The 72,089-nt window shown below is 42.8% G+C and overlaps 2 protein-coding genes, 1 long non-coding RNA gene and 1 pseudogene across 5 annotated transcripts; all 4 read left to right on the top strand.

Moving 5' to 3' along the window:
* Positions 1-25,250: 25,250 nt before the first annotated feature.
* On the top strand, positions 25,251-25,976 carry LOC112237071 (annotated as a pseudogene).
* A 2,798-nt stretch (positions 25,977-28,774) lies between these two features.
* Positions 28,775-38,859, top strand: LOC112237074 (XK-related protein 5). 2 transcript variants are annotated; one of them, XM_042300583.1, is made up of 7 exons: positions 28,775-29,049; positions 30,297-30,465; positions 31,038-31,222; positions 32,065-32,277; positions 33,703-33,872; positions 35,977-36,088; positions 36,518-38,859. In XM_042300583.1, exons 1-7 carry the CDS (start codon positions 28,923-28,925, stop codon positions 37,555-37,557), a joined length of 2,016 nt encoding a protein of 671 aa, XP_042156517.1. In that variant the 5' UTR covers positions 28,775-28,922; the 3' UTR covers positions 37,558-38,859. The 2 variants fall into 2 exon arrangements, with proteins under 2 accessions (XP_042156517.1, XP_024261463.1); XM_024405695.2 differs by having other exon boundaries at positions 28,776-29,049; positions 30,282-30,465.
* A 2,174-nt stretch (positions 38,860-41,033) lies between these two features.
* tram2 (translocation associated membrane protein 2) lies at positions 41,034-53,446 on the top strand. The gene is made up of 11 exons (XM_024405696.2): positions 41,034-41,250; positions 43,407-43,470; positions 43,754-43,863; positions 45,346-45,462; positions 45,545-45,603; positions 46,056-46,140; positions 47,794-47,864; positions 50,204-50,308; positions 51,773-51,916; positions 52,081-52,238; positions 52,423-53,446. Exons 1-11 carry the CDS (start codon positions 41,131-41,133, stop codon positions 52,497-52,499), a joined length of 1,110 nt encoding a protein of 369 aa, XP_024261464.1. The 5' UTR covers positions 41,034-41,130; the 3' UTR covers positions 52,500-53,446.
* An 8,597-nt stretch (positions 53,447-62,043) lies between these two features.
* LOC112237073 lies at positions 62,044-66,714 on the top strand. 2 transcript variants are annotated; one of them, XR_002951334.1, is made up of 3 exons: positions 62,044-62,172; positions 65,064-65,114; positions 65,544-66,714. It is a non-coding gene; the product is annotated as an uncharacterized LOC112237073 (long non-coding RNA). The 2 variants fall into 2 exon arrangements; XR_002951335.1 differs by having other exon boundaries at positions 65,056-65,114.
* Positions 66,715-72,089: the final 5,375 nt, after the last annotated feature.

Genomic DNA, 72,089 nt, shown 5'->3' with positions numbered 1-72,089 from the left:
GTGATCTATGTATTTCAGAATTACACTACTTTTCATGTGTGGAACCTAACTTCTTGGTTTAAACTGAGCTTTTTTGTTTAATTTATTTTTGTATGTTTGTTTAAAATGTATGTATTGAGAGACGCAATGGTGGGGATGGGGTGTGGGAAGCGCCGAGAGGGGAGAGGAAGATGGTGCATGTATGTGTATGTTTGTATGTGTGTATGTATATATATATATACAGTGGGGTAAAAAAGTATTTAGTCAGCCACCAATTGTGCAAGTTCTCCCACTTAAAAAGATGAGAGAGGCCTGTAATTTTCATCATAGGTACACTTGATGATGAAAAGGCCTCTCTCATCTTTTTAAGTGGGAGAACTTGCACAATTGGTGGCTGATTAAATACTTTTTTGCCCCATTGTATATATGTACATATATATGCAGGTATGTGTAAGTGAGTGCTGTTTTTTTGTGCTTTTTCTTTGTTGTTGTATCTCTTAATATGGGTGAATTGAGAAATTTCAATAAAAAAAATACTATTACAAGATATGTGAGTCCTCTCCAACCTTTGACCCTTAGGTCAAGACTACAGTGCCTTGCAAAAGTATTCACCCCCCTTGGCATTTTTCTGCATTACAACCTGTAATTGAAATGGATTTTTATTTGGATTTCATGTAATGGACATACACAAAATAGTGAAGTGAAGTGAAAAAAAAGAACTTGTTTAAAAAAACAACTGAAAAGTGGTGCGTGCATATGTATTCAACCCTTTGCTATGAAGCCCCTAAATAAGATCTGTTTCAGTCTTCCAGAGATTTGAGACAATAACCCTAATGACCCTAAGCATGCTGCTAAAGCAACACTCGAGTGGGGAAACATTTTAATGTCTTGGAAAGGCCTAGTCAAAGCCCAGACCTCAATCCAATTGAGAATCTGTGGTATGACTTAAAGATTGCTGCACACCAGCGGAACCCATCCAACTTGAAGGAACTGGAGCAGTTTTGCCTTGAAGAATGGGCAAACATCCCAGTGGCTAGATGTGCCAAGCTTATAGTGACATACTCCAAGAGACTTCAGCTGTAATTGCTGCAAAAGGTGGTTCTACAAAGTATTGACTTTGGGGGGGTGAATAGTTATGCATCTCAAGTTCTGTTTTCAGGCCATGATAACAATCAACCTCTACAAGACTGGGACTGTCATGGTGCAAGGTAATCTTAGGCTGTTTAAAACAGACTTTCAGACCATTAAGGAGAGAGCAGAGAGAGAGAGAATGACACCACCAGTGACATGCCCTCCCACAAGTTAAACTCCAACAGCATCACCCTCACCCCTACTATCCCCACCCAAAAGGCTCATCCAGCACCTCTCTTCCCACCATAGTGGAGGACATGCCCCAGGAGGAGAGCGACCCCCTCAGTGCAGAGCAGGCTCAGGCCCTCCTCACCACCATGGCTGCCATGAGGGATGAGTTCACCAGACTGGAGGTGGTCCTGCTCAGGGAGAGTGTGAGCAAACAGCAACCAGACAACCACACCTTAGAGGAGCTCCTAACCAAGGTGCGGACAGAGCAGGACAACAGCCTTGCAACACAGCTGAAAGACGTTCAGCAAGAGAGAGACGGACTCAAGAGAGAGCTGGCTGATCTAACAAAGGAGGTGAGAGAGCTCCAAAAAGACAGGCAGAACAGTAATAACAATCTGACCACACTAAGAGAGGAGCTGCAGGAGAGAAAGAGAACAGGCTGCAGGAGCAGCTAGATCATCACTCTATGACCTGCCCTCACACAGCAGAGGAGCCCAGATCAACCAGCCAGGCCTCCCCAGCCCTGCCTGCTGCACCCCTCCTCCCCAGCCCACAGAACAGCCTCCCACTGACAGAGGCACAGACCAGCCACACCCCAGCTCCAACACCCACCAGCCCCCCCTCTGCCCAGAAGAAACACTGGCTGACATCGTCCTGTTGATGGACTCAAATGGGAAGTTTGTTCAGGAGAATAAACTTTTCCCTAGACACAAAAGGAGAAAGGTGTGGTGCCCAACAACACAGTGGCATGGAGCTGCTTGATAAGGCCCATCTTGGATCGCCAAGCCACATAATCATACACACCGGAAGCAACGAGCTGCGTGCTCCGCAGGAGAGGGTGGCGACTTCACTACGGGAAGTGATTGAGAAGGCCTCCACAATCTTCCCCAACTCAAGAATCGTGGTGTCAACCCTTCTACAGAGGAAGGACTTCCACCCTGCCACAATCCAAAGAATAAACACCAGCCTCACCCGGGATTGGGCCCTGCGACCTATTGTACACCTGGCCCACCATTCCACCCTCGATCTGGACTGTGCCCTGCGACCTATTGTACACCTGGCCCACCATTCCACCCTCGATCTGGAATGTCTCTATGACCATGTTCACCTGTACATGGAGACAGTCCCCATCCTTGCCAAGACTCTCAAGGACGTTGCTTTAAACCGCAGCCCGACCTTTCCACCCAGGAACAGCGGAGCAATCTCCATCCCTCCTGCAGGCGCTACACAAAACGCAGAAATAAAATATAAAACATGCCTTACCTTTGACGAGCTTCTTTTGTTGGCACTCCAATATGTCCCATAAACATCACAATTGGTCCTTTTGTTCGATTAATTCCGTCCATATATATCCAAAATGTCAATTTATTTGGCGCGTTTGATCCAGAAAAAAAACGTTTCCAATTTGCACAACGTCACTACAAAAAATTTCAAAAGTTGGCTGTAAACTTTGCCAAAACATTTCAAACTACTTTTGTAATACAACTTTAGGCATTTTTAAACGTTAATAATTGATCAAATTGAAGACTGGTCTATCTGTGTTCAATACAGGAAGACAACAAACCAAGCTACTTTTCAAATCTTGCGCAACTCTCAACAGTGTTACGCAGTTCCTAGATGGCCATACTTCTTCATTGCACAAATGAATAACCTCAACCAAATTCCAAGGACTGGTGACATCCAGTGGAAGTGGTAGGAACTGAAAACAAGTTCCTAAGAAATACCGTTTCCCAATGAGACCTCACTGAACAGAGACCTAAAAAAAAACAATCCTCTGGGTTTTGCCTGCTACATAAGTTCTGTTAAATCAAATCAAATCAAATCAAATTTTATTTGTCACATACACATGGTTAGCAGATGTTAATGCGAGTGTAGCGAAATGCTTGTGCTTCTAGTTCCGACAATGCAGTAATAACGAACAAGTAATCTAACTAACAATTCAAAAAAAAACTACTGTCTTATACACAGTGTAAGGGGATAAAGAATATGTACATAAGGATATATGAATGAGTGATGGTACAGAGCAGCATAGGCAAGATACAGTAGATGATATCGAGTACAGTATATACATATGAGATGAGTATGTAAACCAAGTGGCATAGTTAAAGTGGCTAGTGATACATGTATTACATAAGGATGCAGTCGATGATATAGAGTACAGTATCTACATATGCATATGAGATGAATAATGTAGGGTAAGTAACATTATATAAGGTAGCATTGTTTAAAGTGGCTAGTGATATATTTACATCATTTCCCATCAATTCCCATTATTAAAGTGGCTGGAGTAGAGTCAGTGTCATTGACAGTGTGTTGGCAGTAGCCACTCAATGTTAGTGGTGGCTGTTTAACAGTCTGATGGCCTTGAGATAGAAGCTGTTTTTCAGTCTCTCGGTCCCAGCTTTGATGCACCTGTACTGACCTCGCCTTCTGGATGACAGCGGGGTGAACAGGCAGTGGCTCGGGTGGTTGATGTCCTTGATGATCTTTATGGCCTTCCTGTAGCATCGGGTGGTGTAGGTGTCCTGGAGGGCAGGTAGTTTGCCCCGGTGATGCGTTGTGCAGACCTCACTACCCTCTGGAGAGCCTTACGGTTGAGGGCGGTGCAGTTGCCATACCAGGCGGTGATACAGCCCGCCAGGATGCTCTCGATTGTGCATCTGTAGAAGTTTGTGAGTGCTTTTGGTGACAAGCCGAATTTCTTCAGCCTCCTGAGGTTGAAGAGGCGCTGCTGCGCCTTCCTCACGATGCTGTCTGTGTGAGTGGACCAATTCAGTTTGTCTGTGATGTGTATGCCGAGGAACTTAAAACTTGCTACCCTCTCCACTACTGTTCCATCGATGTGGATGGGGGGTGTTCCCTCTGCTGTTTCCTGAAGTCCACAATCATCTCCTTAGTTTTGTTGACGTTGAGTGTGAGGTTATTTTCCTGACACCACACTCCGAGGGCCCTCACCTCCTCCCTGTAGGCCGTCTCGTCGTTGTTGGTAATCAAGCCTACCACTGTTGTGTCGTCCGCAAACTTGATGATTGAGTTGGAGGCGTGCATGGCCACGCAGTCGTGGGTGAACAGGGAGTACAGGAGAGGGCTCAGAACGCACCCTTGTGGGGCCCCAGTGTTGAGGATCAGCGGGGAGGAGATGTTGTTGCCTACCCTCACCACCTGGGGGCGGCCCGTCAGGAAGTCCAGAACCCAGTTGCACAGGGCGGGGTCGAGACCCAGGGTCTCGAGCTTGATGACGAGCTTGGAGGGTACTATGGTGTTGAATGCCGAGCTGTAGTCGATGAACAGCATTCTCACATAGGTATTCCTCTTGTCCAGATGGGTTAGGGCAGTGTGCAGTGTGGTTGAGATTGCATCATCTGTGGACCTATTTGGGCGGTAAGCAAATTGGAGTGGGTCTAGGGTGTCAGGTAGGGTGGAGGTGATATGGTCCTTGACTAGTCTCTCAAAGCACTTCATGATGACGGATGTGAGTGCTACGGGGCGGTAGTCGTTTAGCTCAGTTACCTTAGCTTTCTTGGGAACAGGAACAATGGTGGCCCTCTTGAAGCATGTGGGAACAGCAGACTGGTATAGGGATTGATTGAATATGTCCGTAAACACACCGGCCAGCTGGTCTGCGCATGCTCTGAGGGCGCGGCTGGGGATGCCGTCTGGGCCTGCAGCCTTGCGAGGGTTAACACGTTTAAATGTCTTACTCACTTCGGCTGCAGTGAAGGAGAGACCGCATGTTTTCGTTGCAGGCCGTGTCAGTGGCACTGTATTGTCCTCAAAGCGGGCAAAAAGTTATTTAGTCTGCCTGGGAGCAAGACATCCTGGTCCGTGACCGGGCTGGGTTTCTTCCTGTAGTCCGTGATTGACTGTAGACCCTGCCACATGCCTCTTGTGTCTGAGCCGTTGAATTGAGATTCTACTTTGTCTCTGTACTGGCGCTTAGCTTGTTTGATAGCCTTGCGGAGGGAATAGCTGCACTGTTTGTATTCAGTCATGTTACCAGACACCTTGCCCTGATTAAAAGCAGTGGTTCGTGCCTTCAGTTTCACACGAATGCTGCCATCAATCCAAGGTTTCTGGTTAGGGAATGTTTTAATCGTTGCTATGGGAACGACATCTTCAACGCACGTTCTAATGAACTCGCACACCGAATCAGCGTATTCGTCAATGTTGTTGTCTGACGCAATACGAAACATCTCCCAGTCCACGTGATGGAAGCAGTCTTGGAGTGTGGAGTCAGCTTGGTCGGACCAGCGTTGGACAGACCTCAGCGTGGGAGCCTCTTGTTTTAGTTTCTGTCTGTAGGCAGGGATCAACAAAATGGAGTCGTGGTCAGCTTTTCCGAAAGGGGGCGGGGCAGGGCCTTATATGCGTCGCGGAAGTTAGAGTAACAATGATCCAGGGTCTTTCCACCCCTGGTTGCGCAATCGATATGCTGATAAAATTTAGGGAGTCTTGTTTTCAGATTAGCCTTGTTAAAATCCCCAGCTACAATGAATGCAGCCTCCGGATAAATCGTTTCCAGTTTGCAGAGAGTTAAATAAAGTTTGTTCAGAGCCATCGATGTGTCTGCTTGGGGGATATATACGGCTGTGATTATAATCGAAGAGGATTCTCTTGGTAGATAATGCGGTCTACATTTGATTGTGAGGAATTCTAAATCAGGTGAACAGAAGGATTTGAGTTCCTGTATGTTTCTGTCATCACACCATGTCACGTTAGTCATAAGGCATACGCCCCCGCCCCTCTTCTTACCAGAAAGATGTTCGTTTCTGTCTGCGCGATGCGTGGAGAAACCCGCTGGCTGCACCGCTTCGGATAGCGTCTCTCCGGTTAGCCATGTTTCCGTGAAGCAGAGAACGTTGCAGTCTCTGATGTCCCTCTGGAATGCTACCCTTGCTCGGATTTCATCAACATTGTTGTCAAGAGACTGGACATTGGCGAGAAGAATGCTAGGGAGTGGTGCACGGTGTGCCCGTCTCCGGAGTCTGACCAGAAGACCGCTTCGTTTCCCTCTTTTTCTGAGTCGTTTTGGGTCGCTGCATGTAATCCACTCCGTTACACTGGTTGTAAGGCAGAACACAGGATCCGCATCGCGAAAAACATATTCTTGGTCGTACTGATGGTGAGTTGACGCTGATCTTATATTCAGTAGTTCTTCTCGGCTGTATGTAATGAAACCTAAGATGACCTGGGGTACTAGTGTAAGAAATAACACGTAAAATAACAAAAAACTGCATAGTTTCCTAGGAACGCGAAGCGAGGCGGCCATCTCTGTCGGCGCCGGAAGTACATACTGTTATACTCACAGACATGATTCAAACAGTTTTAGAAACTTCAGTGTTTTCTATGCAAATGTACTAATGATATGCATATCTTATATTCTTGGCATGAGTAGCAGGAAGTTGAAATTGGGCACGCTATTTATCCAAAAGTGAAACTGCTGCCCCCTATACCTTAAGAAGTTAAACAAATGCTGAGTCTGCTATGCTCACATGTGATAGGCCGAGGGTCACGGTAAAATGAGCACAAGAACTCCACTATCCTCAATCTGGCGTTCTACCCCTGAACAAGGCAGTTATAACCCACTCACTGTTCCTAGGCCGTCATTGAAAATAAGAATTTGTTCTCAACTGACTTGCCTAGTAAAATAAAGGTCAAAATAAAATAAAAAGTGGCATGACACAAATGCTATCTTAAATGATCATAACATTTGCATAATAAGATTTTACGTTGAAAAATTGAAAATTGAAAAATCTAATAGTTCTTGTTGGATTGTGCTTGTTTGTCTCATTAAGAAAGTAAGTAAAGAGAAATATTTTTATGTTGCTTGTTGGAATTTACAAGCCTTCTGCTTTTGGGCTAAAGAGCAGAAACCCAGACTTCCTGAAAGAAATTGATGATGTTGATATTGTAGTACTACAGGAAACATGGTGCAGAGGTGATGTTTCCACTGGCTGTCCAGTAGGTTATAGGGAGATAATCATACCATACACTAAATTAAAAGGAATCAGACAGGGCAGAGACTCAGGACAGAGCAGAGAATCAGGACAGGGCAGAGACTCAGGACAGGGCAGAGACTCAGGACAGGGCAGAGACTCAGGACAGGGCAGAGACTCAGGGGGAATGCTAATATGGTACAAATCTGAACTAATTAATTCAATCGAATTGATCAAAACATGAGAATTGTTTCTCTGGTTAAAATCAACAGGGAGGCTATCTTGACAGATAAAAACGTCTTCCTCTGTGCCACATACATTCCCCCCTCAGAGTCACCCTACTTCAAAGAAGAGACTTTCTCCATCCCTGTTGATGGACTCAAATGGGAAGTTTGTCTGGTCTGTGGAGACCTGAATGCTAGAACAGCAGAATATCAAGACACTATTAACAGTCATGGAGATAAACACCTACCAGGAAGCAACAACCTTTCCCTCCCCACATACCCCCACAGAAACAACTATGACAAAGTGAAAAACAAAAATGGAGTACAGCTCGTGAAGCTCTGTGGAACACTGGGTCTGTACATAGTCAATGGTAGGCTGAGAGGGGACTCTTTTGGTAGGTACACCTACAGCTCTGTGGAACACTGGGTCTGTACATAGTCAATGGTAGGCTGAGAGGGGACTCTTTTGGTAGGTACACCTACAGCTCTGTGGAACACTGGGTCTGTACATAGTCAATGGTAGGCTGAGAGGGGACTCTTTTGGTAGGTACACCTACAGCTCTGTGGAACACTGGGTCTGTACATAGTCAATGGTAGGCTGAGAGGGGACTCTTTTGGTAGGTACACCTACAGCTCTGTGGAACACTGGGTCTGTACATATAGTCAATGGTAGGCTGAGAGGGGACTCTTTTGGTCGGTACACCTACAGCTCTGTGGAACACTGGGTCTGTACATAGTCAATGGTAGGCTGAGAGGAGACTATTTTGGTAGGTACACCTACAGCTCTGTGGAACACTGGGTCTGTACATAGTCAATGGTAGGCTGAGAGGGGACTCTTTTGGTAGGTACACCTACAGCTCTGTGGAACACTGGGTCTGTACATAGTCAATGGTAGGCTGAGAGGAGACTCTTTTGGTAGGTACACCTACAGCTCTGTGGAACACTGGGTCTGTACATAGTCAATGGTAGGCTGAGAGGAGACTCTTTTGGTAGGTACACCTACAGCTCTGTGGAACACTGGGTCTGTACATAGTCAATGGTAGGCTGAGAGGGGACTCTTTTGGTAGGTACACCTACAGCTCTGTGGAACACTGGGTCTGTACATAGTCAATGGTAGGCTGAGAGGAGACTCTTTTGGTAGGTACACCTACAGCTCATCCCTTGGCAGCAGCACTGTAGACTACTTCCTCACCGACCTAAACCCAGAGTCTCTCAGAGCCTTCACAGTCAGCCCACTATCACCTCTCTCAGACCACAGTCAAATCACAGTGTATCTGAGAAGAGCAGAACCCAACCATGAAGCGTCACTGCCCAATAAATTACAGGGTACAAAACAGGCCTATAGATGGAGTGCAAACAGTACAGACATCTACCAAAAAGCAATTAGTAGCCAAAAAATACAATCTCTCTTGGACAACTTTTTAGCCTTAACATTCTCCTACAGCAATTAATGTTTAAATTTGGCTGTTTGGAACATAAACTTTATATTTGACAAATTGTCCCCCTTGGCTAATTTAAAGAAACACAAGAGCCAACCAGAAATAACAGATCATGAAAAATGTTTTGATAATGATTGCAAAAATCTAAGAAAGTCATTGAGAAATATATCTAATGAAAACCACAGAGGACCAGAAAACAGAAATATAAGCCTTCAATATGGGGAACCACTGAAGCAATACAAACACACCCTAGAACAGAAAAGGAAACGGCACATTAGAAATCAGCTGGATGGAATTGAGGAATCCATAGAATCAAACCACTTCTGGGAGAATTGGAATAAATGAAACAAACCTCATCAGGAGGTACTGGCTCTCCAAAATGGGGATATGTGGAGAAATCACTTTGCAAACCTCTACAGCAATATAACAAAGAGCCCAGAACAAAAAGATATTCAAGAAAAATTACAAATCCTTGAATCAGCAGTCAAAGACTATCAGAATCCTGTGGATACCCCAATTACAGAAGACGAATTATTGGAAAAACTATACACTCTCCAACCCAAAAAGGCCTGTGTTGCTGATGGTATTTTAAATGAAATGATCAAATATACAGACAACAAATTCAAATAGGCTATACTCAAACTATTTGGCTCTAAACAGACAGTACATGGTGGCAGACTATCTGACCACTGTGACTGATAGAAAACTGAGGAAAACATTGACTAGGTACAGACTCAGTGAGCACAGTCTGGCTATAGAGACCGGTCGTCACAGACAAACCTGGCTGCCCAGAGAGGCTGTGCTCACTCTGCTCTAGGGGAGAGGTAGAGACAGAGCTTCATTTCCTATTACACTGTGACAAATACTCAGACCTAAGAGATTATTTCTTTCCCCAAATTTGAAACTATAAAAGATGTTGAAAAAATCAAATATTTTTTGGGTGAAAAGCCAAAATGTGCAGTTTTGTGTCCTCCTGCCACAACCTGAGGGACAGCCAGTGAAAAGTGCAAAGTAATGTCGATAATATTTCCCATCTTGTTTTGTTTTGTCTTTCATACCCTGTCATGTGTCTTCTCAGTCATGTTGACACTGGTCTACTACCCGGTCATGTGTCTTCTCAGTCATGTTGACACTGGTCTACTACCAGGTCATGTGTCTTCTCAGTCATGTTGACACTGGTCTACTACCAGGTCATGTGTCTTCTCAGTCATGTTGACACTGGTCTACTACCAGGTCATGTGTCTTCTCAGTCATGTTGACACTGGTCTACTACCAGATCATGTGTCTTCTCAGTCATGTTGACACTGGTCCACTACCAGGTCATGTGTCTTCTCAGTCATGTTGACACTGGTCTACTACCAGGTCATGTGTCTTCTCAGTCATGTTGACACTGGTCTACTACCAGGTCATGTGTCTTCTCAGTCATGTTGACTGGTCTACTACCATTGCTTTAATGTATTGTTGTTCTCATGAATATTGTTGTTGTAGTTGTTGTTAATGGTAATCCCATGTCCACTACTACTATTATTATTGCTGTTGGTCCCACCATGTATTTATATATATATATATTTTTCGATATGTATACTTTGACAATGTAAGTAATAATGAACTTGAGGGAGAGAGAGATGCCTTTATGCATGTTTTTCCATTGACTGCAATGTACTGAGAAAAAATATCAATCCTGTGACAATCATTTCTTCCCATTAACTGCAATGTACTGAGAAAAACGGCAGTTACTGTGACATATTTCTTTTTTGCAAAAATGTGCCACAATGCCGTTTTCAGTCTGATAATGGGTATGTAATGGGTATGTAATGGGTATGTAATGGGTATGTAATGGGTATGTAATGGGTATGTATTGGGTATGTAATGGGTATGTATTGGGTATTGGTAGAGCATGGTGTTTACAATGCCGTGATAGTGGTGTTGATTCCTGGGACCACCACTCCTTATAATTTAAACACGCATGACTGTAAGTTGTTTTGGAAAAAAGCATCTGCTAAATGGCATATATATGTTTATATTGGTAAAGACAAAAGGTTGTATATCTTTGTACAGAATTCCCTGCTCAGTGACGTGGAGGCGGATTAGGGCACTCGTGACAGATGTGCCCTCTATATAACTCGAAGGTGCCTCCTTTAAATCTTGATCCTTCACCCAGACAGAGCTGAGTAGTTGAGCATGACAAACAACCCCCACAAACAACAACCATTATGTGTCATTGAAATAGGAGTACAAGCCTTTTATCTTATAAAAAGAGGATGAGAGGAATCCCTCACCATTCATTTTGTATCGTTGATATCGGCTGCTAATGGCTGCGAAATGCTAGCGCTCAGTCAAACAGTCTTTTTGAGTATTGATCTGTTCTCTTTGGTACTTGTGTTAATGGACACATGTTAATTTGTTGCACTTTTTGTGCATTGCCTTTGTTATGCTAACTAGGCCTGCTTAATGGCTATACTTTCTACTTTTGTTAGCGTTGTATTGTTTATTTTCTTGCTATGCTATGTAGCCATTGATAAATTAGACTGCTATAGCATCGGCCTACCAATGCTGCATGCTATTGCACCCCCTATCTTGCCATTCTTTAACTGCTGCTATATTTATGCATAGCTTTACCCATTCATATGCTTATTGCATTTCCATATTGTCATTGATGATTGCCATTGCATTTCCATATTGTCATTGATTATTGCCATTGCATTTCCATATTGTCACTGATTATTGCCATTGCATTTCCATATTGTCATTGATGATTGCCATTGCATTTCCATATTGTCATTGATTATTGCCATTGCATTTCCATATTGTCATTGATTATTGCCATTGCATTTCCATAATGTCATTGATTATTGCCATTGCATTTCCATATTGTCATTGATGATTGCCATTGCATTTCCATATTGTCATTGATTATTGCCATTGCATTTCCATATTGTCATTGATTATTGCCATTGCATTTCCATAATGTCATTGATTATTGCCATTGCATTTCCATATTGTCATTGATTATTGCCATTGCATTTCCATATTGTCATTGATTATTGCCATTGCATTTCCATAATGTCATTGATTATTGCCATTGCATTTCCATATTGTCATTGATTATTGCCATTGCATTTCCATATTGTCATTGATTATTGCCATTGCATTTCCATAATGTCATTGATTATTGCCATTGCATTTCCATATTGTCATTGATTATTGCCATTGCATTTCCATATTGTCATTGATTATTGCCATTAACAGACGATTATGTTTGTTCATTGCTGTTATTGCCCGATATTATTTGCACATGTGGACTTCAGAAAACAGCAGAGGGAACACCCCCCTATCCACATCGATGGAACAGTAGTGGAGAGGGTAGCAAGTTTTAAGTTCCTCGGCATACACATCACAGACAAACTGAATTGGTCCACTCACACAGACAGCATCGTGAAGAAGGCGCAGCAGCGCCTCTTCATCAGGAGGCTGAAGAAATTTGTCACCAAAAGCACTCACAAACTTCTACAGATGCACAATCGAGAGCATCCTGGCGGTCTGTATCACCGCCTGGTACGGCAACTGCTCCGCCCTCAACCGTAAGGCTCTCCAGAGGGTAGTGAGGTCTGCACAACGCATCACCGGGGGCAAACTACCTGCCCTCCAGGACACCTACACCACCCGATGTTACAGGAAGGCCATAAAGATCATCAAGGACAACAACCACCCGAGCCACTGCCTGTTCACCCCGCTATCATCCAGAAGGCGAGGTCAGTACAGGTGCATCAAAGCTGGGACCGAGAGACTGAAAAACAGCTTCTATCTCAAGGCCATCAGACTGTTAAATAGCCACCACTAATATTGAGTGGCTGCTGCCAACACACTGACTCAACTCCAGCCACTTTAATAATGGGAATTGATGGGAAATTATGTCAAATATATCACTAGCCACTTTAAACAATGCTACCTAATATAATGTTTACATACCCTACATTATTCATCTCATATGTATATGTATATACTGTACTCTATCATCTACTGCATCTTTATGTAATACATGTATCACTAGCCACTTTAACTATGCCACTTGGTTTACATACTCATCTCATATGTATATACTGTACTCGATACCATCTACTGTATCTTGCCTATGCCGCTCTGTACCATCACTCATTCATATATCTTTATGTACATATTCTTTATCCCCTTACACTTGTGTCTATAAGGTAGTAGTTTTGGAATTGTTAGTTAGATTACTTGTTGGTTATTACTGCATTGTCGGAACTAGAAGCACAAGCATTTCGCTACACTCGCATTAACATCTGCTAACCATGTGTATGTGACAAATAAAATTTGATTTGATTTGACATTTGTCTCCTTTTAGATAAACCATGCTTCATACAAAGCCAACCAAGCCTCAATTCAAGACAATGTCATGTCAACTGTCAATCATTCCCTGCCATGTATCATCTCCATTAAATTCTTCTTTAGACTTTTAAACTGAACTGCATCTGCTCTTTAACTGGAATCCTACAGAAGATGGGCATCACCATAACTCATCAGTTATAATCGTGTCAAAGGCTAGACACTAATGAATCATTCCTACAGTAAATGACTAGGTTCACAACCCTATGAAACTACACACTATTGCATCATTCCCATGGTGAAATACTAGCTACACTATGAAACCACACACTATTGAATCATTCCCATGGTGAATGACTAGCTACACTATGAAACCACACACTATTTAATCAATTCCATAGTGAATGACTAGGTCCACTACACAATGAAACCACACACTATTGAATCATTCCCATGGTGAATGACTAGGTCCTCTACACTATGAAACCACACACTATTCCATATTCCCATGGTGAATGACTAGCTACACTATGAAACCACACACTATTGAATCATTCCCATGGTGAATGACTAGGTCCACTACACTATGAAACCACACACTATTGAATCATTCCCATGGTGAATGACTAGCTACACTATGAAACCACACACTATTGAATCATTCCCATGGTGAATGACTAGGTCCATACACTATGAAACCACACACTATTGAATCATTCCCATGTTGAAATACTAGCTACACTATGAAACCACACACTATTGAATTAATTCCCATGGTGAATGACTAGGCCCACTATGAAACCACACACTATTGAATCATTCCCATGGTGAATGACTAGGTCCACTACACAATGAAACCACACACTATTGAATCATTCCCATGGTGAATGACTAGCTACACAATGAAACCACACACTATTGAATCATTCCCATGGTGAAATACTAGCTACACTATGAAACCACACACTATTGAATCATTCCCATGGTGAAATACTAGCTACACAATGAAACCACACACTTGAATCATTCCCATGGTGAATGACTTGCTACACTATGAAACCACACACTATTGAATCATTCCCATGGTGAATGACTAGCTATAAACTACACACTATTGAATCATTCCCATGGTGAACAACTAGGTCCACTACACAATGAAACCACACACTATTGAATCATTCCCATGGTGAATGACTAGGCCCACTATGAAACCACACACTATTGAATCATTCCCATGGTGAATGACTAGGTCCACTACACAATGAAACCACACACTATTGAATCATTCCCATGGTGAATGACTAGCTACACAATGAAACCACACACTATTGAATCATTCCCATGGTGAACGACTAGGTCCACTACACAATGAAACCACACACTATTGAATATTCCCATGTTGAAATACTAGCTACACAATGAAACCACACACTATTGAATCATTCCCATGGTGAATGACTAGGTCCACTACACTATGAAACCACACACTATTGAATCATTCCCATGGTGAAATACTAGCTACACTATGAAACCACACACTATTGAATCATTCCCATGGTGAATGACTAGGTCCACTACACAATGAAACCACACACTATTGAATCATTCAAATGGTGAATGACTAGCTACACTATGAAACCACACACTATTGAATCATTCCCATGGTGAATGACTAGCTACACAATGAAACTCACACTATTGAATCATTCCCATGGTGAATGACTAGCTACACAATGAAACCACACACTATTGAATCATTCCCATGGTGAATGACTAGGTCCATTACACTATGAAACCACACACTATTGAATCATTCCCATGTTAAATACTAGCTACACTATGAAACCACACACTATTGAATCATTCCCATGGTGAATGACTAGGTCCATTACACTATGAAACCACACACTATTGAATCATTCCCATGTTGAAATACTAGCTACACAATGAAACCACACACTATTGAATCATTCCCATGGTGAATGACTAGGTCCACTACACTACGAAACCACACACTATTGAATCATTCCCATGTTGAAATACTAGCTACACTATGAAACCACACACTATTGAATATTCCCATGTTGAAATACTAGCTACACTATGAAACCACACACTATTGAATCATTCCCATGTTGAAATACTAGCTACACTATGAAACCACACACTATTGAATCATTCCCATGGTGAATGACTAGGTCCACTACACTACGAAACCACACTATTGAATCATTCCCATGTTGAAATACTAGCTACACTATGAAACCACACACTATTGAATATTCCCATGTTGAAATACTAGCTACACTATGAAACCACACTATTGAATCATTCCCATGTTGAAATACTAGCTACACTATGAAACCACACACTATTGAATTATTCCCATGGTGAATGACTAGGCCCACTATGAAACCACACACTATTGAATCATTCCCATGGTGAATGACTAGCTACACAATGAAACCACACACTATTGAATCATTCCCATGGTGAATGACTAGCTACACAATGAAACCACACACTATTGAATCATTCCCATGGTGAATGACTAGGTCCACTACACAATGAAACCACACACTATTGAATCATTCCCATGGTGAATGACTAGCTACACTATGAAACCACACACTATTGAATCATTCCCATGGTGAACGACTAGGTCCACTACACAATGAAACCACTATTGAATATTCCCATGTTGAAATACTAGCTACACAATGAAACCACACACTATTGAATCATTCCCATGGTGAACAACTAGGTCCACTACACAATGAAACCACACACTATTGAATCATTCCCATGGCGAATGACTAGCTACACAATGAAACTACACACTATTGAATTATTCCCATGGTGAATGACTAGGTCCACTACACTATGAAACCACACACTATTGAATTATTCCCATGGTGAATGACTAGCTACACTATGAAACCACACACTATTTAATCAATTCCATAGTGAATGACTAGGTCCACTACACAATGAAACCACACACTATTGAATCATTCCCATGGTGAATGACTAGGTCCTCTACACTATGAAACCACACACTATTGAATCATTCCCATGGTGAATGACTAGCTACACAATGAAACCACACACTATTGAATTATTCCCATGGTGAATGACTAGCTACACTATGAAACCACACACTATTGAATTATTCCCATGGTGAATGACTAGCTACACTATGAAACCACACACTATTGAATCATTCCCATGGTGAATGACTAGCTACACTATGAAACTACACACTATTGAATCATTCCCATGGTGAATGACTAGCTACACAATGAAACCACACACTATTGAATTATTCCCATGGTGAATGACTAGCTACACAATGAAACCACACACTATTGAATCATTCCCATGGTGAATGACTAGGTCCACTATGAAACCACACACTATTGAATCATTCCCATGGTGAATGACTAGGTCCTCTACACTATGAAACCACACACTATTGAATCATTCCCATGGTGAATGACTAGCTACACTATGAAACCACACACTATTGAATCATTCCCATGGTGAATGACTAGCTACACTATGAAACCACACACTATTGAATCATTCCCATGGTGAATGACTAGGTCCACTACACAATGAAACCACACACTATTGAATCATTCCCATGGTGAATGACTAGCTACACTATGAAACTACACACTATTGAATCATTCCCATGGTGAATGACTAGGCCCACTATGAAACCACACACTATTGAATCATTCCCATGGTGAACACTAGGTCCTCTACACTATGAAACCACACACTATTGAATCATTCCCATGGTGAATGACTAGCTACACTATGAAACCACACACTATTGAATCATTCCCATGGTGAATGACTAGCCCACACTATGAAACCACACACTATTGAATCATTCCCATGGTGAACAACTAGGTCCTACACAATGAAACCACACACTATTGAATCATTCCCATGGTGAATGACTAGCTACACTATGAAACCACACACTATTGAATCATTCCCATGGTGAACGACTAGGTCCACTACACAATGAAACCACACACTTGAATCATTCCCATGGTGAATGACTAGCTACACTATGAAACCACACACTTGAATCATTCCCATGGTGAATGACTAGCTACACTATGAAACCACACACTATTGAATCATTCCCATGGTGAATGACTAGCTACACTATGAAACCACACACTATTGAATCATTCCCATGGTGAATGACTAGCTACACTATGAAACCACACACTATTGAATCATTCCCATGGTGAATGACTAGCTACACTATGAAACCACACACTATTGAATCATTCCCATGGTGAATGACTAGGCCCACTATGAAACCACACACTAGTGAATAATTCCCATGGTGAATGACTAGGTCCACTACACTATGAAACCACACACTAGTGAATCATTCCCATGGTGAATGACTAGCCACTACACTATGAAACCACACACTATTGAATCATTCCCATGGTGAATGGTTATGCCCACTACACTATGAAACCACACACTATTGAATCATTCCCATGGTGAATGACTAGGTCCACTACACTATGAAACCACACACTTGAATCATTCCCATGGTGAATGACTAGCTACACTATGAAACTACACACTATTGAATCATTCCCATGGTGAATGACTAGCTACACTATGAAACCACACACTATTGAATCATTCCCATGGTGAATGACTAGGTCCACTACACAATGAAACCACACACTATTGAATCATTCCCACAGTGAATGGTTATGCCCACTACACTTTGAAACCACACACTATTGAATCATTCCCACAGTGAATGGTTATGCCCACTACACTTTGAAACCACACACTATTGAATCATTCCCACAGTGAATGGTTATGCCCACTACACTTTGAAACCACACACTATTGAATCATTCCCACAGTGAATGGTTATGCCCACTACACTATGAAATCGCACACTATTGAATCATTCCCACAGTGAATGGTTATGCCCACTACACTATGAAATCGCACACTATTGAATCATTCCCACAGTGAATGGTTATGCCCACTACACAATGAAACCACACACTATTGAATCATTCCCACGGTGAATGGTTATGCCCACTACACTATGAAACCGCACACTTGTGCAGACCTTGATATTACCGTTTGTAATTGATATGAGATGCCATGCATTGACTTTTGTTTGCTATACATGTCGGGGGATGCTATTCCCGACAACATATTGTTCTGTCCCACGATTCCCAAGCATGAAACTGCACTGGCGATGTTCAGTGTGCTGCTGACAATTGACGAAAAACAGATTCCATGGGATCGAATGCTGGGCTATCGCAGAGATGGGGCTTCATCTATGGTGGGATGGCAGGCAGGCCTCTGCATTGTCGTTTGCAAAACTATGTTTAGATATGGGATCCGAGCATGGCAATGGCTTGGGGGTTATCAAGGGGGAGTGTTGGAAAGATTTTATGCATTGAGAATAAGACTGTTGACCTTCTGTGTAATGACAAGAAAATGTCTCCTTGACCATGTAACAGACATATTTGGTAAACTGAACGAACTGAATGCAAGCAGGGGAAATACTAAAACTTTCTAGTGGTTAGTGACCGAATCAGTGGATTCAGAGGAAATAATTTTTATTGGGGAGAGTCTTTAAAAAGTGAACCATGCGCCCTTCCCTTGGCTGTGCATGTTTCTAACAGGAAACAGCATCAGTAAGAGTCCTACACAAGTAATGAATGGTTACGTCCAACGCTTGGAAGAGCACTTTGGGACCTACTTCCCTATCTGTTTGACTGTGGTCCTGGCTCCGTTGACATGCCGGTAAGTGAAATCAAACAGCTGATCGAGCTGTCATGTGACCGAATGCTAAAGACAATGCATTCACGGGTCTCTACAGAGGAGTTTTGTTTCCTGACTCAAAGGGAAAACCCTGCTGTCTCCCTCTGAGCATTAATGGCGCATTCAAAACAACTCGGAACTGGGAACTCGGAAATCTCTGACCTTTGACTTCAGTGTGTTCAAGAAAACTGGGAACTCTAACAAAATGAGCTCCGACTGGGAAAAATAGTTTTGAGCGGTCATCCAACTCCAACTCTGGAACTCTTTCTAGAACTCCGACTTTCCAACCTGAAGATTACTGACATCATGATTTGACCTTGTATTATTCCCTGTTGTCTTGAAAACACCATAAAATTTCGATCCATATATCCGTGGATCGATCAATATCGATCCAAATATGGAACCACGTTGGATGTGACACCAGAGATGAGGTGCTGACTGTTGACAGCGCCCCCTGACTGTTGACAGCCCCCGACTGTTGACAGCCCCCTGACTGTTGACAGCCCCCTGACTGTTGACAGCCCCCTGACTATTGACAGCCGCCCCCAGACTGTTGACAGCCCCCGACTGTTGACAGCGCCCCCTGACTGTTGACAGCGCCCCTGACTGTTGACAGCGCCCCTGACTGTTGACAGCGCCCCTGACTGTTGACAGCACCCCTGACTGTTGACAGCGCCCCTGACTGTTGACAGCGCCCCCTGACTGTTGACAGCGCCCCTGACTGTTGACAGCGCCCCTTGAATGTTGACAGTACCCCTGACTGTTGACAGCGCCCCTGACTGTTGACAGCCCCTTGACTGTTGACAGCGCCCCTGACTGTGACAGCGCCCCTGACTGTTGACAGCCCCCTGACTGTTGACAGCTCCCCTGACTGTTGACAGCGCCCCTGACTGTTGACAGCCCCTGACTGTTGACAGCCCTCTGACTGATTGACAGCGCCCCTTGACAGCGCCCCCTGACTGTTGACAGCGCCCCTGACTGTTGACAGCCCCTGACTGTTGACAGCGCCCCTTGAATGTTGACAGCGCCCCAGCTGACTGTTGACAGCCCCCTGACTGTTGACAGCGCCCCTGTTGACAGCGCCCCTGACTGTTGACATCCCCCTGACTGTTGACAGCACCCCTGACTGCTGACAGCACCGCCTGACTGTGACAGCCCCGACTGTTGACAGCGCCCCGACTGTTGACAGCCCCCCTGACTGACTGACAGCGCCCCCTGACTGTTGACAGCGCCCCCTGACTGTTGACAGCCCCTGACTGTTGACAGCCCCTGACTGTTGACAGCGCCCCTTGAATGTTGACAGCGCCCCCTGACTGTTGACAGCGCCCCGTGACTTCGAGAAGCTCCGACGTGACATGCAACAAGCACACCCATATCATTATTGGTGGTGAGATGACATGTTTTACTGGTATGGGACACGCAAGTGCGCACACCCTTTATTATATTTTATGCAAAAAATTACAGGGAAGCCTACACTGCGGACACTGACAAACAGATCAATGAAAATGACAGGGTAGCCTACTCTGCGGACACTGACAAACAGATCAATGAAAATGACAGGGTAGCCAGCACAGGGTAGACAGCACAAAAAGCAAACCAGACAGCACAATTGTATTTTATTTTTATGTACGGTTAGCCAGGGTCACTCCAACACTTTAAGAGTTGAATTGGTAACACTGCAACAGAGTTAAATCTTTAACACTTTCAAATGTGTTATTTTAACACCAGTTCAGTGGGACTCATATGTTCACTGACAATAATGTACATTTAACACTTTCAGGGATGCTCTCTTGATAAATACATGAATGGACCATTTTCCTGTCCTGCTAAGCATTCAAAATGTAACAAGTATTTTTGGGTGTCAGGGAAAATGTATGTAGTAAAAAGTACATTATTTTCGTTAGGAATGTGGTAAAATAAATTTGTCAAAAATGTAAATAGTAAAATACAGATGACTTAAGTAGTACTTTAAAGTATATTTAACCAAGTCCTTTACACCACTGACAAAACATTAGGAACACCTGTTCTTTCCATTACATAGACTGACCAGGGGTTCGTTCGTAAATTCACTCTGGCTATCTACTCCGATTTCAGAGCACTCCCGTCTGTGCACTACATCAGTTGAATATGACCTGTGTTAATAAACGTCACAAAAAAAAACGTAATTAAATTGTTGCCAGTAGTACAATTACAGTCACCTATGCTCATGATAACATGAAAACAGCATAATAACCACCTCTGCTAGGGAGACTAAAATGGTCAGAGTGACTTGTAAACTCATTTGTGTCTGGAAGCACCGAGCAAGCTAGCCAACTTTAGCCAGTTAGCTTACAGTGCCTTGCGAAAGTATTCGGCCCCCTTGAACTTTGCGACCTTTTGCCACATTTCAGGCTTCAAACATAAAGATATAAAACTGTATTTTTTTGTGAAGAATCAACAACAAGTGGGACACAATCATGAAGTGGAACGACATTTATTGGATATTTCAAACTTTTTTAACAAATCAAAAACTGAAAAATTGGCCGTGCAAAATTATTCAGCCCCCTTAAGTTAATACTTTGTAGCGCCACCTTTTGCTGCGATTACAGCTGTAAGTCGCTTGGGGTATATCTCTATCAGTTTTGCACATTGAGAGACTGACATTTTTTCCCATTCCTCCTTGCAAAACAGCTCGAGCTCAGTGAGGTTGGATGGAGAGCATTTGTGAACAGCAGTTTTCAGTTCTTTCCACAGATTCTCGATTGGATTCAGGTCTGGACTTTGACTTGGCCATTCTAACACCTGGATATGTTTATTTTTGAACCATTCCATTGTAGATTTTGCTTTATGTTTTGGATCATTGTCTTGTTGGAAGACAAATCTCCGTCCCAGTCTCAGGTCTTTTGCAGACTCCATCAGGTTTTCTTCCAGAATGGTCCTGTATTTGGCTCCATCCATCTTCCCATCAATTTTAACCATCTTCCCTGTCCCTGCTGAAGAAAAGCAGGCCCAAACCATGATGCTGCCACCACCATGTTTGACAGTGGGGATAGGGTGTTCAGGGTGATGAGCTGTGTTGCTTTTACGGCAAACATAACGTTTTGCATTGTTGCCAAAAAGTTCAATTTTGGTTTCATCTGACCAGAGCACCTTCTTCCACATGTTTGTTGTGTCTCCCAGGTGGCTTGTGGCAAACTTTAAACAACACTTTTTATGGATATCTTTAAGAAATGGCTTTCTTCTTGCCACTCTTCCATAAAGGCCAGATTTGTGCAATATACGACTGATTGTTGTCCTATGGACAGAGTCTCCCACCTCAGCTCTAGATCTCTGCAGTTCATCCAGAGTGATCATGGGCCTCTTGGCTGCATCTCTGATCAGTCTTCTCCTTGTATGAGCTGAAAGTTTAGAGGGGCGGCCAGGTCTTGGTAGATTTGCAGTGGTCTGATACTCCTTCCATTTCAATATTATCGCTTGCACAGTGCTCCTTGGGATGTTTAAAGCTTGGGAAATCTTTTTGTATCCAAATCCGGCTTTAAACTTCTTCACAACAGTATCTCGGACCTGCCTGGTGTGTTCCTTGTTCTTCATGATGCTCTCTGCGCTTTTAACGGACCTCTGAGACTATCACAGTGCAGGTGCATTTATACGGAGACTTGATTACACACAGGTGGATTGTATTTATCATCATTAGTCATTTAGGTCAACATTGGATCATTCAGAGATCCTCAGTGAACTTCTGGAGAGAGTTTGCTGCACTGAAAGTAAAGGGGCTGAATAATTTTGCACGCCCAATTTTTCAGTTTTTGATTTGTTAAAAAAGTTTGAAATATCCAATAAATGTCGTTCCACTTCATGATTGTGTCCCACTTGTTGTTGATTCTTCACAAAAAAATACAGTTTTATATCTTTATGTTTGAAGCCTGAAATGTGGCAAAAGGTTGCAAAGTTCAAGGGGGCCGAATACTTTCGCAAGGCACTGTAGGTGCTTGACTGCCGTTGTGAGGTCAGAACGCTCAGACCAACCCTACTCATAGGCTAGAGCATCCAGTGTGAGCTCTGAGTTTATGAACAGACAATCTGACAACGCTCTGAATTTATTAACGCCCAGAGCACACTCTGGCACTCCAGAGTGAATTTGTGAACAAACCCCAGGTGTTGATGATAAAAAAGTTGAAAGCTATGATCCCTTATTGATGTCATCTGTTAAATCCACTTCAATTAGTGTAGATGAAGGGGAGGAGACGGGTTAAAGAAGGATTTTTAAGTCTTGAATTGAGACATGGATTGTGTATGTGTGCCATTCAGAGGGTGAATGGGCAAGACAGGATATTTCAGTGCAGTTGAAAGGGGTATGGTAGTAGGCAGTGGTGCAAACTACTTAAGTAAAAAATACTTTGTAGTACTATACTTTATTATTTATCTTTTTTGACAACTTTTACTTTTACTTCACTACATTCCTAAAGAAATGATGTACTTTTTACTCTATACATTTTCCCTGACACCCCAAAGTACTTGTTACAGGAAAATGGTCCATTCACGCACTTATCAAGAGAACATCCATGGTCAAATCTACTGTCTCTGAACTGGTGGACTCACTAAACACACATGCTTCATTTGTAAATGATGTCTGCATGTTGGAGTGTGCCCTTGGCTATCCATAAATTAAGAAAAACAAGAAAATTGAGCTCTCTAGTTTGCTTAATATAAGGAATTGTAAATTATTCATACTTTAACTTTTGACACCTAAGTATATCTTAGCAATTACATTTACTTTTGATCGTATATTTAAAACCAAATACTTTTAGACTAACTCAAGTAGGTTTTTACTGGGTGACTTTGACTTTTACTTGAGTCATTTTCTATTAAAGTATCTTTACTTTTACTGAAGTAGGACAGTGGATACTTTTTCCACCACTGGCAATAGGTGCCAGGCGCACCGTTTTGAGTGTGTCAAGAACTGCAACGCTGCTGTGACAGTTTCCTGTATGTATTAAGAATGGTCCACCACCCAAAGGATATCCAGCCAACTTGACAACTGTGGGAAGCATTGGAGTCAACATGGGCCAGCATCCCTGTGGAACGCTTTCAACAGCTTGTAGAGTCACAGCCCCAACAAATTGAGGCTGTTCTGAGGGGGAAAAAGGGGTGCAACTCAATATTAGGGAGGTGTTTCTAATGTTTTGTACACTCAGTCGGGCGGTAGCAGATGGGTTATTAGCAATTACAGGTAGGTGCGGGTGAACAAACAGCTGACCCCGCACACCACTAACACGCACACCACTAACACACACACCACTAACACACACACCACTAACACACACACCACTAACACGCACACCACTAACACCACTAACACACACACGCAGGTTGTCTGAAGTCGCTGTAGGTTCACTGTCTGTGTTCCTGTGTCATTATCCTCTTTCTTAGGTGTTTGAATAAGTGTATCTTTCTTTCCTGAGTGTTTTCTCAGGGGCATAGCACCCAAAGTATTATATCCCTGGATCTGTGTGATATGGAAGATTATAAACCCAGGTGCGGCCTCCCATTAGGCAAGATTAGGCACTTGAATTTGGTGCGGCATTTTGACAATTGGCTGCCCGCCCTCCAGTGCCACTGATCAGCAACTTCACAGCAGTTTTGCCAACTAATTTTCAGGGTAAGTTGCTAGAGGCACGTTGATTTGTTGCTAAAAGTTGCTAAATGATGTTGTGATGTCATTACGGAGAATACACAATAACGTTACTCAAATTGACTGGCCATCTCGGCAAAAAATATGATTTGACATTTGTTCAGGTACAGACTCCCACTCTTTTCTGTACTTCTGGCTGTACAATTTTGATTGAGACATGTTGATTGATGTTGTAAGTTCTGTTTAAGATCCAACATTCGTAACCAACTACATTCATTGGGTTTGGCTCATCGAACCAGTACGACTGCTGCTGCAGTCAGCCAACAATGATTTGCAACTTGCTGAAATTGCTACTGCCGCCCCCCCCCCCAAGTTTTCCGTTATATTGAAAAAAAAATCACATTTTATTAACACGCAAAGAACCTTTAAAACCATGTATTTATCTGAACATAACAAACTACTACAGTGGATGATGCACAGATGGGGCAGCTTGATGGGGGCTCGGAAGAAAAGGATGAGTGGAAGGCTGGAATGAGAGGAACAAGAAGGAGCAGGATTAACTTTGGGGGGGGCTATGGCACAGGAGCTCGGCAACAAGGTGCCCTTCTGCCCCATGGTGGGCAGTGAGGTCTACTCTTCTGAGATCAAGAAAACAGAGGTGCTGATGGAGAACTTCAGGAGGGCCATAGGGTTGCGTATTAAGGAGACCAAGGAGGTGTATGAGGGGGAGGTCACAGAGCTGACCCCCTGTGAGACAGAGAACCCCATGGGTGGTTACGGGAAGACCATCAGCCACGTCATCATCGGACTGAAGACCGGCAAGGGCACCAAGCAGCTCAAGCTGGACCCCAGTATTTATGACAGCCTGCAGAAGGAGTGTGTGGAAGCGGGAGACGTCATCTACATTGAAGCAAACAGTGGCGCCGTCAAGAGACAAGGTCGGTGTGACACATTTGCCACAGAGTTTGACCTGGAGGCTGAGGAGTACGTGCCGCTGCCTAAGGGGGACGTCCACAAGAAGAATGAGATTATCCAAGACATCCCGCTACACGACCTGGATATTGCCAATGCTAGACCACAGGGAGGTCAAGATATCCTGTCTATGATGGGACAGCTGATGAAGCCCAAGAAGACCGAGATCACAGACAAGCTGTGAGCTGAGATCAACAAGGTGGTAAACTGCTACATTGACCAGGGTGTGGCTGAGCTGGTCCCTGGGGTGCTGTTTGTGGACGAGGTGCACATGCTGGACATCGAGTGTTTCACCTACTTGAAATTGCTGCTGCCGTGCCCGAGCTGAGCGCCTGCTGCTGACGTTACTCACAGTGCACTTTTGAGCCAGGCACGTGTGTTGTGACTGGGTGTGTGACAGAGAATCGTGTTTGTGTCATTTAGACGGAAAATGTGTGCATTTTAGCGTTTGAGTCACTTTTCACAAGTTGCTAAAAGTTCCAAATATATTTTTTAAAAGTAGCTAAATTTGTTGCTAGGTGCTGTTTCAAAAAATGTTGCCAGGGTAGCCTGAAAAGTTGCTAAATCTAGCAACAAAATTGCTAAATTGGCATCACTGCTTCACCGCCCGCGGCACCCCAGCCACCAGCTCATAGCGTTGCTGCAGTTCCCGCCCCCTCCCGCTTCTCCCGAAGTTCACTCGCACTGTCCTTGGTAGCTATGGTGATGTGTGTGTTTATATGGGATTATCCAATTGTGAAACATTAATCAAAATGAATCTGCCAATTAAATAATTGTATTTTTTTATGTTAATATGTGACGAAGACGATTGGTGACTAAGGCAGTAGCCTGTAAAGTTAGCTAGCAACTACTAGTGGATATCATTTGAACTAAAAGTAATCCATAGAGATGTGAAACCATTTGCTATCATGTCTAAAATACAAAAACGACCAGGAAGCGAATATTTAAAAAAACAAACAATGGGAAAAGAGGCACAATCTCTAAACCAAAGAAATTCGCTGGTAAAATGTATCAGTGGTCAGCAACGTCCACCAGCCGGTGTGGAGATTGACCAGCCTATGAGGACAGGCCATTCATTCGCCGAGAACGACGAGCCCCTGCTCGAAGAGGGCCAACCGGAGGAGTCCGAGCCATGCACTTCCACCGATGATGACAGCTCCCTGGCTGGACAAGAACAGGTGGTCGCACCAGGCCTAGCCACACCTCCAAACATTGCCGGCGAAGACCCTACTATCTTGGACCAACACTCAGATTCGTCGCCCGATGACAGTGGTGGTGCTGCTACTAAATCCGACTCCCAAACAAAAAACATTAAAGAGCCCAGTGAGTGGCCAAAATAAATGAGTGGATCTTTGCAGGATATGTTAGTGCAGGCAGGCAGGGCCACATCAGGATAAGGAGGGGAATTTCACAAGAGATGAGGGGCAACGAAAGTTTTAGGTGGCCCACTACTATAGGAGGATGGCGAGCGGGGAGAGAGTGGAGAGACCAAGGCTAGTCTATTCCAAGCAAAACGATGCAGCATTTTGTTTTTTCTGCAAACGTTTTTCACACGAGTGCAAATCTGCGCTGGTTAGGGATGGAACCAGGGATGGAACCAGGGACTGGAAGAATCAGGACCATGGACAGCTACCGAGAGGACACATCGCTGACAGCACCACAGCAGAGGAAATAGGCCTCTCTCCGTGGAGACGAAATAAATACATTCTGAAACTGATGTTGGACAATAACATTCGATATGTAAATCAACTAAATTCATTAAGGCTGGGTCATTGACATAAAGGTTATTTTACACTGCTCCAGCGAAACGACGCCCGCCATGAATTTATGACAGCACTTGTTTCCAAATTATCTTACTGTTTTACAGTTCTACAGTAATATAACATATATGTTAAATATGTTATATAAACTTGTTATTTTTATTGTAATTGTAACAATTATGGGGTCGTCCCATGTGTGATAACAGGTGGGATATTATTAATAAAAAAACGTCGTTTTCCAACTATAGGTTGCATAGTGATAGCAACAATGTAACTCTCCGATGCAGGGGTTAAAGTGCACCAAAAATGTTTATGGGCATAAACATAGAATGACATAGATAATTGGAGCTTATTTCTTCATCTTCCAAACAATACGTGTTCAGCCTACCTGTTTGACAGACACAATTATCCTGTCCATAGATGTCGGTATAGCCAAATAATCCAATACTTTCGCATGTACTGATTAAATACCTCCGTGTCTGGGAAGGGCTTGGTGTGTTTGACTAAAACCAGGGCTCGAATTGAGTGAGGGTTTCACATACCCTTGGTTAAAGAAAAAGGCAAAAATGATATCTATTGTTTTGTGTATTTTAAATAAATACATATAACGTATCCAGATTATAGCAAGCGTTCTATAACGATGCCTTATGGTAGAAACAAGCTCTAAAATGCCCGCGAAAGACGGGACTCCGATGCATATGGGGATATATTGATTCCTCTTTATGACAATCTGAAGCTAAACGGCAGCCTATAATATTCGAGGAGATTAAAAAAAATGTTTTGCTATTCTGTCCCTATTAATTGTGCTTTTCTCTTTCTGAAAATATAATATATGTTTGTTTAAACCCAGGCAGCTTTTAGGGAAGCACTCCTGTTGTTGGGTTATACAACATTTGTAGCCAGTAGCCATCATTTGAAGCTTACTGTTTTCTGCGTCAGTGGAGCCTCTGTCTGGGTGGAAAGGTAACTTTTGAAAGTGCCATGCTTAGATTCATAAGGATGTCTAAGATGTAATTATTTTTGTCTGGCCTGGGGCGGCAGAACGTCCAGGACATTGGTGATTTTAACAATGTAATTAGATTGAAAATATTAGGCTATATTATTGACATTGAACTGATTATATAGCCTACTAACCAGATGTGCTAAAAGGGTGTTTAATTTGTGTAATAGGCCTATTAATTGGGCTGCTATTATGTTCTGTTCCTCGGACTTTTGGCTGAGATGTTTGTCTCGCCTAGGGCGGCAGAACGTCCAGGGCCGGCCCTGTATAAATCAGGATAGCCACCAGATGAAAAGGTGTAACGTCTCAACGTCAATGTGACAATAGGGAGTTTAAACAACACTTACTTTAACGTGTAGTGCACTGCCTCTTTAAAAACTGCAGTGACGTCAAATATTTTTAACGGGAGCCAGCCCGGAGGACGAGTACTGGTAGGTAACGGGATCCACCAAGGGAGAAGGATGACAATAATAATGTCCCCGGCTGGTTCCCGCGGCGCCCAAGTCTCCGTATCATGATAAACACTGGGCCTGCCGCCCATATGATGCCCGTGGCGGCCCGGAGTGGGTCCTGGATTGCGTGGTGCCAGGCTATCCTTTTTGGTGTGTCGGGGCTGGTGATACTGGCTGAAAGGACCGCGCGTAAGTGGATACCAAACGCTACAGTAGCCTAGCCACTGTATTCTGCCTCATTCACAGCATGTTCAGTGGACTGCGTTAGTGACCTTCAATTAGTTATATGCAATGGTAGAGCTCTTGTTTTTCCGGGGAAATGTGTTATTATGGACTCCATGGAATGCGTATTTAGCTAGCTAACGTTACACGTCTAGTACAGTTCAGCATCACTTGGCTAACATTAGGCTAGTAACGTTAGCCACATTAGCTAGCTACTGTATGTGCATACGTTAATGTGAATGTGGCCCGGTAACATTGCACGAATTACCACCGACCTTTCTGTTTCATTCTCTATACGTGTATAGCCAGTTTCATTGCGGTGTTGTAAGTTGAAGGCTAGCCTTTATTTATACCGTGATGTTTTTGTATGCATATCACACGCGGGTCAGTCGAAGGGCACGCACAGATTAGGTCTCCTCCGCGCCGTTATCCGGGAAAGAGGCGCCGTGCATCCTTGTGTAGAGTAAGCAGATCAATGACAAGGTCGACACTAGTTACCACAGCCACAAAGTCACAAACCCCTCCCATTTCTACAATTGCTCTTCTAAAAATGTCATTTTCACCCTGACCTTGACCCTAACCTAATCACACTGCTAAACGTATTCCTAACCTTACCTTAAGACCAAAAGCACATTTTTGCTTCCATACATTTTTACAATAGACAATTTTGACTTTGTGGCTTTGGAAACCCAATGGACAAGTAGCAAATGTGGATCCAAAGAAACTAGCCTGAGAGCCTCTCTAGGGCCCCACCAACAGAGACAGTCAGTCCTGATGGATAACACAGAAATAATCCAGATCTAGCCATCAAGAGCTCTTCTCTGCCCTTGCCAAGTGTGTGGCCAAGAGGCATACACATAAATAGCATTTAATTAACAATGATCAATACATTTGATATGGCTTTCGACATGTCTGTTTTTGTTGTGAAATAAAGGCGAGGGGATTGTTTCCAAATATACCATTCATTCATTTATCCAGCCATCCACTCACTAAGTCACTCACCTCACTTGTTCATTTATGTAGCTGGCATTGTGTGCAATGGAATGTATCACCATTCACTCCCACCAGAGACTGTACAGAATGTAACCAATATATTCTATATGTATGTAAATAGACCTTGTAGTACACAGATACACTATTACATTGATTTAAATGTATAATAGACCTATTTCTTCCCTCTGTGTGTGTGATCTATAAAGTGATCTATTGTGTAGGATTCTACCTATGGAATGAAGAAACGCAGTGGGCGGGGATGACCCTCGCCTTCCTGTTGCCGGGGATACTGGTCCAGGTGTTGAGTCTCAGGTGGTACCGTGACGACGGGGAAGACCACTATTGGTTCCTGACCCTCACACATGTGCTGCAACTGGGCATCTTCCAAAGGTGAGCCCACCTGAACAATCGCTACACCTGGGTATGTTCAATAGGCACAAAATGTAAGAAAACTGATTGAAATGTGGAGGTTACTAGCTGAACTTGACCGATTAGAAATGTCCGCTTTTGTTTTCTGTTGCAAAATGCTTTTGAACGTTTTGTTACAGTGTGCCTTAAAAAACAGGACCCTGACAACAGAACGATCTGCCTCAGAATTATAAATTGACGGAGAAGTTGCTTTCAGCTCAGAATATTTCAAAGTAACAATCATTTTGAAAACAGCCACTGATTTACTTAGTTGGATAAATAAGATCTCCTGTCCTATCTGCCCTCTATTACTATACTGTAAGTGATGGGCATTAGAGGTTACTTTGAGAGGTTTACGTCATTAAACCTACAATTTTTGCATTTTATGTGTAGATCATCTTTAGAATTCTACATATCTAAATTGCAGACACACAATCCCACCAACACACATCATCATCCACATCCACTATACATAACCAACTACCTTCTCGCGCTGCCCCCATTGCACCAGCTCTGTATTACAGCCATTGCCCTTTGTCTTCCCCGTCTGGCAGGTTGTGGGACTGCATGATATCCGTATGGGACATGCAGGGTAGTGCGGGGGAGCTCGGGGCGGCTGTGATGCAGCAGGCCGATGTGTCCGCCCTCCGCCTGTTGGAGGCCCTGGTCCTCACCCTCCCTCAGACACTGCTGCAGACCTACGTCTTAGCTGTCACTGACGTGGAACTCCACTCCCCAGGTAAGACACCACTGTACCCAGGTGATGCTTCATTTCATTCATTATAAAGAAACAAACATGTAGACTACATCATATCAAATTAATTACTATGTAATAATTACAATTTTACCATCTCTTAGTGGGTTGGTATTCATAGTAAGAGTGCTAATCTAAGATCAGGTCCCATCCATATGATCTTGTTAATTATGATCCACAAGTTAAAACTGAACCTAAGTCAGTATTCGTACTCTGAGACACTTGATACATACAACCCTGGTCTCCTAACTGGTATGTTTTTTAAGTGCCGCAGAGTAGGGGTGCTGATTTTAAGATCAGTTTAGCCTTTTATATCACCATGAATAAGATTACATGGACAGTGGGGGAGCTGATCCTAGATCAGCATACGGCCCCAGATCTAGGGTTGAGTTGGATTGGGAGTAATGAAAAAGCTGTCTGTAACCTGTGGTGAGGTACTATTGTAGTTTATACTAGCCCTGTCCTGAATAATTACTTATAACATTTTCCCTGCATATGTCTGTGATGACGTAATAATGTTGGGTATATATATTTTCATATCCTAAAGAGCTGATGACTCCTGAATGTTCATTGAAATCACAGTAAACTGTACTGTCCATCAGATTGTGCCAGCTCATCTGGGACCATAGACTTATAGAATTAGGCTGGGACCCTTTGAGAAGGCTGTTACAGCCAGTCACTTAAACAACATGTTTTATTACTATACGTGCCATTTTCTTAGTAAATACCTTGTCATTTTTGTATCCCCAAAATGTCTGTATACCTTAAAACATGTCTTAAATTTCTCTCTCTCCCCCACTCCCTTACCCACCCATCCCTCTCCACAGTAGCGGTGTGCGCAGGCCTGTGCCTGCTGTCACTGTCCTGGGCGCTGGTGCTGTTCAGCCGGGCATGCTGCCTGATCCGCCCGGGCCACCTGGCCATGCCTCCGGCCGCCCTGTTGTGCCAGCTGCTGTGGAGGGCGGGCATGCTGGGCGCCCGCGTGGCAAGCCTCATGTCCTTCGCCCGCTACTTCCACTGGTGGACCTGCGGAGTGGCAGGTGAGAGAGAGAAAGGGAGAGCGAGGTGGGAGGGAGACAAAGAGAACGAGGGAGGGAGGGGGTAGAGAATTATTTAAGAAGGATCATGTTTCTATTTGTTCTTGAATTTTAAGACCCCTTGAAGTATTAAAAAAATATTTTTGGCCTTACTGCTATTAGCCCATACAAATGCTTTTAATAACATATTCACTACATGGAACAGAAAGCCCCCCCCCCCAAAAAATCGAATGGAAGTTTGTTCCGAAGTGTCTATCCCATATCTGAGAGATATAAGAAAGATTAGTCTCCATATACTGTATACTTCCATTCATTTTAGCAACTAGTACTGAGGGACCTTCAGACAAGTCTTGTGAGGTCCGTGGGCTCCTAGAGCAAAACAACCAACATCCTGAGAGTCTCACCTTTCTACAGAGAGGTCACATTAGTGTGTAGCCCAAACTGCTCGGACCCTACAGACAGAAGTTGGCAGATCGGCTGAACCGACTTCAGACGAGACCCAAGACGCTTGTGGGGGTCGTCGAGCAAAACAGAGAACACCGTCGTGTTTGTGAGAGTCTCATCTCATTGTAGTTTGTATTCCATACCGTTCGGACGCTACAGAGGACTTTGTGAGCAGACAGATTTTCAGGATGTCTCATGGTTTGACAACACCGCTCTGGCTCTGTCACCTTTCACCACAGATGTAGAAGTGTTACAAAGGCGGATGCGGTGGATTGAGACGCAGCCAATGTTATAAAAACAGCTTAAACTGACAGATTTGTATAGGGATTTTTGTATTATGTTAATTAGACTTCTGCCCAGGAAAAGGGGGTTATTCCATTCCTCCCACCAGACTCCTGAGGCCCCGTCCCCACAGGAGGCCTTTTGCCTTTTGGTAGGCCATCATTTTAAATAAGAATTTGTTCTTAACTGACTTGCCTAGTTAGTCATGATGGTGAAAACTGGTTGCCAAGGAACAAGCTTTGAAGGACAACATGTGTTGCATTAAGAAGATAGATGCCTTTTATTGATTTTATTTAATATATATGTATTTATTTCTAATTTAACCCGAGGCTTTGTAAATTTGGTATAATGCACGTAGAGGTCCATTGTAGGTCAAATGAGTTTATTAAATCAGTTGATTATAATTGACCATTTTGATTGGCTGTGCTGTCAGATGATTGTAAAGGATCTGGAATCTGCATTGATGCATTATTTACTGCAACCAAGTCCCCTGAGTAAACACAACAAAATAACACCGGTCCACTCTCTTTCTCTACTCCTTCTTTTCTCTCTCTCTCTGCACATCCTTTTTAAAATCTCCATTTGTTTGTGGCCAGGCACCACACCCTAATTGGGATAATAAAACATATATATCTTAATCATATCAGAATCAACTTTAACCAGTAATCTCAACTAGCTATCTATTTTTACGCTGACCTCCAGGTTTCCACTGGCTCACGGCGTCCTTTTGGCTGGTCGCCCAGCAACCGGAAATCTGCACCGGACTCTGGCGCTGGCGCCTGTTCAACGTCGCGCTGGGATTGGTCCACATCTTCCTCTTCCTCAACGTCAAAGACGGACCCTCGCGCTTTCGCATGGCCGGCTTCTACGTGGTACGTACGTACGTACGTACGAGACAGAGAGACACAGAGACTGCAGCACCCGGCCTCACCCTACTAGAATCTGAAGTCAAGTGTCTACTGTTGGCTGATGATCTGGTGCTTCTGTCCCCCACCAAGGAGGGCCTACAGCAGCACCTAGATCTTCTGCACAGATTCCGTCAGACCTGGGCTCTGACAGTAAATCTCAGTAAGACCAAAATAATGGTCCAAAGAAAGGTCCAGTTGCCAGGACCACAAATACAAATTCCATCTACACACTGTTGCCTTACAAAAATAACTATACATACCTCGGCCTAAACATCACTGTCACAGGTAACTTCCACAAAGCTGTGAACAATCTGAGAGACGAGGCAAGAAAGGCCTATGCCATCAAAAGGAACATAAAATTCAACATACCAATTAGGATCTGGCTAAAAATACTTGAATCGGTTATAGAACCCATTGCCCTTTATGGTTGTGAGTTCTGTGGTCTGCTCACCAACCAAGAATTCACTAAATGGGACAAAACCAAATTGAGACTGTACAACATAAAACACCAAATAATTAATGCAGAGCAGAATTAGTCCGATACCCGCTAATTATCAAAATCCAGAAAAGAGACTCTAAATTGTAAATCCATCTAAAGGGAAGCGATTCCCAAACCTTCCATAACAAAGCCATCACCAAACAGAGAGATGAACCTGGAGAAGAGTCCCCTAAGCAAGTTGGTCCTGGGGCTCTGTTGACAAACACAAACAGACCCCACAGAGCCCCAGGACAGCAACACAATTAGACCCAACCAAATCATGAGAAAACAAAAAGATAATCACTTGACACATTGGAAAGAATTAACAAAAAAACAGAGCAAACTAGAATGCTATTTGGCCCTAAACAGAGAGTACACAGTGGCAGAATACCTGACCACTGTGACTGACCCAAACTAGAATGCTATTTGGCCCTAAACAGAGAGTACACAGCGGCAGAATAACTGACCACTGTGACTGACCCAAACTAGAATGCTATTTGGCCCTAAACAGAGTACACAGTGGCAGAATACCTGACCACTGTGACTGACCCAAACTAGAATGCTATTTGGCCCTAAACAGAGAGTACACAGCGGCAGAATACCTGACCACTGTGACTGACCCAAACTAGAATGCTATTTGGCCCTAAACAGAGAGTACACAGCGGCAGAATACCTGACCACTGTGACTGACCCAAACTGAAGGAAAGCTTTGACTATGTACAGACTCAGTGAGCATAGCCTTGCTATTGAGAAAGGCCGCCGTAGACAGACCTGTCTCTTAAGAGAAGACAGGCTATGTGCACACTGCCCACAAAATGAGGTGGAAACTGAGCTGCCATTCCATTTCACTTTTGTTAATGATCTATTTCACTTGCTTTGGCAATATAAACATATGTTTTCCATGCCAATAAATCCCTTGGACTTTAATTGGAGAGAGAGAGACTGCAGCACCTGGCCTCACCCTACTAGAATCTGAAGTCAAGTGTCTACTGTTTGCTGATGATCTGGTGCTTCTGTCCCCCACCAAGGAGGGCCTACAGCAGCACCTAGATCTTCTGCACAGATTCTGTCAGACCTGGGCCCTGACAGTAAATCTCAGTAAGACACAAATAATGGTGTTCCAAAAAAGGTTCAGTTGCCAGGAAGAAAGAATTCAGTAGAGGAGAAATTCTGTATGCTGCAACTGAATTGCCCTTTGGAGACAATACTGTATATTTTCTTTCTATTCATTCAGATTTTTGTGCATGTTCCTATTCAGTTCCGTTTCAATTTCCTGCTTCTAAGTTGTACATATGATGAATAGGAGGACGAGGACTACCATTCAGGGACAATAAAGATTATCGAATTCAATTGAGTTCTGTTTGAATCTCCTGCTGCTTGGTGTCATTCGTTGTCTTATGCGTTCACCCCTGTGTCTTTGTGACGAGTTGTATGTTTTGTATTTTTTGGGGGGCCTATTATTTCACTCATGTTCATATGGGTGCACACACAGCTGCAGATGCACACACACTTCCTGTCCTTGCATTCCATTGTCCCGTCTTAGTCCTGTCATGACTTCTCCTGACCTCCCTCTGACCTCTTCTCCGATAGGCCATGCTACTGGAGAACACCACCCTACTAGTGGCAGCGTCCGACTTCCTCAGTGAGAAATCATGGGATAGCATGACCCTCCCCATCGCTGTGCTGAGCAGCTTCCTGCTTGGTGAGTCACTCTTTGATTCCCTCCCTTATGTAGCATTTAGTTTAAGCCACTGTTATGCCTGATGCCTGTGCACAGAACAAAGAGGATGTTAAAAACCTATTGTGTTAAAAGAAAACAAGTACTTCTAAAATTCATATTTACATTTAATTTAAGGCAAATGTTTGATACAAGAGAAACCTAAAATATGACATATTTAGTCATGTTCATGGCTGTAAGGGATACATTGTCAATCTATCTACGGCACCGTGTCAAGCTTCAGACACAAGCAACTGAACCCCATAAGGAACTTTCAATCCCATCACCTTAACCCTTAACCTTTAATGAATACTATACTTTGTTCAGTATCGTACGTCACGGTCCATTCAAATACTCTGCATCACACAGAGCGTGTTTCTAAGTCTCCCCCTCTCTTATCTCTCCCTACACCAGGCTCCACCTCTCTAGTCCTGTACTACCGCTTCCTCCACCCCAAGTCCACTGAGATCGCCACAGGCCATGGCCTCGGCCACCGCAACCACCACATGGGCTCCACCTGCCTGGAGGGCCTAGAGCAGGGCGAGTCTTCCTACTCCCTAGGGGGTGGGGGAGGTGACAAGAGCCTTCCACAGGCCGCACCCTCCTCCCTGCACAATCACGGCAGCTTCTCCCTCTCTGGTGTGGCCGGCTCCCTCCTGGAGCATCCTGGGAGTTGCGGTCCCAGGCTGGGGAACTCGTGCCTCTGCCGCCACCACCACTGGCTCTTGATTCGCTTGGCACTAAAAACGAGTGACGTAGGAAAGATCAACCAGGCCTATGGCTCCGGTGGCGTGGTGGCCAACTTGGACGAGGACGATTACTGTTGTAACTCGGAGGCCACGGGTACAGGTGGCGGCAGGACTACCACGGCGTGTGGGGGCAACTACGACGGGGTCTCCGGCGCCTCGGTGTCCGAATCGCAGGGGACGAAGTGGGGCCTAGCACCCCTCTCGGACTGCAAGGAGGAGTTCCAGAGCGCCAGCGATGAGCCCATATCCGCCGAGACGCCTGGCGAGGAGGAGAGCGAGGACAGCCTGGAGGACATGCAGAGCCCACTGGAGTCACCGGTGTCTGACTCCTTAAAGCGCAGCTCGCCCGAGGGCAAATCGGTGTTCGGGGACAGCCCCGAGCCATACTTCTGCCCCAGCACCACCCTGTCCAGCTCCACACTGTACTTCAGTGCTGACCCCCAGTCCCCCAGCAGCACCAGCAACCCCCGCCTGGACCGGGCCAGCCCCCCCATGGGCATGGCAGGCCTCGGCTCCATCCCCAGCGACCCCGCCCTGCACAGGGACGTCAGGGGACTGCAGATGGGTCAGATGGGGCCTCGCTACACCTCCACACCCAAACTGGACTCTGGGGTGCAGGGGGACGCACCGCCCAGCATCCCTCATCTGAGTGGTCCCAGGAGGCAGCTGATACTGTCACGGCGAGACCAGGACGATGGATTTTAAGAACAAGGGAGAGAAAAAGGAGAGGGAGGAGAAAAAAAAGATGGTGGAAAGAGATTGAAAAGTCAATGGAGAGGAAGCATAATCAAACACAAGCCCAGCTCAAAGCTCATTTTAAGCACAAGTATCTTAAGTAATATACATTTCCTATAAAGCTCTCCGTTACCATTTCTTGCTGATTGTTCCGAGTACCAAGTGCTTTCTATTGAGGATTTCATATTCCGCCGAGTACCGGTACTTACTTTTTACATCAGTAACTTTAACCCAGTTCAATCAACACTACCTCCTAATCAACCAAATATAATACAATAAACAAATAATACCACATAAAAAACCTATTTAAATGCTTCTAAAAAATAATTCTAAGAAGTGGTGACATGATCTCGGCTAATGTGAAGATACTCACTGCAATATGTCAGCTTGGTATCTGAACTTTGTTTTGGCTGGCATTTACAGATACCGTATCGGCCAGATACTGAGTACCATCATTGATAGTATCAGTGCACCTCTAATTTCCTGTTGTGTTTTTGTTATTGCTTTGAAAAGATACTCACTCCCCATACCCCCAAAATGAACATAATCAACACATTGAACAGGTCAAGGGTTCACTAGGAACCAAACGTAAGCAAACGACCAGAACGGGGAAGGACTAAACTGAACTTGTCCTTTGCAAAATGTTTAGCTATCATTTGCTACGGTGTGCTGTGCACTAATGACTACACCCCAGGTGAACCTATACACTCACTTGCTGACACTGCTTAGGACAGACAGGGCTTCATAGTCAACTCCACAAAACTGTTTGATGGTGAAATCAGACAGTTGTCCCACATTTTATATGTCCCATTTTGCCTTTTGCAAAGTTATTCATATTAACAAACGTATTTATTGAGCGAATTAATTAATATTTTTAAGGTACATTGTTGCAAAGATAAAATTTGTTTTATTTTATTCTTTGTCTTAAAGACATGTTGAACATGTTAACTTGCTAAATGCAGTTTTTCCAATTGAGAAACTCTAAAATACGCTGTATTGTACTGTCTCAGGCGCGTGGTTGTGTTTCAAACAGTTTTCACACCTCAAATGTGAAGGTAAGTGGAAGAATAAGGGATATCCAAGACATATTTTGTGACAATGTTTTGCTGTGCTCATTTTTTCATCTCTTATAAGGGATCATTGTATTGTTGATTAAATGCTCTATAAATGACCCAGGGTAAGATACAGTGTCTTCAGAAAGCATTCACACTCCTTCACTTTTCCCACATTTTGTTGTGTTACAGACTGAATTTAATATTGATTACATTGAGATGTTTTTGGTCACTGGTACCCCATAATGTCAAAGTGGAATTATGTTTTTAAAATGTTTACAAATGATTTAAAAATGAAAAGCAGAAATGTCTTGAGTCATTAAGTATTCAACCCCTTTGTTTTTTATGTTTTTATTTAACCTTTATTTAACTAGGCAAGTCAGTTAAGAACGCATTCTTATTTACAATGACTGCCTACCCCAGCCAAACCCTTCCCTAACTCTGACGACGCTGGGCTAATTGTGCGCTGCCCTATGGGACTCCCGATCACGGCCTGGTTGCGATACAGCCGGATTCAAACCAAGGTCTGTAGTGACGCCTTGCAGTACCTTAGACTGCTACGCCACTCGTTATGGCAAGCTTGAATAAGTTCAGGAGTAAAGAAATGTCCTAACAATTATGGACTCACTGTGTGTTTAACATGATGTTTAAATGAATACCTCATCTCTGTACCCCACACATATAATTATCTGTAAGGTCCCTCAGTCGAGCAGTGTATTTGAAACAGATTCAACCACAAAGACCAAAGAAGGGCACCGATTGGTAGATGGGTTTAAAAGAAGAAAAGAAAGCAGACATTGAATATCTCTTTCAGCATAATGAAGTTATCAATTATACTTTGGATGGTGTATCAATACACCCAGTCACTACAAAGATACAGGCGTCCACGCTAACTCAGTTGCCGGAGAGGAAGAAAACCGCTCAGGGATTTCACCATGGTGACTTTAAAACAGTTACAGAGTTTAATGGCTGCATAGGAGAAAACTAAGCCTGGATCAACAATATTGCAGTTACTCCGCAATAATAACCTAATTGACAGAGTGAATTAAAAATACTCCAAAACATGCATCATGTTTGCAACAAGGCATAAAAGTAATACTGCACAAATTGTGGCAAAGCAATTTAACTATGTTTGGGGCAAGTCCAATACAACACATAACTGAGAACCACTCCACATTTTCAAGCATAGTGGTGGCTGCATCATGTTATGGGTATGCTTGTAATCGTTAAGGACTGGGGAGTTTTTCAAGGTAAGAAAGAAACGGAATGGAGCTAAGCACAGGCAAAATCCTAGAGGAATCAGTCTGCTTTTCACCAGACACTAGGAGATGCATTCACCTTTCAGCAAGACAATAACCTAAAACACAAGGCCAAATATGCACTGGAGTTGCTTACCAAGAAGACAGTGAATATCCCTGAGTGTCCGAGTTACAGTTTTGATTTAAATCTGCTTGCAAACTTATGGCAAGACCTAAAAATGGTTGTCAGGCAATGGTCAACAACCAATTTGATAGAATTTGAAAAAAGTTGAAAATAATAAATGGGCAAATGTTGCACAATCCAGGAGTGGAAAACTGAAGAGACTTACCCAGAAAGACTTACCGCTGTTATCGCTGCCAAAGGGGATTCTAACATGTACAGTCTTTACTCAGGGGGTTGAATACTTATCAAGATATATTAGTGCTTTTATTTTTCATACATTTTTTACACATTTAACATTTTTCTTCCACATTACAGACTGTGTTGTGTAGATCGTTGACAAAAAAAAGTCAATTATATCCATTTTAATCCCATTTTGTAAGAAAATGTGGATGAAGTCAAGGGGTGTACTTTATACTTTCGGAAGGCACTGTACATAGGCAACACGTACAGAACACTGAAATTATGCTGGTTTTCATACTTTTCCCCCTCTCAGGTGCTTGCCTATTCAACATTTTGTTACATAGGTCAAGGCCACAGTTGATGTAATAACGAACAAGCAATAAAGGTTATATTGGGTGGACTTGATGCAAAAATGTGTTGTAATTATTTCAACTTTCATTTAATTCAATGTACACAAATTAATGTATGAATTATATTATAATTTTATATCTACAGTAAGAGCAAATTAGTTATGGTATGCATGTTTGCATTACATAGAAATGCATAGGTAATGTGGGGTAACTTTTGTGTCTTTATTTGTCCTATGAAAAGAGGCGGGTGACTTAAACAAGCTCGATCATCGAACTATTTTTTTACATTAAAATCACTTCAGACATGTTTTTGTTGTAAATAAGAAAATGCTTTGAATGTTCTGCAGCATTCTGTAATTCTGAAGTTGCTAGAAAGGAAGGAATTTCACTTAGCCTTACCTTTAATGAGGAATTCTCAAAACGTCCCCTTTTAGAGTTTGCACATGCGCAGAGCAAGGAGAAAGTTAACTCCTGAACTTCGCAGTCAGTTTTTTTTTGTTGGATAAAGTAAAAAGTCGGGAAAAAGTCATTCTGCTGAAATGGCATTCCGGAGGAGAAACAAGAGTTATCCCTTCTTCAGCCAGGAATTCTTAATACAGAATCATGCCGATATCGTCTTTAGTTTGGTCATTTTCATTCTGATTGGATTGATGTTTGAGGTGAGATGAATTCTGATTCCAATTTTCCCTCGTCTACCTCAGCTGTTTTTTGTTGGCAGGTCCGCTACAGATTCAACCACGAGATATTCCCATGGCATGTAGTTGAGCGTCATGTAATATCTTTCATCGGTTTCATGTGAAAGCAGTTGCAACTAACTTTGACTACCGCTGTTGGCTACACTGTTAATCATTGTGATATGCCGATATGGCGGTGGTTGGTGGATACAATGTTGCAGTTTTTGTTAACACAATAGCGTTGGCTACCTAGGGTTGCAAAGTCACAATTTATCGTGGTTTGATCACGGTTTATGTGCAAGTTGACAGCGGTGAAGTGGAAGTGAAAGACGGGACATTTTTTACAGCATAACTTCCTATCATTTCCTTCATCTCGACATCGCTGTTTGTAGGCTGCAGTAGTTCATCTAAAGTAGCTCATTTTGTCAGCTGCAACGGGACTCGTTCAGTCTGAAATGTACACGTTTTTGCATAGCCTACGAGTAACCAATTTAAAGTGTGTTGTTTGGTACGAATGGAAAATGTAAGAGTGTGGCACTTTTTTCATTGACGTTAAACTTGAACAAACTAGTTCGGTGTATTTGAAATCAAGGAAACGAATTGCCATAAACGAATAACGTTACATGTTCAGTGCCCCTTGGTTCCCGTTGACAAAGCTCGACGAAGGAAGCCCGTTGCACCAATATGATCGCGTTAACTGCCACGTCTCAATGTTTGAGCGTTGCTGCAGCGGGTTGTGTTGCAGTGAAAGAGTGGACGTGTTTGTTTTTCCGTGCACTGACCGTGACACGAATTGCGTTCTACTTGCGCCCGACCTGTCATCTTAATTCAATTACAAACGTTAGATTAGCGTTGTACCCCTTCGATTTGGGTAGATCATTGAATGCCTCGACAAAAAAATTGTCGTCATAGGCCGGCTGATGAATTCGCACGTAGGGAAACCTTTACGGTAGTCTAATCTGTCATAAACAACCTAGTATACGGTTGGTTTGGCAAAGTCGTTTGCATTGCTGTGACTGTTTCAGGTATCAATCCGGTATTCTCAGTTCCTTCGCGCTGTTGGCCTTGGTGTGTAGGCTACATATAGACTATGGAGGGGGTTTCCTTGAGCTTTCACGTCTCGGAAAGTCACTGTGGTAACAGTTGACCCATGCAAACTAGAACTCGGTGGGGTTTAGTTTTGACACCAGGTGGCCCTGGCGCGCGTGGAATGTTGGCAACCTGTTAGTGCGCTCGAGTTTACCGTAAAATAAATGGCGTATCCCTTCGTCCTGGCGAGACGACTCGTTTTTTATATATATATATATATATATATACACACACAGCACCGCCCCCCTCGGAATTCACTTTAGAAGAACATCGTCAAATTACCGCCCCAAACGTGTGAGGTGTTTGAGAGAGTTTTCCTTTCCTAAAGTATCTGTGGACTGCAGTAACTACTCGCCCTCTGCCATTGAGGGTTATTGTAACAGTACCACGCCCATTAGCGTTAGATCTCTACGTGCCTTGCCCACGACGCTCTGCGTCACTACATGCACGCTAGCCCGCTAGGACATGCTAGGTAGCTAGTACACGCGCACTATGCCGAACAAAAATATAACCGCCACAATTAACGATTTTACACTACATTTAAGGAAATCATTCAGTTGAAATGAATTAATTCGGCCTTCATCTATGGATTTCACATGGGTGGGCGGGGGAGGGCAATTGGCCCACCCACTTGGGAGTTAGGCCCAGCCAATCAGAATGAGTTTTTCCCCACTGGCATGGTTACACATGTGACAGTTGTGAGGCAGGTTGGACATACTGCCAAATTCTCTAAAACAACATTGGAGGTGGCCTATGGTAGAGCAGTTAACAAAATCCTCATGCAACAGCTCTGGTGGACATTCCTGCAGTCAGCATGCCAATTGTGTCAATCGTCACTACATGACGCTATACGGAAACAGTCTGTAAAAAGACAGCCATACGCACACAAATGTCCAATAACAGAACTTTATCCACTCCGTATTTGTCTGTCTACTTGCTTTCGTAAACAAGAAAGTCATTCATAGGCAAGCCGCTCGGCAGTTTCATAAAACATTATATATCTAATCTCAGCATATATCTAACCTAAATGTGATTATGCTTCTCTTTTCTAGGCAACAGCAAAAACTGCAATATTGTTCATTCAACCCCAGTACAACATCAGCACCCAGTCACCAGGTTTGTGCCACATCCCCCATTCAACACTACCACATCAGCTATGAGTCTATACCCTATATAGTACACTACTTTGACCAGGGCCCAATGGGCTCTGGTGAAAAGTAGTGCGCTGTGTAGGGAATAGGTTGCCATTTGGGATACATCCATAGCCTGTTTATCAGAGTAGGCTTATCTGCCATTTCTATCATACCTGTCGTCATCGGTGCATTCCTCGCTGTTGCCTGCTTTGTGTGTACTTTGTCACTCATTATGCCTACCTGCCCTCCACTGTCTGTCTGTCCAGAGGGAGAGGTGACGTTGTACCAGTATGGCTGGCGGGACTGGGCCACCATCCTCTTCTATTTCTTCATCACCATCATCCTCCACGCTGTGGTGCAGGAGTACATCCTGGATGTGAGTAATACCAAGCCTCACTGTATTGTGGGTATTTGTGTTCTAAATGCAACATCCAGAAACGTCGGCATCTTAACTGTCTGTAATTTTAAATCCAATAGATGCCAAAATCTTGTAGACTGGAGGCAATAGGGCTAGGTGGGGTGGCCCGCCTTGTCGATACAATGGTAGATAGGGGAACACCGATGGGTAAAATGGAGATTAAACCCTGGAACAATGGAGACTGACTGATCTGAGCTAGGATCAGCCAAATGTAGCATGAACCATTTAAATTGGAAATGCAAAACAGACCTTAGATCAAGGTTGTTGGGCCTACTGCACACATACTCATTATGAGGTCACAAGGTCAAATGGGGTTGTCTTTATGTCTCCTCTCCTATACAAAACCTCCAGAATACAGGGATGTAGCCTGGGGCCGTATTCACAAAGCGTTTCCGAGTAGGAGTGCTTTGTGGTTAGGGGCCCTGGTGCTAGATCTGTTTGTGCTGTCTTGCCAACTCTTATGGTCACTGCAATGCTAAACATAAGAGTTGGCAAGACTGTACAAAAAGATCTGGGACCCTGGCTAACAGGAAAAGGATTGTAAATATTATTTCACACTCTATCATCAACTGTGTTCTACAATGGGTTAACACGGGTGTCAAACCTGTGGTTTAAGACATTTATTTTATAACTAAATCCAAATCGAAACTCTGAAAGAATGGACCTACATTCATACAGTTTCTTGACTATTCAGCTCGCTAACAATCACCGAAATGAAAGTAAGACAATCAGGGAGCGTAAAAAAAATTCCAAAATATGGCTAGAGGACGTTTTTCCCCCCAACTTTGACAGCGAGGAAATATAACACACTTTCAATGCGGCCCCCCGGAGCTCGTTGAAGACCGACTGTGTCCCCCTGACCCCCCTGGGGTAACACTTGTACGGTACGTCTCTGCTCAAAGTGCGTCACAGTGGTTAATGATGGCACTTTGCATCTTTTGTCTCTGTACACTTCCTTGTGTATCATTAAGACAATGTTTCTATGGAACCAGGAAATGAACCCCATTTTGACACAACCTGTCTCCCACGATATCTGGAAGCTATTTGTAATCAAATGCCAACCTGTCTCCCACGATATCTGGAAGCTATTTGTAATCAAATGCCAACCTGTCTCCCACGATATCTGGAAGCTATTTGTAATCAAATGCCAACCTGTCTCCCACGATATCTGGAAGATATTTGTAATCAAATGCCAACCTGTCTCCCACGATATCTGGAAGATATTTGTAATCAAATGCCAACCTGTCTCCCACGATATCTGGAAGATATTTGTAATCAAATGCCAACCTGTCTCCCACGATATCTGGAAGATATTTGTAATCAAATGCCAAACTGTCTCCAACGATATCTGGAAGCTATTTGTAATCAAATGCCAACCTGTCTCCCACGATATCTGGAAGCTATTTGTAATCAAATGCTTTTTTGTTGTTCTGTTTTCAGAAAGTGAATAGGCGTCTCCATCTCTCAAAAAGCAAGAACACCAAGTTTAATGAGTCAGGCCAGCTGTGTGTGTTTCACCTGGTGTCTAGCGTGTGGAGTTTCTACATACTCATAACAGTAAGACACACACACACACACACCAAAGTGTCACGTAAAGTCAAATCATCATGAAGACTTCCACTAAAGTCTCCCTTTTCAGGAAGGATACCTGTTTCACCCTAGCAGCCTTTGGGAGAACTACCCACATGTCCATCTCAGGTATGATGACTCGGCACTATTACAGGGGTATCTTGTTCCTGTCTGTGTCTCAAATGGCACCTTATTCCCTGTGTAGTGCACTACTCTCGACCAGGATCTGTAGGGCGCAGACACAAACAAGATGTCTTGTGATAACCATAACCATTAGCAAAATGGCAATGTAACTTATAGTTTATCTTCCAGTACAGTAAAAATGTAAGATTGTATTCTTCTCAGGTGTAACTATTAGTAGGCCTCTCATGATGGGTTAAACAACCCTTCTCTACAATGAACCGGGTATGTTACTGCAGGGCTGGAACAAAAGCCTGCACACCCAATAGCTCTCCAGGACCAGAGTTGTCAGGAGAACCCTGCTCTGCATCATATCCTTAAACAACGTGTGTGTGTGTGTGTGTGTGTGTGTGTGTGTGTGTGTGTGTGTGTGTGTGTGTGTGTGTGTGTGTGTGCTGCAGGTTTCAGGTGAAGTTCTTCTACCTCACTCAGCTGGCCTACTGGCTTCACGCCCTTCCTGAGCTCTACTTCCAGAAAGTACGCAAGGTCAGTGCTGAGGCTAAGGAATTCTGTCACATCATATTCCTTATAAAAAAGCATTTTCCACCCAAATGTAAAGGCTTTTTCACCATTCAAAAGGCACCGGAGCTATCTTCTTTGCGGACCCAGCCTTGCCAGCTAAATTTAAGAATCCACCACTTATTGTTTATAGGAGAGATTGCAATAATTGGTCCATGCCGACTGCCAGCCACAAAAGAAAATCAGCCAGGCTCTTTTACGCCCTCTTCTGAACGCCCTCTTATAGATGCAGAGGTTGCGCACAGTGTAATGATATGATGATGTGTGAATATTTCTGCCACCCACATACAGGAAAACGGATCCAAATAAATTACATTATTACGTGCTCCACCACCCATGTTATCTACATGATTAAAGGTCCACGTGGGCTGTGCTATGTAGGTTAAACCTCAACTCCAACCCCATTGGATGCGTGGAATGGATGTGGGTGGGGCTAGGTCTACATAAGGGTGCTAAAAAAAAAAGTTAACTCTCAAAAGCTCTGACAAAGGCCGTGGGGCCGATACGTAAGGTTTATTAAAGAGCAGTGTGCGGGTTTCTTTTTTTCTCAAGTGCTTTTTGACCGAAATCACATATTACTTCCTCACCTTGAAAGTTGCAATCCTTGTCCATAGACTGCTTTGCTTTGAAGGTAAGGCAACAAATATGTGAATGTGTCATTTGAGCGAACTATCCTTTTAATACAACATTAGTTTGCACCCACACAACCTCATTCGGAGCATTAACATTCCCGTTGACAGAGAACCAGATGCAGACGCTCTTTATGAATTGAGAGTAGGATGATGTAACCAAGTTGCATTCCATAAGAACCAAACGGAAGCAAGCCGGCAGAAACGGGGAGGGACCTACCCGAACTTGTCCAATTAGAAACGCATGTTTGACTTTTTCCATTGCAAAATGTTTTGCTACCGTGCACAAAGCAGTGGTTCCCCCTCAAAAAAAGAAAGATTTGTTGGGGGAATAGATCAGCTGTTATATGGTAGATTGTGGCTTCCATCAATGTAATTGTTTGCATCACCCAATCCCCCATACAAAATAAAATCTTTTATTTAACCTTTATTCAAATAGACAAGTCGATTAACAAATTCTTATTTACAATGATGGCCTACCCTGGCCAATCCCTAACCTGGACAATGCTGGGCCAAGGGGACTCCCAATCACGGCCGGAATCGAACCAGGGTCTGTAGTGACACCTCTAGCACTGAGATGCAGTGCCTTAGACCGCTACGCCACTCGGGAGCCCTAAATATGTGTATTTAAATACATTTTCCCATTACCCCACCACCTCTCCCGTAATTTGAGTAAACTAATGGACAACAACACTTAAGCGTCTACTTCCTGTTTATACATGCATACACACAATGGTTACATTTAGTTTATTGTATTGTTAGTCCCATCCTTCAGCTCCGCTCAACCCCTCCCATCTACAGTGCATCTGGAAGGTATTCAGACCAGAGGTCGACCGATTATGATGTTTCAACGCCGATACCGATTATCGGAGGACCAAATAAAAGCCATTACCACTAAACACAGAATTTGAAATCCCATCAAGTTGTGCCATGGTTCCAAAAAGGTTGGGAACCCACTCCTGATGTGACTGCTCTGTGTTGTTGTCCTCAGGAAGAGATCCCTCGCCAGCTGCAGTACATCTGTCTCTACCTGCTGCACGTCTCTGCAGCATACCTGCTCAAGTAAGCACATGTACAAGCTACAGTTGGGATGTGACAAATGTTCTTAATGTTTATAACTGCCACTTTTAAAAAAACTTTTTTTTTGTATTGATCCTACATGGCATCTTGTAGTCTGGTTCTAGACATGCCGTTGACAATGGCTGCGTATCAACCGCAATCCTTTCTGTAATCAGTGCGGTGTGATTTCTCATTCCATCCCTTATCGCACTGCTACCAGCAACAGGTTGGGTCTCGCGGTGCCTCCTTTTCAGCACCTGTACTGCCACTGTGGCTCAGTTCCACCTCACAAAGTTTGCATTTCACAACCTTCTTATCGAACTTCTCAAAGTATTGCCATTACAGGACTTTTGCTGCAGTCACTTCCTTGTCTCACGCTGCAATTTCTTTCAATTGTTAACGAGGATAACTTGCTGAGCAAATTGTTTGAAAGATGAATATCTCCTTACGTTACAGCATTGTTGAATGTTTCTTTTTTCCCTTGATGATGATCGGGACCTGTTTAGTTTTTTGGTAACTGCCCTGTGATTTGAATGGTTTTCGGTTAGCGTTTCTTTTAAACGTGACATCCCTAATAGAAGCACGTGTACATAAGTTCCTAATATTAGCACAAATGCCTATATAATCACATGAGCACCCAAAACAAAGAAGCATAGATAAGCACATACAGCGCCTTCTGAATTTATTCACTCCCCTTCATTTGTTTTCACATTTTGTTGTTCGAGCCTGAATTTAAAGTGGATTACATTGAGGTTTTGTGTCACTGGTCACATACATACAATACCCCATAATGTCAAAGTGTTATGTTTTTCACAACTTCTACAAATTCATTTAATAATGAAAAGCTGAAGTGTCTTGAGTCAATAAGTACTCAACTTCTTTGTCAAGCCTAAATAAGTTCAGGAGTAAAACTGTGCTTAACAAGTCACATGTTGCATGGACTCACTCTGTGTGCAACATGTGTTTTTACACTCATTCTGAATGACTGCCTCACCTCTGTACCCCACACATACAATCAGTAAGTTCCCTCAGTCGAGCAGTGCATTTCAAACACCGATTCAACCCCAAAGACCAGGGAGCTTTTCAATGCCTCGCAAAGAAGGGCACCTATTGGTAGATGGGTCAACAGACATTGTAATATTGTGACATTGTAATATCCCTTTTGAGCCTGGTGAAGTTATTAATTACACTTTGGATGGTGTCTCAATATACCCAGTAACTACAAAGATACAGGGATTTCACTGAGGCCAATGGTGACTTTAAAACAGTTACATAGTTTTCTCCTATCACATCCATTACACTGAGGATGGCTCAACAACATTGTAGTTACTCCACAATACTAACAATGGAGTTGTACTTGCTTAAGGACTAAATAACACATGCATAACCTATACATGGAATTGTACTTGCTTAAGGACTAAATAACACATGCATAACCTATACATGGAGTTGTACTTGCTTATGGCATAACCTATACATGGAGTTGTACTTGCTTAAGGACTAAATAACACATGCATAACCTATACATGGAGTTGTACTTGCTTAAGGACTAAATAACACATGCATAACCTATACATGGAGTTGTACTTGCTTAAGGACTAAATAACACATGCATAACCTATACATGGAGTTGTACTTGCTTAAGGACTAAATAACACATGCATAACCTATACATGGAGTTGTACTTGCTTAAGGACTAAATAACACATGCATAACCTATACATGGAGTTGTACTTGCTTAAGGAAAAAATAACACATGCATAACCTATACATGGAGTTGTACTTGCTTAAGGACTAAATAACACATGCATAACCTATACATGGAGTTGTACTTGCTTAAGGACTAAATAACACATGCATAACCTATACATGGACTAAACTAAATAACACATGCATAACCTATACATGGAGTTGTACTTGCTTAAGGAAAAAATAACACATGCATAACCTATACATGGAGTTGTACTTGCTTAAGGACTAAATAACACATGCATAACCTATACATGGAGTTGTACTTGCTTAAGGACTAAATAACACATGCATAACCTATACATGGAGTTGCTTACCAAGATGACATTGAATGTCCCTGAGTGGTCTAGTTAGTTTTGACTTAAATCAGCTAGAAAATCTTTGTCAAGACAACAAAATGTAGAATAAGTCAAGGGGTATGAAAACTTTCTGACGGCACTTTACATTAGCATATATAAACACCTATACCTTAATTAAGAGCACCCGACTTGCCATATTCATATTTACTCCAAATTTGTACTTGCATAAGGACTTCATAACACATACATAACCATGTCCTTCTCCCTCACCGCCCTCTCCCTCCCCTCCCTCAGTTTGAGTCGTGTGGGCCTGGTGCTCCTCTGCCTCCAGTACCTGTCTGAGATGGGCTTCCACATCGCAAGAATGTTCTACTTCACTGATGAGAGCCACCAAAAAATGTGAGTTCATACTTCCAACTCAGTGTCCTTGTGCTTAGTGTCCGTCCTGAGATTGGAAGGTTGGGGGGTTTGATCCCTGGTTGAGTCATACCAAAGACTGTAAAAATGGTGCCCGATGCCTCTCTAATTGGCACTCAGATGGATTTGTGCTAATGGCCTGTGATTGACCATCGTTCCTGTCCATTCAATATATCCACATCATTTTCTTTCCTCATGATGCCATCTATTTTGTGAAGCGCACCAGTCCCTCCTGCAGAAAAGCACCCCCACCACATGATGCTGCCACCCCTGTGCTTCACGGTTGGGATGGTGTTCTTTGGCTTGCAAGCCTCCCCTTTTCCCTCCAAACATAACGATGGTCATTATGGCCAAACAGTTCTATTTTTGTTTCATCAGACCAGAGGACATTTCTACAAAAAGTTTGTCCACATGTGCAGTTGCAAACCGTAGTTTTTTTATGGTGGTTTTGGAACAGTGGCTTCTTCCTTGCTGAGCGGCTTTTCAGGTTATGTCGATAAAGGACTCGTTTTACTGTGGATATAGATACTTTTGTACATGTTTCCTCCAGCATCTTCACAAGGTCCTTTGCTGTTGTTCTGGAATTGATTTGTACTTTTCGCACCAAAGTATGTTCATCTCTAGGATACAGAACACGTCTCCTTCCTGAGCGGTATGACGGCTGCGTGGTCCCATGGTGTTTATACTTGCATACTATTGTTTGTACAGATGAACGTGGTACCTTCATGCATTTGGAAATTGCTCCCAAGTATTAACCAGACTTGTGGAGGTCTACAATTTATTTTCGAAGGTTTTGGCTTATTTCAGATTTTCCCATGATGTCAAAGCATAGGTACATTTCCCAATTGACTCAAATTATGTCAATTAGCCTATCAGAAGCTTCTAAAGCCATGTCATCATTTTCTATAATTTTCCAAACTGTTTAAAGGCATAGTCATCTTACTGTATGTAAACTTCTGACCCACTGGAATTGTGATACATTGAATTATAAGTGAAATAATGTGTCTGTAAACAATTGTTGGAAAAATGACTTGTGTCGTACACAAACTAGATGTCCTAACCGACTTGCCAAAACTACAGTTTGTTAACAAGAAATTTGTGGAGTGGTTGAAAAACAAGTTTTAATGACTCCAACCTAAGTGTATGTCAACTTCCGACTTCAACTGTATAAACAGCACTTCATTAAAGCTAAACTATGCAATGTGACATCACCAGACACAGTGGGGTGACTTCCTGAAATACAACCTGCCAAGACTCTCACTATTGGCTCTTCCCAATATCTACATTCTTGGCAAATCTCAATTTTGTTGTTTTCTAAAAATGCTGTGAATCTCCCTGATGTGTATAATGACATCTTATTGCTGACTCTAGCTTTAAGGCAATCAATCCTAGCATAATCACAATCCACTTATGTCATGTACTGATGTGTTCGGTGTGTGTGTCCAGGTTTGACGTGTGGGCGGTGTGCTTTGTGTTCACGCGGATGGTGACCCTTACCCTTATGTTCCTGGCTGTGGGCTTTGGGTTGGCCCGTGCTGAAAACCAGGGACTGGACTGGGACTTGGGCAACTTTAACACTGTGCTGATACGGTAAGATATTTGTGATGGCTTGAACAGCGTACTTCTATGTCTACTGCACACACACACACACACACACACGTGTGTGCACACTAATACGATGTCTCTCCCTCTCTCACACAAATGCAGACACACCACTATCTCCCTAACCCTCTCTCTATCATCCCTCTGTATAGGATGACTGTGCTGTTGCTGGTGTGTCTGACCCAGTCCTGGCTCCTGTGGAAGTTTATCCGTTTCCAGCTGAGGCGGTGGCGAGAGTTCAGACACGAACAAGCCTCTAGGAAGAGGGCCGCTGCCAAGCAAACCCCCCGACCTGTTAAGAGAGACTCCCGTGAGTGGACACACACTTTAGAATGAGTTTATAGGACCTCTTATGCCATTGTTCAAGATCAGTAGGGGATTTATAACAGCTTTCTAGTTAGAAGATGGTCAATGGTAAGAGTTGAAGCCATTCTATTGCAGCAACAATAACATGTTAATGTGTGTATGTCCTCCTCCCTCCCTCCCTCTTACAGTTGGCCACCATGAAAATGGCGTGATCAAAGCCGAGAATGGAGCCTCTCCTCGGCCCAAGAAGATCAAGGCCCCCTAATGGCTCTACCCGGAATGGCTGCCCTAACAGTGGCCCTGATTTATATGGCTTATCAATCAGAGGAACAGGAAACTGGTCCCACACGGTTCATCCTCTTCCTGTTTTGCGTGTTCCAGAGGTGATGCGGGGCCTGGGTCTGTCGCTATGGACACAACACGGCTTTAAAAATGCTGGATGAAAATCCAAAACCAAACCCCCCATGAGCCCTGAACAGACATTTACTCTCTCTCTCTCTACTCTAATATCAGTATTTTTTTATACACCCACACCGCCTGCTATGGCCACTCTGTTTTTGGAGCTATATACAGAACGATGAATATGTTGTTTGTTTGGCACACTGTATGTGTCATTGGATGTGATGCCTCATGCATTAAGTACTGTACTGGTGTAGTGTTTGTCGAAATGTCACCGCAGCTGATTTTGAGCTCTGTTGTCGCCGTTGAAAGAGCAGGCTTCGCTTTTTGTCTTTACATTGGTCATGTTCATTAGGCACCAAATGGAATGAAACATTGAGGCACTATCTGGACTTGTCCAATAAGAAACGCACATTTTTGGTTTCCGTTGATAAATGTTTGAATGTTTCATGCCCGAATAAATACGACCCTGGTAATGTGGTGCAGGAAGGATGTTGCTGATACTACGGTGGCCCTAGAGGGACATCCAAATGTGCTGGCTTTGATGCTACCCAGTCAGTGATGGGTAGTGTGTAGAATGGGCGGGACAAGGTTGATATTGGACCAATCATGGGGCTCTGGTTACTCCTTTGCCCTTTCTTCTTGGTCATGGTCGGTGTTACTCGGACCGCGTAGTGCTCATGCTGTGGTCACTTGACACAAACCATGCCCATCCTGATGACCATGTATGTTGGATAATACCGCATGCCATTCCCATTGTTTTTGTTAAAGAGGTATCTATTAATACTTAATTAAATCATGCATTTTTCTCCATTGTGATGGTCTGGACTGTTAGTTTTTTACATGAATTGAATCTTTCAACCATAAAACTGATGTGTGGTACACTACACACTAAAATATTAAAATAACTGATCATTTGCAATTGCCATGATGCAAATCTGTTTTGTGTGGCTGTCAAATCCTTGCAGCCTCCTTCCTTGCTTCCTCAATTTGTCTGATAGCTCATTGGAGGAGGAGGTCTGATGGGGGAGCTGGACAGGTGCGGGACAGTTCATAGATTTTTTTTACCTTAATTTATTTCATGTGGTTAGTGATTCATTATCTTCAGAAATGACTTTGTCAAAGCAACAAGGGTGTACTTACCTTGGTTCATAGTCTGAGGGAAGGTAGTAAGGATCTTCTGTTATTGAGAAAATGTGTAGGGGAGTAATATGTTTTATGACATCAAGAAGAGGGTTCCACTCTGATGTCATCTGAAGGGAGAGGAATGAGTATACTGTTGGAGGAGTCTGGTTTATATGCATGCACCCACACACACTCATCTGACAAAATAATCCCAAATCAAGTAATCCAGGTTAATGTGTCACCCTGGCAACAGCTGTTGAAATGTAGGCCCTTACCTGACTGAGGGAGGGCCAACGTGGGTCTCCACTCGCTGGTCAGCCATCCATAGGCCGAGCCTCTGCCTCAGGGAGGTCATGGTGTGAGAGGGGATCTGGTCTGAGATGGACTCCAGGTACTTTAGCATGTAGTGGTCAGCACAAAGCGGTATCTGAAAACTGAGGAAGAGAGACAAAGACAAGGGGTCATAAGAGTTGGCTACCAATATGGGTAAATATCTTAGATGAGATACTTGTGAACTGAGGCAACAGGGTTTATGGAAGAATATCACTGTTCTCTGTTTCACTCAATCTGTGAAATACATCTGTTAATGGTTGGAAGAAGGTTCTGTTCCAAATGGGCTGAAATGTCAATGAGACAAGAATTAGACCTGGTCCCAGATCTGCCACGTCAATGGCCATAGGAGTTGGCAAGACAAACAGATCTGGGACTAGGCTAACATGCTGACCACACTGGTCATGTCGCGTGCACGAGTGTTGCAAAATAAATGTACACATGTTATTCAATCATTGCACCCACACTTCTCGTGCGTGCTAACGAGCATCTGTGTTGCCAGGCGCTAAAATAGAAATGAATTATATTTGTAACACAGAACACGCTGCAAGTCCTGCCTCTCCCATCTACTCATTGGTTTTTAGGAGCATATACCCACATGCCATCTTCTCATTGGTTTTTAGGAAGATATACCCACGTGGGTGATTGAAAGATGAACTGAGGTTGGTTGTGGTAATGCACCTTTATTGCCAATCGCCATATGAAGAAAAAGAAGCCTGGAAGGAGGAGAGATGACTAGAAACGATTCGTTTGACCATTTTGTGTGGAGTATATGTCCGACTAGAGAACCTCGTGCATTTCAGGTAAAATAACAACTCAATGTTTATATCCCAGGACAAATTAGCTAGCAACAGCAAGCTAGCTAGCTAAATAGGACAAATTAGCCAGCAACTGCAAGCTAGCTAGATAAATTGCCATAAATGTTTAATGCTTTTCGACATGTCCCCAAATTAATATAGAGTTGAAGTCGGAAGTTTACATACATCTTTGCCAAATACATTTAAACTCAGATTTTCACATTTCCTGACATTTAATCCTTGTAAAGATTCCCTGTCCCTGTGAAATGTCAGAATAATAGTAGAGATAATTATTTATTTCAGCTTTTATTTTGTTCATCACATTCCCAGTGGGTCAGAAGTTTACATACACTCAATTAGTATTTGTTAGCATTGCCTTTAAATTGTTTAACTTGGGTCAAATGTTTTGGGTAGCCTTCCACAAGCTTCCCACAATAAATTGGGTGAATTTTGGCCCATTCCTCTTGACAGAGCTGGTGTAATCGAGTCAGGTTTGTAGGCCTACTTATTTTCCACCATAATTTGCAAATAAATTCATTAAAAATCCTACAATGTGATTTTCTGGATTTTTTTTCTAATTTTGTCAGTCATAGTTGAAGTGTACCTATGATGAAAATTATAGGCCTCTCATATTTTTAAGTGGGAGAACTTGTACAATTGGTGGCTAACTAAATACTTTTTTGCCCCACTGTAATTCTCCTTCCTCATGAGCCATCTATTTTGTGAAGTGCACCAGTCCCTCCTGCAGCAAAGCACCCCAACAACATGATGCTGCCACCCCCGTGCTTCACGGTTTGGATGGTGTTCTTCGGCTTGCAAGCCTCCCCTTTTCCCTCCAAACATAATGGTCATTATGGCCAAACAGTTCTATTTTTGTTTCATCAGATCAGAGGACATTCCTCTAAAAGTACAATCGTTGTCCCCATGTGCAGTTGCAAACCGTAGTCTGGCTTTTTATGGCGGTTTTGGAGCAGTGGCTTCTTCCTTGCTGAGCGGCCTTTCAGGTTGTGTCGATATAGGACTCGTTTTACTGTGGATATAGATACTTTTGTACCCGTTTCATCCAGCATCCTCACAAGGTCCTTTGCTGTTGTTCTGGGATTGATTTGCACTTTAACGCACCAAAGTACGTTCATCGCTAGGAGACAGAACGCGTCTTCTTCCTGAGCGGTATGACGGCTGCGTGGTCCCATGGTGTTTATACTTGCGTACTATTGTTTGTACAGATGAACGTGGTACCTTCAGGCATTTGACCATTTGACCAGACAATTTATTTATTTTTATTATTATTATGTTTTCTTCTTGGGCCTCTATAACTATATCTATTGTTTTTATTTTTGTTGTGTGATTTGGATTAATCCCCTCTACCACACGGAACCCCACTAATCTACTGACGGAACGCAAGAGGTGGCTAACAACAGACCTCCATCCTATGCTAGCTTGCTACCGATGGCCTGGCTAGCTGTCTAAATCGCCATGACCCCCAACCAACCTCTCCACTCACTGGACACTTTTGATCACTAGACTAAGCATGCCTCTCCTTAATGTCAATATGTCTTGTCCATTGCTGTTCTGGTTAGTGTTTATTGGCTTATTTCACTGTAGAGCCTCTAGTCCTGCTCACTATACCTTATCCAACCTATAAGTTCCACCACCCACACATGCAATGACATCTCCTGGTTTCAATGATGTTTCTAGAGACAATATCTCTCTCTTCATCACTCAATTCCTAGGTTTACCTCCACTGTATTCACATACTACCATACCTTTGTCTGTACATTATACCTTGATGCTATTTTACCGCCCCCAGAAACCTCCTTTTACTCTATGTTCCAGACGTTCTAGACGACCAATTCTCATAGCTTTTAGCCGTACCCTTATTCTACTCCTCCTATGTTCCTCTGGCGATGTAGAGGTGAATCCAGGCCCTGCAGTGCCTAGCTCCACTCCTATTCCCCAGGCGCTCTCTTTTGACGACTTCTGTAACCGTAATAGCCTTGGTTTCATGCATGTTAACATTAGAAGCCTCCTCCCTAAGTTTGTTCTATTCACTGCTTTAGCACACTCTGCCAACCCGGATGTTCTAGCTGTGTCTGAATCCTGGCTTAGGAAGACCACCAAAAATTCCGAAATTTTAATTCCAAACTACAACATTTTCAGACAAGATAGAACTGCCAAAGGGGGCGGTGTTGCAATCTACTGCAAAGATAGCCTGCAGAGTTCTGTCCTACTATCCAGGTCTGTACCCAAACAATTTGAACTTCTACTTTTAAAAATCCACCTCTCTAAAAACAAGTCTCTCACCGTTGCCGCCTGCTATAGACCACCCTCTGCCCCCAGCTGTGCTCTGGACACCATATGTGAACTGATTGCCCCCCATCTATCTTCAGAGTTCGTGCTGCTAGGCGACCTAAACTGGAACATGCTTAACACCCCAGCCATCCTACAATCTAAACTTGATGCCCTCAATCTCACACAAATTATCAATGAACCTACCAGGTACCTCCCCAAAGCCGTAAACATGGGCACCCTCATAGATATCATCCTAACCAACTTCCCCTCTAAATACACCTCTGCTGTCTTCAACCAAGATCTCAGCGATCACTGCCTCATTGCCTGCATCTGTAATGGGTCAGCGGTCAAACGACCTCCACTCATCACTGTAAAACGCTCCCTGAAACACTTCTAATCGACCTGGCCGGGGTATGCTGGAAGGATATTGATCTCATCCCGTCAGTAGAGGATGCCTGGATATTTTTTTTAAATGCCTTCCTAACCATCTTAAATAAACATGCCCCATTCAAGAAATGTAGAACCAGGAACAGATATAGCCCTTGGTTCTCCCCAGACCTGACTGCCCTTAACCAACACAAAAACATCCTATGGCGTTCTGCATTAGCATCGAACAGCCCCCGTGATATGCAGCTGTTCAGGGAAGCTAGAAACCATTATACACAGGCAGTTAGAAAAGCCACGGCTAGCTTTTTCAAGCAGAAATTTCCTTCCTGCAACACTAACTCAAAAAAGTTCTGGGACACTGTAAAGTCCATGGAGAATAAGAACACCTCCTCCCAGCTGCCCACTGCACTGAAGATAGGAAACATTGTCACCACTGATAAATCCAACCTTAATTGAGAATTTCAATAAGCATTTTTCTACGGCTGGCCATGCTTTCCACCTGGCTACTCCTACCCCGGTCAACAGCACTGCATCCCCAACAGCAACTCGCCCAAGCCTTCCCCATTTCTCCTTCTCCCAAATCCATTCAGCTGATGTTCTGAAAGAGCTGCAAAATCTGGACCCCTACAAATCAGCCGGGCTAGACAATCTGGACCCTTTCTTTCTAAAATTATCTGCTGAAATTGTTGCCACCCCTATTACTAGCCTGTTCAACCTCTCTTTCGTGTCGTCTGAGATTCCCAAAGATTGGAAAGCAGCTGCGGTCATCCCCCTCTTCAAAGGGGGGGACACTCTTGACCCAAACTGCTACAGACCTATATCTATCCTACCGTGCCTTTCTAAGGTCTTCGAAAGCCAAGTCAACAAACAGATTACCGACCATTTCGAATCTCACCATACCTTCTCTGCTATGCAATCTGGTTTCAGAGCTGGTCATGGGTGCACCTCAGCCACGCTCAAGGTCCTAAACGATATCTTAACCGCCATCGATAAGAAACATTACTGTGCAGCCGTATTCATTGACCTGGCCAAGGCTTTCGACTCTGTCAATCACCACATCCTCATCGGCAGACTCGACAGCCTTGGTTTCTCAAATGATTGCCTCGCCTGGTTCACCAACTACTTCTCTGATAGAGTTCAGTGTGTCAAATCGGAGGGTCTGCTGTCTGGACCTCTGGCAGTCTCTATGGGGGTGCCACAGGGTTCAATTTTTGGACCGACTCTCTTCTCTGTATACATCAATGAGGTCGCTCTTGCTGCTGGTGAGTCTCTGATCCACCTCTACGCAGACGACACCATTCTGTATACTTCCGGCCCTTCTTTGGACACTGTGTTAACAACCCTCCAGGCAAGCTTCAATGCCATACAACTCTCCTTCCGTGGCCTCCAATTGCTCTTAAATACAAGTAAAACTAAATGCATGCTCTTCAACCGATCGCTACCTGCACCTAACCGCCTGTCCAACATCACTACTCTGGACGGCTCTGACTTAGAATACGTGGACAACTACAAATACTTAGGTGTCTGGTTAGACTGTAAACTCTCCTTCCAGACCCATATCAAACATCTCCAATCCAAAGTTAAATCTAGAATTGGCTTCCTATTTCGCAACAAAGCATCCTTCACTCATGCTGCCAAACATACCCTTGTAAAACTGACCATCCTACCAATCCTCGACTTTGGCGATGTCATTTACAAAATAGCCTCCAATACCCTACTCAACAAATTGGATGCAGTCTATCACAGTGCAATCCGTTTTGTCACCAAAGCCCCATATACTACCCACCATTGCGACCTGTACGCTCTCGTTGGCTGGCCCTCACTTCATACTCGTCGCCAAACCCACTGGCTCCATGTCATCTACAAGACCCTGCTAGGTAAAGTACCCCCTTATCTCAGCTCACTGGTCACCATAGCATCTCCCACCTGTAGCACACGCTCCAGCAGGTATATCTCTCTAGTCACCCCCAAAACCAATTCTTTCTTTGGCCGCCTCTCCTTCCAGTTCTCTGCTGCCAATGACTGGAACGAACTACAAAAATCTCTGAAACTGAATCTCCCTCACTAGCTTTAAGCACCAACTGTCAGAGCAGCTCACAGATTACTGCACCTGTACATAGCCCACCTATAATTTAGCCCAAACAACTACCTCTTTCCCAACTGTATTTAATTTTAATTTATTTATTTATTTTGCTCCTTTGCACCCCATTATTTTTATTTCTACTTTGCACATTCTTCCATTGCAAAACTACCATTCCAGTATTTTACTTGCTATATTGTATTTACTTTGCCACCATGGCCTTTTTTGCCTTTACCTCCCTTCTCACCTCATTTGCTCACATTGTATATAGACTTGTTTATACTGTATTATTGACTGTATGTTTGTTTTACTCCATGTGTAACTCTGTGTCGTTGTATCTGTCGAACTGCTTTGCTTTATCTTGGCCAGGTCGCAATTGTAAATGAGAACTTGTTCTCAACTTGCCTACCTGGTTAAATAAAGGTAAATAAATAAAATAAATAAATAAATAAATTTGGGAATTGCTCCCAAGGATGAACTAGACTTGTGGAGGTTTACAATTTTTTTCCTGAGGTCTTGGCTGATTTCTTTTGATTTTCCCATGATGGCAAGCAAATTGTGACTTAGTTTGAAGGCAGGCCTTGAAATACATCCACAAGTAAACCTCCAATTGACTCAAATTATGTCAATTAGCCTATCAGAAACTTCTAAATCCATGACATAATTTTCTGGAATTTTCCAAGCTGTTTAAAGGCACAGTCAACTTAGTGTATGTAAACTTCTGACTCACTGGACTTGTGATACATTGAATTATAAGTGAAATAATCTGCCTGTAAACAATTGTTGGAAAAATGACTTGTGTCATGTACAAAGTAGATGTCCTAACCGACTTGCCAAAACTATAGTTTGTTAACCAGAAATTTGTGGAGTGGTTGAAAAATGAGTTTTGATGACTGCAACCTAAGTGTATGTCAACTTCTGACTTCAACTGTATAATTCTAACAGCTTTTTGTTAGTAGAGTATTTAATTGCCTTAAAATACAGTTCAATTTATTTTTGTAAGGTAAGAAAATGTGGTATTTTGTTTTTGATTTTACATCTGTGAATTTGGAAATTTGGAAATTAAATTGTTTCAGATTCTTTCTATTGTAGGTAAACAATCCAAGCAGTACATCTCTCCACAATAGTGTAACATTTTCATAAATGTGTTAAATTATAAATCTACTGATGTCTTGCCACAGTTTTCTGACTTTAACACAATGTAAAAAAATGCAACACCGTTAACAGGTAGGTATGTGTGTGGCATCATCCAAACTTTTTTTCCAACAGATATTATCAAGAAATCCATTCCAATAAGGCATGACATAAGGCAGATACAACATCCTGCTGAAACAAGGTTCGAAATCACTCTGTTGTTGAATGGACCAAAAGAGAAACAAATCTTTCCTACTGATGAGTCAACAGGGTCAATAGAAGGTAGGCTCTGAGGGTCAGGTCTTGACATGTTCCTGAATAACAGAGCAACACCTGAGGGAATGGCATCTAAAACAATTGCAAATCTTTAGGTGTTACAGGGACCTTGTAAAGTGATAAGAATTCTTTATAACTTAGTAAAAGATCCTCTGTGTTTACCATTTGGCTCATCAATAGGATATTATTTCAGAACCATATTCTAAAAACAAAGAAGTATTTTTATACAATATATCCCGATTATTCCATATATAATATATGTGTGGAGAAAAGTTATGCTTATAAATTAAGGACCATGACAAGAAAAGCAGAAAGTTTCACTGGAACTTTGTCAATATTATAATTGCAAACCAACATGAAGTTAAGGGCACCAAAAGTAGAGAAGGATGGAATAAAATTCCACATAGAAGTGGGTCTTCTTAGGAATTGTTTTATCCAAGTGATCTTAAAATTGTTATTTAAGGTAGTAAAGTCCAGAAAATTCAGCCCTCCATTCTGTGTTCATTTTCAACAGTTTTCCTAATGTAATGGGTACGGTTTCTCCACAGAAAGTTGAAAAGCATCTGGTCTATCTCCTTGCTTATTTTACTGTCAAGATAGAGCGCCGTATGTTAGTCTAGAGATACCTTCAGCCTTTTTTATTAGGACTCTTCCTTTCAAAGTTAAGTCCCTCTGTAGCCATTGATTTAGCTTCTTCTGGGTTTTTTTAATGAGAGGGTTAAAATTTAGTAAGCCTCTAGACTTCTGATCATTTGTAATGGTTATGCCTAAATATGTTGTCAAGCCCTGACCTAAGAGAGCCGTTTTATTTCTCTATTTGGTTAGGTGAGGGTGTGATGTGGGGTGGGCTTTCTATGTTTTGTATTTCTGTGTGTTTGGCAGAGTGTGGTTCCCAATCAGAGGCAGCTGTCTATCGTTGTCTCTGATTGGGAATCATACTTAGGCAGCCTATTTTGTCACCTTAGTTGTGGGTAGTTGTCTGTGTTAGTGGCCTGTATAGCCCGAGCCACTGTCGTTTTTGGTGGTTTCTTGGCGACATTTATAACATTAAAGGAAAATGTATGTTCACCACGCTGCACCTTGGTCTGGTCATTTCCCTGACGACGTTCCTGACATATGTAAGTTCTTCTTTCACTGGAATACCATAATATGAAGGTGCCACACAATCTTTGACAGAGTTCACATTCATTAATGTCGATCACATTGATCGAAATATATGTAACTCAGTTCCATCTTCTCCTACCCCGAGAGGCCGGCTGGGGAACTCTGAGAAAGGGAAGTTATCTTAATGATCACCTTTTCCTCCTCAGTTCTTCTGGTCTTAGCAAGATTACTACCATATTTTCTGAGGTGTTTGTACACCTCAAATTTAAAGAGCTCCCAGTTCTTGCAATAAGATTTTTCTTCACAAGCCCTTTCCCAAAAGTGTGAGAGCAGATATTTTAACCTCATTTAACTATCTTTATTTAATAATGAGCTATTTAGCTTCCAGTAGGATGCTCTACCAAGGTTAGTATCAGGGGTAAATATTTTGATATCAATGTAAATAGCCCTATGGTCTGTGAGGGGAGTAGTACACATATTTGTAGTAACACCCTCACTATCAATGCATTTGAATATAAGCCAAAAATCTATTCTGGACTGTCTGGAACCTGTTTTGTTACTCCAAGTGAATGATCTGTCGGCCGGAAACCTCTCTCCATATATCAGTAAGATCAAATTTTTCCATAAAGTATTAAACCCAAATCTACCTGGGGGCCATCTATCAGTTGAATTATCTATAGTAATGTTAAAGTCCCCTCCTATCAATAATAATGAATTTGGAAATTTAGACAACCAATGAAGTCTGTTTCTCTACACTGTAGATTCAAGCAACTCATCATTCTCATGTTTGGTGTTTTTCCCGTAGAAGTTTACAGTAATGTCATTGTAACTGATCACAAGACAAATAAAGTGACCAAAGGGGTCACATTCCGAGTGTAGAATATTACCACCAAAGGTAATTTTCATTGTAGTGACACCAGCAGAGCGTTCAGATCCATGGGAAAGACATATCGTTGCCCCACTGACCTCCAGAAGTTGGCATCAGCCGAAATTGAGTGAGACTCTTGAAAAAAGCAAAAATCTGTACGAAATTGTTTAGCAAATAAAAATAAGACCTTGCGCTTCACGTTGTTTCGTATCCCCCCTAGCATTAAGAGAAACTATAGACGAAGACAAAACAACCAAGATTGTAGGATGAGTCAAACATAGGAGCAGTGAACGTAAGCGATAAGGAACCGAGATCTGCCCCATTAAGTCAACTTAAAGTGAAAAATAGCTTATACCATAAACTCTGAGGTAGTTATCCGGCTTTTGAAATTCACCTCAACAGAAAATGATGTTCAAGAGCAAACCAAGGGTTCTCTGTACTAAGAGACTAAAAAACCCCTTTAGTGTAATCAGGAACTATTCTGAAAAATAAAATACAAAATAATTTAAATAAAATAGTAGGTACTTTTATAAGTGCATTTGAAAACGGATTAAAATAATTGAATAAAAAATGTTTTACATATAAACGTTCCTAAGACCTTTTTCACTTGGAAATAAGTATTAATAACTAAATAGAACAATAACTGTGTAAAGTCAGAGCAGACCTGTATGCCCTTTAAAACAGAATCTTAGTTACTGTATACAGAAATAAATACAGCTTTCAATCTTCATAAGTTTGTAAACAAAATGGGTCTTCTGGTCATACAAGAACAAACTAATAAATTGAAGTACCTGAGTAGACTGAAATTGTCACCTGATGCTTGTTAGGTAAACAACATAAGGAAAATGAGAATACCATGGCTGAAACCCTCAACCTGTTCCTTCTGGTGAGATTTTAGGGAGGAATATGGATTTCTGAACTGTTGATGAAGCCTAGTCCTCTGACGAAATAAGCAGCCTTCCCCTCATTTCGTGCTATCTTGATCGTTGGACACAACCCGTTCCTTCTTTCTATGTCCTCCGGGCTGAGATACTCAGCGAAACGCAGACCATGGCGCTGTAGGAAGGCGTTCTTCCTAGCAGCTTTCCAGACAGCATCCCTGTAGAATCTGTCAGTGAAGAGGATGATGATACCCCTGGGTCTTGAATCGTTTTGCTGTTGCTTCTTGCCGAGGCGATGCACAACATCGACGGTATCACCAACTTTGTTCTTCTCTGCAGGCTTGGCAGATGCGGATAGCCTCTCCTCGCACAGCTTCATTCTCCACCTCTTGCAAGCCATAGTCTCAGGTTCCATCTTCTTGTGTATTGTTCCAGATCAGTGAAATGTCTATGGTAGACATTGTTATTCTTTTCCACACTTTTTTCAACTGTTGCCACTCGTTTTCACATCCTTGATTTCACCACATGCAAACTCCAGTCTTTTTTTCAAGCCTTCGAAATCCATGGTGTTCGGGCCAACCATTTTGTCAATGGCTTCAGACCTGGAGTTGATGAGTAAAGAGAGGTTAGCCACGATGTCAGAGTTCATGTTGGGTTTTTTGGAGGGTGGAGGTTTACACAGAGTAACCGGTAAAGAGGGGAATTCGTCAACTTCAACAGCATTCGAAATCATGATATCATTCATAGGCCAAGCGTAGTTATGGCAGGTGTCTATTAGCATGTTTCTCTCTTGTTGATTAGCAATAGAACGGTTAGTTTCTTTTATATTTTTGTCACGACTTTGCCTGGACATGCCTAAATACATTCTATTATTCCAGTCACAGGAAAGGTCTTATCTCGAACAAATAAAAATAGTAATGACTGTAAAGTTGTTCTCTTCACAATATTTCTGAAGTTTGGTGCTGAGCTCGGTAAAATAGCATCTGTTCAAGCCGCCATCTTGGCATCACCTCCCAAATGACGACGAAGCGAAAAGAAACTTGTTCAAAAACTTTAACTTATAAAAGCCCCCCCAAAAGTTGTTTGCTCGTGTCACTTTGTTGATAAGACGCCAACGCAGGATAACCCAACACTCTTTCTGGGTTGAGGCCACCAGGGAAGAGACACCGCCTCAGCGGGAGGGTTGACAGACATGCCACAAGAACAGGTATGTTGACTAGTTTTGATATCTCGTGTTTGTCTTCAGTTTTTGTTACTAGAATCTGACTACGGAAGCTTCTAGTCAGGGTCTGAAATGAATCTCATTTCTACCAGCCACTTTTTAAAAAATCTGCCACTTATGAAATCTTTGTTTACTGCTTTATAATTGTAAACACGGAGTCAGTGGTAGGCTACCTGACATTAGAAATACGGTACATATTGTGGAACCTTAATCCATGATGATTCTCAATTTATAATCATATTAATAGAAGGATAACCTATTTATTTAGAAAATATGTATCCCACTGGGTTTAGAGTGCTTATTTGCAGTAGAGAATAATAAACGCTGTAAGTAAGGCACGGAGTTGAATGTTTTTAAAAGTATATCTCATTAACTAATCACCTGTGTTCATATTCAACTAATCACCACCTTCAGGTGAGCCTGGTGTGGTGGAGGTTTCTGAGGAGCCAGGTCCTATTTCAAAGACCTTCCATGATGCCCAAACACAGTGGTCAGACCCAGCAGAGGTGGACGACATCTACTCCAAAGGACCTATCATCACATGTGGCATGACCACTGCACCAGCCCCTGAGGTCACTGTCTGTTACATTGAAAGATGATGCCGACTGTCTGCTGTACACAGGGATTCCACTATTAGAATTCGACACTCTTGTGTCTTGCTTACAAGGTTTTGCCCCCACATCATCAACAATGCTGGTTGTAGACCAAATTCTGTTGACACTAATGAAACTTAGACCCAACTTTGTTATAGACACTTCAAAAGGTCTTCCGGTCAGTAAAACGTTGAAATTCTGGAAAGATGTCATTGCTGAGCACGCCAAGGATCTCATTCCATGGCTGTCTCGTGAGATGATACAGGCTTTTCAGGAGCATTTTTAAAAACACAATCTGTTATTGACTGCACAAAGTGTTTTGCAGAAGGCAAAAAATGAATCTTAGTCACTACTATGCCAGTAAAATATCTAACTGCTCCATCAGGAATGGTTGTTAATTTCAGAGTCTTATGGTGGAAAATGTAGTGATAGGTTCCTCGCTCATTTGCATGCTGGAGATGAGGTGATTTTTTTGGGGGGGGGGCATGGCTTCACAATTAGGGACTTGCTAGAGGAATGGAATGTACGCTTGGTCTTACCAGCATTTACACGCGAGCAATGCCAGTTGACAAATGAGCAGGTCACTCGCACACACCGCATTACTTATGTCCGTATTCACGTGGAACGAGCAATAAGGCATCTTAAGGTGTACAAGACGCTCTCTCAAACTGTGCCTATTAGTTTGGGCCCTAAAATTGACAACATACTTAACATTTGTGCAGCTCTTGTAAATCTGAGAAGAGAGCTTATTTTTATCAAATGGACACAATGTCTAACACAATCAACATGACTAACAACGTGCACTGATCGTTCGTGTTCCAGAAATGTACATCACTTAATTCCTATTAATGACCTGCAAAACATTGTCAGCATTTATAACATTATTTTTATTCCAAACGTAAGCTGTATTTGTTTTAATTCATTGTTTTGTCAGCTCACAACTGCCTGTACCAACTTGCCTATTTTTTTTCAATGAGAAATAAACTGGTGATACCTACACAAAGTGTAATGATGTATCTCATGTATTTAATATATATTTATTAAAACAGTACTTCATGAAGTGCACACTAATTGAATGGTGTATGGCCAGCGTCTGAGATCTATTGCTCACCCCATTTACTTAAAGAGCTCCAGATCCTTTGGCAGAGATGTATCTTTTCAGCCATATCATCAGCCAACCTAGGTAGCATGTGTGCAACAGCTGATGTTCTACTTTTTACATGTATCTGTGTAGTCTTTATCAAACGGCATATCCACTTTATGTGCTCGCTTGGTGTCCAGATGACCAGCTTGCAGCTCTGTAGGCCCAGGCACATCAATCAAATGTATTTATAAAGCCCTTTTTACATCATCCGATGTCACAAAGTGCTATACAGAAACCCAGTAGGGGAAGAGGTAGTTGTTTGCGTTAAATTATAGATGGGCTATGTACAGGTGCAGAGATCTCTGAGCTGCTCTGACAGCTGGTGCTTAAAGCTAGTGAGGGAGATAAGTGTTTCCAGCTTCAAAGATTTTTGCAGTTCGTTCCAGTCATTGGCAGCAGAGAACTGGAAGGAAAGACGACCAAAGGAGGAATTGGCTTTGGGGATGACCAGTGAGATATACCTGCTGGAGCGCGTGCTACAAGTGGGTGCTGCTATGGTGACCAGTGAGCTGAGAAGGCGGGGCTTTACCTAGCAGAGTCTTGTAGATAACCTGTAGCCAGTGGGTTTGGTGACGAATATGAAGTGAGTGCCAATCAATGAGAGCGTACAGGTCGCAATGGTGGGTAGTGTATGGGGCTTTGGTGACAAAACTGATGGCACTGTGATAGACAGCATCCAGTTTGTTGAGTAGTGTTGGAGGCTATTTTATAAATGACATATAAAAAATGACGTGGCGGCAGGGTAGCCTAGTGGTTAGAGTGTTGGACTAGTAACCGGAAGGTTGCAAGTTCAAATCACCAAGCTGACAAGGTACAAATCTGTCGTTCTGCCCCTGAACAGGCAGTTAACCCACTGTTCCTAGGCCGTCATTGAAAATAAGAATTTGTTCTTTAACTGACTTGCCTAGTGAAATAAAGAAAATAGGGCTCAGGTCCTCTGAGAGAAAGAGAGAGTTAGAGGGAGCATACTTAAATTCACACAGGACACCGGATAAGACAGGAGAAATACTCCAGATATAACAGACTGATCCTAGCCCCCGACACGAACTATTGCAGCATAAATACTTGAGGCTGAGACAGGAGGGATTGGGGAGACACCGTGGCCCTGTCCGACGATACCCCCGGACAGGGCCAAACAGGCAGGATATAACCCCGCCCACTTTGCCAAAGCACAGCCCCCACACCACTAGCGGGATATCTTCAAACCACCAAATTACTATCCTGAGACAGGGCAGAGTATAGCCCACAAAGATGTCCCCCACGGCACGAATCTGAGAGGGGGCGCCAACCCGGACAGGAAGATCATGTTAGTGACTCAACCTACTCAGTGAATCACCCCTGCTAGGGACGGCATGGAAGAGCACCATTAAGCCAGTGACTTAGCCCCCGTAATAGGGTTAGAGGCAGAGAATCCCAGTGGAGAGAGTGGAACCGGCCAGGCAGAGACAGCAAGGGTGGTTCGTTGCTCCAGTGCCTTTCCGTTCATCTTAACACTCCTGGGCCAGACTACACTCAATCATAGGACCTACTGAAGAGTTGAGTCTTCAATAAAGACTAAAGGTCGAGACCTAGTCTGCGTCTCTCACATGGATAGGCAGACCATTCCATAAAAATAGAGCTCTATAGGAGAAAGCCCTGCCTCTAGCTATTTGCTTAGAAATTCTAGGGACAATAAGGAGGCCTATATCTTGTGACTGTAGTGTACGTGTAGGAATGTATGGCAGGACCAAATCAGAAAAATAGGTTGAAATCAGCCCTAGCCTTAACAGGAAGCCAGCGTAGGTAGGCTAGCACTGGAGTAATATGATCACATTTTTGGGTTTGAGTCAAAATTCTAGCAGCCGTGTTTAGCACTAACTGAATTTAGTGCTTTATCCGGGTAACCGGAAAGTAGAGCATTGCAGTAGTCTAACCTAGAAGTGACAAAAGCATGGATTAATTTGTCTGCATCACTTTTGGACAAAAAGTTTCTGATTTATGCAATGTTATGTAGTTTGAAAAAAGCTGTCTTTGAAAACATCTCTATGTTCGTCAAATGAGAGATCAGCTTCCAGAGTAACGCCGAGGTCCTTCACAGTTTTATTTGAGACAACTGTACAACCATCAAGATTAATCGTCAGATCCAACAGAAGATATATTTGTTTTTTAGGACCTAGAACTAGCATCTCTGTTTTGTGTGAGTTTAAAAATAAAACATTTCCTGCCATCCACTTCCTTATGTCTGAAACACAGACTTCCAGGGAGGGCAATTTTGGGGCTTCACTATGTTTCATCGAAATGTACAGCTGTGTATCATCCACATAGCAGTGAAAGTTAACATTATGTTTCCGAATGACATCACCAAGAGGTAAACTATATGGTGAAAACAATATTGGTCCTAAAACAGAGCCTTGAGGAACACCGAAATGTACAGTTGATTTGTTAGAGGACAAACCATCCACAGAGACAAACTGACATCTTTCCGACAGATAAGATCTAAACCAGGCCAGAACTTGTCCGTGTAGACCAAATTTGGTTTCCAATCTCTCCAAAAGAATGTCGATGGTATCAAAAGCAGCACCAAGGTCTTGGAGCACGAGGACAGATGCAGAGCCTTGGTCTGACACCATCAATTAAAAGGTAATTTATCACTTTCACAATTGCAGTCTCAGAGCTATGATTGGGTCTAAAACAAGACTGAAGCATTTCATATACATTGTTTTTCAAACTTTTTTGAGAGGAATGGGAGATTAGATATAGGCCAATAGTTTTTTATATTTTCTGCGTCAAGGTTTTTTTCAAGAGAGGCTTTATTACTGCCACTTTTAGTGAGTTTGGTACAGAGAGACATTTATTATGTTCAACATAGGAGGGCCAAGCACAGGAAGCAGCTCTTTCAGTAGTTTAGATGGAATAGGGTCCAGTATGCAGCTTGAAAGTTTAGAGGCCATTACTATTTTCATCAATGTGTCAAGAGGTATAGTATTAATAAAAAAAAACTTGAGTGTCTCCTTTGATCCTAGGTCCTGGCAGTGTTGTGCAGACTCAGGACAGCTGAGCATTGGAGAAATATGCATATTTAAAGAGGAGTCTGTCATTTGCTTTCAAATGATCATGATCTTTCGTCAAAGAAGTTCATGAATTTATCACTGCTGAAGTGAAAGCCATCCTCCCTTGGGGAATACTGCTTTTTAGTTAGCTTTGCGGCAGTTTCAAAAACACATTTTGGACTGTTCTTATTCGCCTCAATTAGGTTGGAAAAACGGGATGACCGAGCAGCAGTGAGGGCTCTTTGATACTGCATTGTACGGCCTTTCCAAGCTAATCGGAAGACTTCCAGTTTGGTGTAGTGCCATTTCCATTCCAATTTTCTGGAAGCTTGCTTCAGGGCTTGTGTATTTTATATATCCCAGGGAGTTAGTTTCTTATGAAAAATGTTTTTTGTTTTTTGGGGTTCGACTGCATCTAGGGTATTACGCAAGGTTCAATTTAGTTCCTCAGTTAGGTGGTCAACTGATTGTTGTACTCTGATGTCCTTGGGTAGGTGAAGGGAGTCTGGAAGGACATCTAGGAATCTTTTGGTTGTCCGAGAATTTATAGCACGGCTTTTGATGATCCGATAGTCCAGGATTATGAGGAAAAACATTAACATCCACAATATTTATTCCACTGGACAAAACTAGGTCCAGCATATGACTGTGGCAGTGAGTATAGATTTCATGACTGGAAGCTCAAAAGACGAAAATGCTATGATTTATTTTTGTAAATTTGAAAAAAAAAAAAGAAGAAATTTGCTATCGTAAATGTTGGCAACACCTCCACCTTTGCACAATGAGTGGTGGATATGGTCACTAGTTTAACCAGGACGAGAGGCCTCATTTAGCACAGTAAATTCATCAGGCATTTTTCAGTCAGGCCAATCACATCAAGATTATAATCAGTGATTAGTTAATTGACCATAACTGCCTTGGACGTGAGGGATCTAACATTATGTAGCCCTATTTTGAGATGTGAGATATCACAATCTCTTTCAATAATGACAAGAATGGAGGTCTTTATTCCAGTAAGATTGCTAGAGCAAACACCACCATGTTTAGTTTTGCCCAACCTAGATCGAGGCACAGACACGATGGGGATAGCTGAGCTGACTACACTGACTGTGCTAGTGTCAGACTCCACTAAGCTGGCAGGCCTTGCTAACAGCCTGCTGCCTGGCCTGCACCCTATCTCATAGTGGAACTAGAGGAGTTAGAGGCCCGGTCTATGTTCATAGATAAAATGAGAGCACCCCTCCAGCTAGGATGGAGTCCGTCACTCCTCATCAGGCCAGGCATTTTCCTGTTTGTGGGTGAGTCCCAGAAAGAGGGCCAATTATCTACAAATTCTATCTTTTGGGAAAACAGTTTTCAACAAGAGATTGAGTTGTGAGACTGCTGTAGAGCTCATCACTCCACATAACTGGGAGGGGAGGGGGCCAGAGACAATGACTCGATGCCAACATATCTTTCTAGCTGATTTACACGCTGAAGCTATGTTGCGCTTGGTGACCTCTGACTGTTTCATCCTAACATTGTTGGTGCCAACGTCGATAACAATATCCCTATCCTCGCCAGTTTTAGCCTTAGCCAGCACCATCTTCACATAGCCTTAACGTCAGTAGCCCTGCCTCCTGGTAAACAGTGTATGATCGCTGGATGATTCGTTTTAAGTCTAATACTGCGGGTAATAGAGTCGCCAATTAGTAGGGTTTTCAATTTGTCAGAGCTAATGGTGGGAGGCTTCGGTGTCCCAGACCCCGTAACAGGTGGAGGAGAGACCAGAGAAGACTTGGCCTTTGACTCCGACTAGTTGCTTAATGGGGAAAACCGGTTGAAAGTTTCTATCGGCTGAATGAATGACACTGGTTGAATAGTCCTACAGCATTTCCCTCCAGAAGCCACGAGAAAGTTGTCCGGCTGCGGGGACCTTGCGATGGGATTTATACTACTATCTGTACTTACTGGTGGCACAGACGCTGTTTCATCCCTTCCTACACTGAAGTTACCCTTGCCTAACGATTGCGTCTGAAGCTGGGCTTGCAGCATGGCTATCTTCACCGAAAGGCGATCGCTCTCCTGTATATTATGAGTACAGCGACTGCAATTAGAAGGCATAATACTAATGTTACTACTTAGCTTCGGCTGGTGAAGGTCGTATAGAACCATGTCCAGATAAAGCGTCCAGGGTGAAAAAGTTGAAGAAAAA

This window comes from Oncorhynchus tshawytscha, linkage group LG18, assembly GCF_018296145.1.
Source record: "Oncorhynchus tshawytscha isolate Ot180627B linkage group LG18, Otsh_v2.0, whole genome shotgun sequence".
NCBI lineage: Eukaryota > Metazoa > Chordata > Actinopteri > Salmoniformes > Salmonidae > Oncorhynchus > Oncorhynchus tshawytscha.
This window is presented reverse-complemented; position numbering and strand designations above follow the sequence as displayed.

Bases quoted from the DNA above. Each gene is read 5' to 3' on its own strand.
- tram2 (XM_024405696.2), top strand. From the start codon at position 41,131: ATGGCATTCCGGAGGAGAAACAAGAGTTATCCCTTCTTCAGCCAGGAA. The intron at 45,604-46,055 runs GTATGATGACTC...TGTGTGCTGCAG, and splicing joins TACCCACATGTCCATCTCAG to GTTTCAGGTGAAGTTCTTCT. The intron at 47,865-50,203 runs GTAAGCACATGT...CCCCTCCCTCAG, and splicing joins TCTGCAGCATACCTGCTCAA to TTTGAGTCGTGTGGGCCTGG.
- LOC112237074 (XM_024405695.2), top strand. From the start codon at position 28,923: ATGATAAACACTGGGCCTGCCGCCCATATGATGCCCGTGGCGGCCCGG. The intron at 31,223-32,064 runs GTAAGACACCAC...CCCTCTCCACAG, and splicing joins CGTGGAACTCCACTCCCCAG to TAGCGGTGTGCGCAGGCCTG. The intron at 36,089-36,517 runs GTGAGTCACTCT...TCCCTACACCAG, and splicing joins GCTGAGCAGCTTCCTGCTTG to GCTCCACCTCTCTAGTCCTG.